Consider the following 72,089-nt stretch of genomic DNA (forward strand, 5'->3'; position numbering starts at 1 on the left):
GTGTATAAGAACCATACAGCGACCAAATATCTACTCAATAAAAAGGACAAAAAACCAAAACTACTCCTATAGAAACTCCTTCTACAAGAAGTTGACTTGGAAAAATGAGATATATAAGAAAAGAGTAAAAAATATAGTTACAAATCATCTATCACGATTGGAAAAAGATAAGTATGAGGGAATTATAAAAGAACTACACATTGATGATGCGTCCCTAATGAATAGTTGATACAGATATCCAAGTGGGGTATTCCACGGTATGTAGACATAATCAATTATCTAGTATATAAGGTGTTATCACCTGAGCTTAGTTTTTACAAAAGTAAAAAAGTTTTTGTACAACGTAAGTTATTTCTGGGGAATTGCTTGAATACAAGTGATGTTTTGATATGGATTAATATGAAGATGCATACCATACGATAAGGTTCAAAACATATTGACTCACTACCACTTGTTAGAAATTGAAGGTCACTTCAGTGCTTCCAAAATAGTAACTAAAGATCTATAATATGGTTTCTATTGGCCAACACTATTCTAAGACACAAGAAAGTGTCTAAGTAGCTATGACCAATGCCAACACATTAGAAATATATCAAGGAGGGATAAGATGCCCTTTAGTATGATCCTAGAAGTAGAGCTACTTGATGTTTAGAGAATCAACTTCATAAGACCATTATTGACATCTTACGAAAACCACTATATATTAGTCACAGTTGATTACGTATAAAAATAGGTTGAGGCCATAACATGTCTAAGTAACGATGCAAAAGTGGTAGTCAAATTCCCTAAGAGAAATATCTTCACTTGTTTTAGCACACCATGAGCTATAATAAGCAATGGAGGTTGCATTTTGGCAACTATCTAATGGAAGGAATATTAAAGAAATATAGTGTGACACACAAAGTTACAACACCCTACCATCGACAAACCAACAAACAAGTAGAGATATCAAACAAAGAAATAAAATTGATATTGATGAAAACAATTAGCACATCAAGAAAAGATTGGAGTATGTGACTTGACAATGTATTCTAGGCATACTAGATCGCATATAAGACTCCAATAGGAACATCTCCTTATAGGCTTGTATACAATAAGTCCTGTCGCCTACCAGTTGTTAGTGTATACCCTAAAAACCATTCATGTTGTTGGTTTCAAGGCATTTTATCTTGTGCATACATTTGTAATATTTTATTAATAAAAGATTGCTTAATTTTTAAAAAAATTTTTAATTTATTTATTTTTTCTGTATGTAAACCCATTCAATTTTCATTTTCACTTTCATTTACAATTACAAATCTCTCAATCTCATTTATTTCATTATATTTTTAATCTCATTTTCTCTCATTAACTCTTTTCAAAAAATATCTAAATTCATAAATAATAATTCTGTGTTTATAATTTAATTAAACTAAACCCTAGAGGGGGAATGCTATTTTTCAAAACTTGGCCCAGGGGAAATGGTTAGTTTTTAGGAGTTACGGGAGAAAAAAAGATAAAATTTTAAGGCGTTAGGGTTCCATTAAATTTAACTGCTCATAGGTGGGTATTTGGTATTTTCATAGTTAAAGGGGGGAAACTTAACAATACAACATACCTTGGGTGGGAAATAGTCCTTTGGCCTTAATTTTATCATTACAAAATATTGCAAATGGATCCAATGTCAAATGAATTCAATCCATTTGAATATTATTATACTGGTGGTGATGATATTATTGATGATGCACAAGGTGGAATTGGTGGAGCACCGACAAGTGAAAGTGGCATAGGTATAGGTTTGCATTATTTTATAGAGAGAAAAAGAAAACAAATGTCAATAGTATAGGAGCACTTCGATCGAATAGAGGAAACAATAGACAAAAATTTAATTCGTCGAGTAGTATGTAAACATTGTGGTTCTTGTTTAACATGTGCAATACAAGTAAGACGAAATATCTTCACCGACATGTTACTAATTACTATAAATAAATGGCCAAACGACTATTTCCCACCCAAGGTATGTTGTAATGACAAGTTTCCACCCTTTAACTATGGAAACACCAAATACCCACCCATAACCAGTTAAAAATAACGGTGGTAAAGGTAAAATCATCATTTTCTCTATAATATTAAAAAATAAACTAAAATATAATCTCTTTTTACCCCCCTACACTTTGAAAACTAAAATTTTCCCCCAACCTAAGTTTTAAAAAATGGCAGTTTCACCCTAGGGTTTGGTTTTGAAATCTCCAATGACATCTCCAACTCCATTGCCGACGGCCTCTCCTTCCCGAAGCATCCTCTCCTTCCAGTGATCTTTTTCCTCCTATTTGGAGGGCCGATCGGAGATCTAAGGGGTTTTAGACAAATGGGAGAAATGTCGACTTTTACATATGATTAAGGCCAAACAACTATTTCCCACCCAAGGTTTGATGTTTTCTCAAATATCCACCCTTTAACTATGGAAACACCAAACACCCATCCATGAGTAGTTAAAATTAACGGTGGTAAGGGTAAAATCATCATTTTTTCTATAATATTAAAAAATAAACTAAAATATAATTTATTTTTGCCCCCTTAAACTTTGAAAACTAAAATTTTCCCCCAGCCTAAGTTTTAAAAAATGGCAATTTCACCCTAGGGTTTCATTTTGAAATCTCTGATGACATCTCCAGCTCCATTGTTGACGACCTCTTCCTCCTGAAGCATTCTCTCTTTCTGACGATCTCTTTCCTCCCATTTAGATGTCTGATTGACGTTAGAGAAGCCTTGGGAGACGAAGAACTTCGTCGGGTAAGATGAAGTTCTTTATCTTCCCAAACGAAAATGAAGCTGTCGTCTTCCCAGAAGAAGACCTCTGGGAAGACAATCGTCTTCCCAAATGAAGACGACAAGGTTTGTCTTCCTCGACGAAGTTCTTCATCTCCCAAAGTTTCTCTGATATCGATCGGATATCCAAATGGGAGGAAAAAGATCGCCAGAAGGAGAAGATGCTTTGGGAGGGAGAGGCTGTTGGCAATAGAGTCAGAGATGTCACCGGAGATTTCAAAACAAAACCCTAGGGTGAAACTACCATTTTTTAAAACTTTGATTGGGGTAAAATTTTAGTTTTTAAAGTTTAGGGGGGTAAAAAGAGATAAAATTTTCAGGCGTTAGGGTTCTGTTAAATTTAACCGACCATGGGTGGGTGTTTGGTGTTTCCATAGTTAAATGGTAGATATTTGAGAAAACATCAAACCTTGGGTGGGAAATAATCGTTTGGCCTATGATTAAATGAAGATGCGAGATTACATGGCCAGGTACCTAGTTGCTTCTGATCAACCTTTTAGTTATGCAAAGGATTAAATTTTAGAATGGATGATGCAAAATAGTATTCAACGAGCATTTAGAAGAATTCTCATGTCAACTCTTAGGTCAAATATATTGATAAATTATGAATTAATGAAAATAAAAATTATTGAAAAATTAAGTAACGTTAATGGTGTTATTTCAATAACTTTTGATTTATAGACTGCTATAAATCAACATATAGGGTATCTTTGTGCAACTACCCCTTATATTAATTCTGATTGACAATTATGCAAAAAAAGTATTACATTAGAAATTTAAAATATCCACATTATGGTCTTACAATTTATCGTGCATTAACAAATATTTTTTAGGAATATAAAATTAATAATTCTATTTTTTCAATTACTTTTGATAATGTCAAAAATAATGATAAAGTTGTTGAATATATGTATAATCATTTATCTCTTCCATTTATTAGAAAATTATTTCATATTAGGTGTACATGTCATAATATTAATTTAATCGCTAAAGAAGGTTTGAGCTTGGCTAAAAAACATTTAGAAGTAATTAGACATGTCATTACATTCATTTCATCATCCCCATCATGAGTACAAGCATATCATCAATTATGTAAATCAATGGAGTTGAGAAAAAAAAAATTAAAAAAATATATTAAAACTAGATGGAATTCAACATATCTCATGTTAAAAGCATGCGAAGGGTATAAAGTTCCTATAACATGATACTTCAATACCCAACCAAAAGATTCAATAGATCTTGTTTTTCTGACAAATCAGGATTAGGAAATAGCTATGGCTCTAATGAATTTGTTAGAGCCATTGAAGACAACCACAAATCATTGTTCAGGTGTGTATTATCCAACAACTTGTTCTATAATATATAGTATGGTAGAAATAAGTAATATTTTTAAAGAACATAGGTATCATCACTCTCATCATACTTTTTAGAATATATGTATGCAAATGGAACAAAAATTTAATAAATATTGGAGCGAAATTCCATTACTTTATTCTGTAGCTACTGCTTTAGATCTTAAAACAAAAACTAATGGATTACAAAATTTATTTGATGTTATTAATGAAACTTTTTCAATTAATAGCAATGTTGATTCTATTGAATATGTTCAAGATTTTTTAATTGATATGTATCGTATTTATGAACAAAAATATAGAAGAACTAGGCAAAGGTAAGTTCTGGTAGTTCAGGCAAAAAAAAGTCATGCATATAGTCTCTGTTGTGCAAAGGTAAAAACCTGTCAGTCAAAGTACAAATTATAATCAATTTTATAATTATATCAATATTGACCATTATCTAGAAATTGTTCAAAGATATAATACTGAAAAACTAGATGTTTTGGCATGGTAGAAAAACAAGGCAAAAACGTTTCTTGTGCTTGCGACTATGGCCCAAGATCTACTAACACCTCTAGTGTCAACTATAGCATTGAAATTTGTTTTTAGTGTAGGTGGATGCATGCTAGATGATAGACAATCAAATTTACATCGAAATATGGTCGAAGCGATAGTGTGTATGAAAGATTGGGTCACAGCTGATTTAAAATTACAAAATCGTGTAGGAGAAGATATCTTTGAAGAATTCAAAGATTCGGATGTAGAAGATAAGTAGATAAATATTATATAGTATACATATTTTATTTATGTTTTGTAATTTATACAGTATGTAAATTAATTTATTTGTACTATGTTATCAATTTATAATATTTTTCATCATGCAACTACGATATTCCTCTACCATGAATGAGGGGTTATAAATAAAATATTCAGGGTACTGTCCTCGGTTTTAATAATTAAAAATTAATTTTTGTTTAAATAGGTCGGCTTGACCCGATTAAAGCCTAGCAAGGCCCGATTTAAACCTAGCCTAATTAAGATTTGACCCAACCCAATTAAAGCCCATTATTATATGGGTTGGGCCTTTATATATCAATAGGTTGGCCTGATCCAAAGGCCCATTACTGTTTAAGCCTTAGGCCCGATATAGCCCATTAGCCCGATAGACCGAGTCGGAGTCAGCTTGACCCATTAACACCTTTGATTGTATTAGTGTACGAATTAATCTTTTGACTTAAGACGTCATGGTCAAATCTAATACAAATGTATGTGATTCATATGGTGTATAAATATGGGGTTAACTATATTCTATATAAGAAACCTTATTAGTCATATGTTATTTGTATGTGGAGATGAATGATGATTAAGGTGGGATCTATTAACTCAAAAAGTATTAGATTTGAAAATCTGTTGATTTGACCTGAATCTAAGTTTTAGAGCGAATATTGATAAATATTGGAAACTAAAATCTCTAGCCAAAGTATAATGTTAAGTCATACAAAGAATGTTTATGATAACATGTTTTGAATATATCAATTGACAATTTGCATAGAATTGAAATTACTGCTTTGATGATCCATGCACATGAAATCGATCTAGATTGGACAACAAAGGGATATCACCTACACTTAATGCACGATTAGGGATATTAGGCTTGATGGAGCATTTTTTCATTATGGTTTAGGGGTTATAGCACATTGCTAGATGTTTACCATAGTCATTAAGTTTTTGGATGCACTTTCAGATCATTCGAAAGGGAACTCATAACTTAGCCATGATGAACCTAAAGGGTCACACCAATAAACCAAGTTGTTAAGAATGAAGATTAATTATCTAGGGTTGGCTAGCACTTTTTGAAGGATAATAAAAATTATATAAAATGTTATATGGATGCAAAAATAACATTTTAAAAGTTAAAATGTTAATGAGATAGAATTAGGGTGGCTAAAGTATATGTTTGATATACTAACTTGGTCATACTTTAAATTTTGAATTTAGAAGGACCAAATGACAATTAGCTAATTTTTAATTAAACCCCCCTAAACTATATTGGTGATTTTAGTTCATTTCAATCAACTGAATTCATTTTGAACTAAATATCTCTCTCACACCAAAAAGAATCCTCTCCCTTCTCTCTAAAGTGTGTCTTGGCCTTGGTGGAGAAGTAGCTTGGTGATGGACTTCTTTGGGGTTCTTTCAAGTGAGAGGCATCATCCATCATCCTAATGAAAAAAAAAAAAAAAAGCAAAAGAGAGGTAATTCTTCGAACCTTTCCATGTATTTGTTTCTTCATGTTTGACTCTTGGTTTTATGTACATGCATGCTTGTTTTGCATCATATTTCTTCACCTTCTTCCTTCAAATGGCATCAGAGCAAAAATGGCTCCTTGCATGTTTCCTTTAAAGCCAAATATACGATTTATGTGCATAATAGTATGTATATGTATCATATATGTCCATGCATGTTATGGATTTGTAATAGAAACAATTTTTCCAAGCAAGTCTTCCTATTGAAGCTCTCAGCTGAACCTTCTTGGATGGGTATTTTATTTTCTTTCCATGTTCTAATGATTTTAAATTGAAAACCATGTGATATAGGACATGTATATGATGAAATGTTCATGGGATGCATGGTAATGTGCCTGGTTTAGACATAGATGTGCATTTTGGCTTATGGAATGGATTTTTGAGTCATGGAACATGGATGCATGTCATGACAGTGATGAATATGTTGATATACATTCTATTCTTTATGTTAATTTTATGTATAGTACATGAAATACAAAAGTCAGGGTCTTGCATGTATGGTATGTCATGTTATTTTGGCTTAAAGATTAAAGTTTGAATCTTGATGGATTTGATTTATGTCTTGGCCTCCATGTGCATTTGATATACATTGTCATTTTTCTTGATGTCATTTTGTGTATTGTAGATGGAATACATGATTTAGAGGCATGCATAAATGGTATATGCACAAAAAAAATTAATATATGGTGATGTGTTAATGTATGTGTATATATATTGAATTGTTCATATTAAAAATTTTGGATTTTCAAACTTTTATTCAAACATGCTAAATAATAGTTTTAATGTTGATTAGAGCTCTTTGGGTGAAGGTTATATTATATGAGATAAATGTAATTCCATATAAGTTAAAATCATGATGCATGGTAAAAGAAATTTGCATAATTTGTTGAACGGTAAGGAATGTATATGTCTCATGAATATTTAATGCATAATTTAGTTTAATTTGATTAAATTATAAATTTTGCAAAAAAGCTAAGTTCTATTTAATGTGATTACGTGTTAGATGTGATCAAAAGTTGATATAAAAATTGAATATATTCATATTATATAAGTGGTGGCATGTAAAATGTTGCATGTACCATTACATAATTATAATGCAGTTAAAAGCTTGATTTAAAATTAACATTATATTGAATATATTCATAAAATAAAAATTAAGAATATAAAATGTTGTATGTGCTCTACTCTTTTATTCATGGTTTGAATTGAAAGTAAATACTATGATTATTTTTATTATATATATATATATAAATAAATAATATTATATACAAAACTTTTTGTACGAATAGCGATGTTACCATGTGATTGTATATTGTTTTATCTTTAATTTTCAACTATATAATCACATAATAACATGTCATTGTTTTGTATATAAGGTTATGCACATAACACCACTCTATACACACACACATATTATGTCATTTGTGCTTAAATCATTGCATAATGTTAATTTTAATATATGTTTAGATCATATTTGGAAGATTAATATTTAATTAGTTATGAGTGAGTTCATAATTTATATTAAATATTAATTTAGATGATGCATGTATGATTTAAGGATGATCATGGGCATAATTTGTTATTTTTCAAAGTTTAAATTAGTAGGTTGTAATATTCTTTTAATTAAGGTGTTTGTATTAAATAATCCCCCCATTTATTTAATTTTACTTTATCGAGTCTGTGTGCCTAAATTTCGAATGTGGTTAGATGAGGACTTGAAGGCGATCCAAAAGATGATCTAAATGAAGATGTAGACTTAGACTACCACTAAAATATATTTTCGAAAACCCCATGATCATCCTAACATGTTTTATATTATACATATATGTGATGTATATATGCCATGCAAAAGTGAACTTAATTAAACATAAGTTAAGTCTAAATCTCTTTAATTAAAATTATTAAATCAATGTCTTCCATTATGGGATAACAAAAATTCTATAATACAAATTTTAATATCTCAAGATTTCTATTATGTGTGGGCTATTAAATTTATGTCATGAAATTAAGTTTATCTTGTTCTTAGATGGTTATTTTTATCATGATCAATATTTCTATTATGTGTGGACATAATAAAAATTGTGCTTTTAAGAAAGCGTGATGATTCAAATTTAACTAGTCAATGGTACCTAGATTTCTATTATATGAGGTATCTAGAGCGAAGGGCATGAAAAATGAATCAAGTCTTATATAGGGATATAAATGGAAAGGGCTTCCTATTTACTAAATTTAATTAAGTAATATTTCTATTGTGTGAGGTTAATTAGGTTTAATAAGAATTCAATTCCCCACTAGATATTTAATCTAATGGAATTTACGAATATTATGGGAAGGCATGCAAGATTCAAACAAAATAATAGGAGCTAACAAGATTATGAAATAAAAAGAGTTTAAATTCATATATATATGAGACACTGATAAAACTAATTTTTCTTTGCAGTATTTTTTAAATATTTCTAATAAAACAAAAAAGGTCAACAACGTACTTCTAAGAATAATGGACAACAACATTTTGATTGAACTAAGTTTTAAAGATTGGTTAAGAAATCTACAAATAATACTAGATTTTGAAAAAATAGCCTACATCTTGGAAGCACCGCTTCCCTTTAACATAGCTCCAGATGCCTCCGATAAGGAACGTTAGACATTCAAAGCATGGGTTAAGGATAATAAGAGAGCTCGAGGTTACATGTTAGCCTTAATGAATAAAGATCTCCAAACCAAACATGAAAATGGTTGGGGTGTATATGATATTCACATTGCTCAACATGAGAGTAGTAAAGTACGAACTATGTGCTTTACTCTTTAGTATGAGACTTAGGGAAGGAATGCCCCTAGAAGACCATGTCATAAAAATGATTAATGGAATTGGCTAGTTAGATGTGTAAGGCACACATCTTACCAAACTACATGAAAGTGAATTTGATTTTGTAATCCTTCCTTGTAATACCCCTTTCCTGATACATATCCCTGATAGGAATATATCGAAAGAGACATGCATAACTAAACTATTTGAAAACATTAATGCATGATCATAATTATAAAGTATGCAAAAAAGTGATGCAATAAAATCCCTTTTTTAATTGATACTCATACAATCCAAAGTATCTAAAATTACTAGAAACAATGATAATAATAAAAGTAATAAGAATGATGATAAAACTGTGTCTGATAAAACTAGATAATAAAAAGCCCCTCTTCTCATGCAACTGCTAGTTGGATTGTTAGATCCTACTTCTGTCCTGCTACTCACCTCTACCTTCAAACATATAAAAAAAAAAGTATAAGTAAAACTCAATAAGTGGTAACCTTTCAGCACTTAAAACTATAATATATAACTAATGGTAAAACTTGCGTTCCATTCATAAGCTAAATATAGTCAGACTATGGCACCTTAGTGCCTTAACATGGATCATCCACAAGAATGGTGAAGACCCAAGCTAAACCTAACATATCTAATACCTTGGTGAAAACTACTATTATGCCTTATGCACATGCTAAATAGCCTATTCAACTATCTCATTGGGACACCCTAATCACATGAAAAAATCTCTGATAGCAGTTCTTTCCTTTACTATACAAGCTGATCAAAACTACTGACTAACCATCCGAAGATGACCTCTACCTTCAGTACATGTATGGTATATCTCACTAATTGTATGAGGAATATCTAAGAGTCATATCCTTACCAAGCACACCTGAACTGAACTAGGTGGCTAAACACATTAATGCCAAGTGCATGATACATATCATAAGTATTTAGCCCTATTGCTTCCATAATTACCATCACTTACGCACATAGTTATGTGACATTAGCCTTAAGGTTATTGACTTTCAACTCGATTTAAGTCTGTGTCATCGTCCATATAATCGGGCACCTTATCTATGTCTTTATTGAATACTTTATCTTATATTAGTTCATTATTCTTCTTACATAAATCTCCTATCTTATGCATATACCCTAGAGGTATAATCATCTTTTATCTTTTTCTAAAGGCACATGGCCATGTGCTTTTCCACCGATACCTGTGTGTTTCCTGACCCATATACATAGGCATGTGACACTTAGTATATGGTCATGTATAAAGCAAGTGCACACAGGGAGTTAACTTGGATGCACTCTTGTGCATGATAATCTATGTGTGCAGGCCATATGTCTTCTGATGCATGTCATCCACTTTTAGAAATCTATACACAAACGTGTGTCCCATACCACATGATTGTGCATATCTTCCTTCAGAAAAAGCACAAGATTTTTAGACTTTTAAAATTTTTGGAACGACACACAAACATGTATGAAGCCATACACAACCATATGTCATGATCTGGAAATCACGTCCTAGGGTTTCTACGCTTCGTTTATTGTAATTCCAGCAAGATCACTTCTTCCAAGTCATACACAAAAGTCTTTACAAACCCAAAGCATGATATCCACATAACCTATTTGATCAAACTACACCTGTATCGCTCTAAGGCATCAATTATATAGCAACATTTCATTTAAACACATATTTCTATTCAACAACATATTATCTACACATATATCATGCATCAGCAATACACATGTATTATTATCAGCATTTGCAATGACTAAAAGTTTCCCCTAAGAATTATATATAGCATACTCTATCAGTACATATAACAATAACTCCAATCATACAAGCATGGATTTAACACAATTATAGCCTTTATCCAACCATCACCAATTGAATATCAATGGATGAATTTACCATGGAAATTAGATCATATTTGCAAGGTGAAAAACCAAGCCTAGGGATCATGACTTACTTGGCTTTCTCGACTTGAGAAGAACTTCACAGCGTGACTGATAATTTTCAACTATTGATGACACTTTCTTGTTGTCCTAGACTCCTCTCTTCTCGTTACTCTCTCTCTTGACTTTGAGTGGCTATCTATAAAAGTGAGAGGAATTAAGGTTGTAGCATTTTTATTTTATCTCCAGGATGCGATATATGAGCATGTATAGGTCATACACAGCTTTGTGTCTAGTTGCATATTTATGGCAACTTCCTATTTTTCTTATCAGAATCTAATCCAAAAGTTTGACTTTCTATTGACCAGATATAATTGTGTATTCCTCTATACATGGGCGTGTACCTTAGAAAACCATCAATCATTGAATTTAAAACTAGAAAAAGATTAAAATACCCTTAGGCTTACCTGTGGGTGCTATAATTTTCTTCTCCTAATATGAATTTCGTTCTCAAAATTCACTCGAACAAATGTGGGAACCTCTCTTGCATATCCTGCTCAACCTCCAATGTGACCTCCTCAACTTAGTGATTTCTCCAAAGAACCTTTACCAGGGGAATCTACTTACATTTGAGCTTTTTAACTTATCGGTTTAATATCTAAACTAAAAGCTCCTTGTAGACCAAGTCATCCTCTAGCTCGACATCCCTAACACTAAGCATATGGGTGGGGTCACTGATATACTTGCATAACAGTGATACATGAAACACGTTATGAATACAACCTATACTCACAAGTAACGCAAGTTGGTAAGCAACCTTACATACATGCTCTAATACCTTGAATAGTCCTATTAATCTTGGTGTTAACTTGTCTTTCTTGTCTCAATTGATAGAAGTAAAAGAACATCTTTATACCTATATATTCTATAAACACCTTGTGAGTGTTAATAGCATGTTTGCGAATTAATTATCCTACTAAAGTGATCCAAAAAGGGTTTTTGTAGTATGCATGTTTATTAATTAAAAATTTTTAAACATTATTCCACTGTTTGAAGGCGCAAATTCCCTACAAATCCAACGCATGAGAAGATTATTTAGGTGTTTGAATAAAGAATTCCCTATTCAATTCATTCATAAGCCATAACCCATAGGCTACATTACAACTAAATAAAAGGACTTGATTGATTCCTCAAGGTATAAGTCTACATTAGTGGAGACTGGAAGTATAGTCTTGCCTATGGATTTTGGATTGCAATAGTGCATGAAAGTCGATATGTAGAACTAACTATGCATATGCTTTGATCTTAAGTACAACGAACCTAGATATAAAGGTTGTGAAAGGGAAGTTCTCAAGATGGATTAAGTTGGAGGAACTAATGACCAAACTATAATCACATATTAGAGGATCTAACCCTCTTAAAAGAAATATTTCAAAAATGCTTGCATACTAAGGGGGCATTAGCTATGCAATGCATATTCTCCTTGTTTTCATTTTTTGTTTTACTTGAAGACATGCAAAGGTTCAAATTAATCCTATGGAAAAGATTATGTGTTTTATCTCTTCATCTTTAACATCTTTGGCAAAAGCTAAGGCTTCTTTATGAGAAACTTGAAACAATACAAGCTTTCCTAACTCTTCAATCTTCACCTTTCCATTTGAGTTACCATTAAGGACATCCCTAAAGTGATTGATAAACTCTTCTTTGACCCTAACCATCCCACATGAATAGGAACCATCTTCAAGCATAACACTTTGGATAGAATTGATATTGCACCATCCTTTTATGGAATTGAAAAAGTACTTTGTATTTGGATCACCCTCTCTAAGCCAATGAACCTTGGCCTTTTTCTTAGCTATCAATTCCTCAACCTAACTCAACTTATAGAGGTTATCACTTCTAGCTTTTTCCTCATGCACAAGTTCATCATTTAAGGGTTGTTGTTAGAGACTTCTTTAAATGTCTTTAAGCAAAGATCTAGCTTCAGTGACCCTCTAAAAAATGTGGCCAAAGTCCCTTTAATTAAGCTTTTTGAGATCACCTTTAAGTATTTTAAGTTTGCACATGAGGTAATACATAGGGTTGCCTACAAAATCAACCCTCCAAGAGTCTCTTACAATGTCAAGGAATTTGTCATATTGAGTTCACATGTTGAAGAATTTAAAATGGATTTTTCTCCTAATGTCATTTATCCCACAATTCACAATGCATGGAGAATGGTTAGACAATGAAAGGTTAAGAAAAGTGGTCGATGAGTGTAAAAAGGAATCTCTCTATTTGTCATTAGTGAGGGCTTTATCAAGCTAACACACAATTCTTCTAGGTCTCTCACTACATTTACTCCAAGTAAAGAAGTTACCTATGTACCTAAGATTATCTAACTCTGCCTCTGAGATCATTATAGTAGGTGTCACCTTACAATGCTCCCCCTACCTTCTCTTGTTGGTTTCTAAACATGTTGAAAATCCCCTATAATAACCAAGGAAGATCATATGTAGTATTTGTAAATCGAATAATATCCCTCCAAAGGTTTTTTCTCTTCATAGGTCGGTTAAGGCTATAAGCAATGGTAACAAAATCTCGAGTGTTCTCCTTATGCAACCAAACTTCACAATGCATACATTAGATATTAAACTCTTTCATTGTGACTCTCAAGTAGGGATGGCAATGGGGAGGGGCGGGGAGGGGATATCAATCCCCGTCCCCGTCCCCGTAGGGGATATCAATCCCCGTCCCCGCCCCATCCCCGTTACGGGGGATAAAAAAGAATCCCCGTCCCCTCCCCGCGAAGAAAAATCCCTTCCCCATCCCCTCCCCGTCCCCGCGGGGAAAAATCCCCTCCCCATCCCCTCCCCGTCCCCGCGGGGAAAAATCCCCTCCCCATCCCCGCCCCGTCCCCGCGGGGAAAAATCCCCTCCCCATATCCGTAAATATAAATTTTAATTTCTTTATGCATTTCAATAAATAAAATAAATCATATTCTCTCAAAATATCACTTGCTACAAGAGCTACAAAATATTCATTGTTATTTTAGTTCAAATACAAAGTTTTCATAAAATCTAACAATATGCAATAATCAATCTCTTCATTAGTAGCTCTTTATGTATGTGATTTAGGGTAATTTTATAATAACATTAAATTTAACACTTTTCATTCACTTCAATTGATTTTATCAAGTTTCTAATTTCTTTTTTTTGGTGTAAAACCTGGTGGATTGACTAACTAAGTTTTGAAGTTGAAATAGAAATAATTTGGTGCATTTGCATTTTATGATAATGAGATTCTGGGGTTTTTTTTAATATATTAGATTAATAGTTCAGAAATTAGTAAAAGCTGATAATTGATAATTCAAAAATTAGTAAAATTAAAGTTATATTTTTATTAAATCATAATGTAAAAATTTCTAGAACTTAATAGTTTAGAAATTATTATATTAATATATTAGATTTAGGGGGTGGGGTGGGGTGGGGTGGGGTGGGGTGGGGAGGGGAGGAACGGGGCGGGGTGGGGCGGGGCGGGGAGGGGAGGGGCGGGGCGGGGCAGGGAGGGGCGGGGCGGGGACATATGTATCCCCGTCCCCGATTACGGGGATTTTTTTCATCCCCATCCCCGCCCCTTTCCCCTTTTTTATCGGGGAATCCCCTTCCCGTTAGGGTCGGGGAGGGTCGGGGCCCCTAAAGTCGAGCCCAAATTGTCATCTCTACTCTCAAGGACTTAGTGTTGTGACAAATCCATATTCTACCATTAGAAGCATAATATAGGTTATTGGTATTCTTCCAATCACCTCATACACATTGTTGTACAATATCAACATTGTTGCTTCTGACCCATGTTTCAAGAATAACCATAAAATCAACTTTATTACTAGCTAGAAATCTCCTAATCTTTTTTTATTTTAAAAAGGAATTAAGACCTCTTATATTCCAACTTGTAAAAATAGTCATTAAGAAGGTTGAATTGGAAAGCTAACCATCTTAAGCTTGGCCAACTTCTTTCTTTGGTGTTGGCTCAATGAGTCAATAACATCTTTCCTCAAGTGCATTTCATCCACTATAAGTTTTCCACCAAATTGAGCAATGAAAAGAGAGTTACCTTGTTCGAGATCCATCTCACCAAGGTGAGATCTTCCTAAGAGTAAGTAGTTGTTTTTCTTGTTGACCTTTTACCACCTTTATGATTTTTAATCACTAGGGTGGCCTATTTCTTATCTCTAGCATTCAAGTCCTTTGTATTTCCCTATTTCTCTTTTCACACCTCGGTGAATTGGCTTAGTTTTGTTCTCATCAAGGCTATATTTTATGCTAAGAACTTCAAGTATTTTGTTTTTCCCTCTTGCCTACTAGCATGTTTACCTTTGTCTATTCCCATAGATTTAGGCACTGGGCCTTTATTCCCCATACCCAAAACAAATTACTCTTTAGGATTGTTTCTACCCACTAAGTTAGTCAAAGTGTTGGAATGCTTATGTTTGAAAGTCTTGGTATGAGTTATTTTTTATTTAACAATGTTACATTTGAAAGCCTTATGGCCAAAGTTGTTGCACCCTTTGCATCTAATAGGTTTCCAACTATACTCCACACCTATCATGATCTTCTCCCCATCAGGAAGGTTTAAAGAAATAGTTTCTAGATAATCCAAATCAATTGGAATTTCCACACAAATCCTAACATAATCAAGTCTATCTTCTTTTTATGTGATGGAATCCATGTGAAGAGGCTTCCCTACCACACTAGCAATGTAACTCAACCTTTTCACTATCCAAAACTCAAAAGGCACTCTATAGAATTTAGTCCAAATAACCACCTTTTTCACATCATTCAATTTCATTGTTGGTTTTTTTTCACTGCCCTCTAATAGTCCAAGGACTCTCCTTCACAACCTTGGTAACTTCATCCAAGTCTTAGAACTGTAATATAAAGATGCCTTATCCTAACAAAGTAACATTCTCCAACCCATATAGAGACCATGTTCTCTTAAAATATCTCTTCACTGTCATAAAAAGAGGGTTTTTTTCTAAGGAAGAAACCAACAACATAGTATTTCCATTTGTCTACACCAAGGTCAACGATTTCATATGGAAGGGAGAAGCCAATTTTTCTTCTTTATCCCTACAACTTGATTCGAAGTATTCAAGAGGAGTGTTTGACTTTTTTAGAGATAAAAGAGAGTTCCAAGTTAGCTTGGAACCTCCAACAAGCTTTTTAGATGAAGGAACAATAGGAAGACACTTTCCAAGTTTAGTAGCTTCATTACCTAAAGATGAGCTAACAGGTTTGGACAAAATAAAAGAGATATCCATAATGGAAAAGATGTAGCTAAGAAGGAAAGAAAAAAGTGAATTGACTAAGCACTTTTGTAACATGTCAGATTTGCATGCATGCAAAACCAGAAAAGAGATATTGTATAGAAAAATGAAAACTAGGAAAAAGGGACCAGTTCAAATTTTAAAAAACCCCAAAGAAAGACACTAAAAAACTATTAGGAAATGCACAAGGCAAAAGGAAACGAGGGAGAAGTAAAAAGACCACCACTAGAATAGCAACGCACACAGTTAGAAGACCGACCATGGAGGAAACAAACTACTCACAAAATATACTAGAACACATAACCTATTTTAACACCAGAGGCCAATGAGGTTATCCACTAGAGTACAGGCACCAGAAGGGTGACCAACTAGACAAGAGAGATGATTGAACGAGGATTATGAGGAAGAGCAAAAGTAAGGCCTGAACTTGGGACACAAGCTTAGAGAAAAGGGAGAGAAAAATTAAGAGAGCAAAATTAAAGATTTGGAATATTAATGAATGAAATTTGCTTTGAGTACATTTTGCATTTTGTTCCTTTACCCTTTCTCTCAGTTGATTAGACTTAGGTGATGAAAGACCCTTGGCCAGTGGTAAGTCCTTTAAGTCGTTGGTAGTGCTTGGTCTCCTGTAAAAGGTGAGTATTATCTGAGTAGCCATGAAAACAAGGGCTTGTTTGATATTCACATGCTTAGTCAATATTGCAAGGGGAATTAGGGCAACTTAGGATATTCAACCATCAATACATCATGACTATTATGGCAATTTTATACAATCTACAATTTTATGCAGGATTGTTAGTGAAGCCTCATGTTCTAGAAACTCTTAGTATACAAAGTTCAATAGTAATGGTATAGTCATGTTGTCTAGTCATATTAGTTAATCATATTCATAGTAGTTTAGTATTTAGAAGCAGAATTAATAGTGTTTTCTTATTACAGTCTTTAATTTACTTGGTCTCCTTAGATAATATAGACCCCAAAACGAATTAGTAATTAGTTTTTCAATCCATGTGAGACTGATATAAATTACACTAATTATTGACTTGTGCACTTGTAAGCTAGACGTAACACTAGCAATATGTCATGTGCACTAGTAGTAGTTAGACATCTAGGATGTCGATTTAAATTTACTTTCACAAGACATCAAGGATTTTTTAATTAGGAGAAAAATATCTTATTGATACCATAAGTCGAGGACTAGTCATTTGAGTAATAGAAATATACATAATTAAGCATATGGGATGTCATAGTTTAGTTTGGATCAACATTAGGGAAGCTCGAAAATATTCAAGTGTAGACATCAAAACATGTCAAGAAAACAAGTATAGTAGTGGAATGCCAAAATGGGTTTTATTATTATTATGGTGCCTCAATAGTTTATCTACTTACTAAGTGTTTTTACACTCATGTGTTCGGTTTGTGTTGTTTTGCTGGTAGGAAAGATCAATAATAAGGTAAGCAGGGAAGCTAATGGGTCAACCAATGTGTGAGTTTGCATGAGGATAGGCTTATCATGATTTCATTTTATTTATTTATATTCACTTTGGACATGATCAGTTATTTGTATTTGGTTTATGCATATTTTAGTCATTAATGGACCATGATGTATTTCTAACATATGTATGAGTTTGATGTTATTTGTAGATGATGCATTATTTAGTTTGATATTTGAGACACCTTTTTGCAACCTTTACGAGTTTAAATTTATCATGTTTATTTGGTCATTTTATTTTTGGTTGTATAGTAGTGAAAAAAGTTTTAAGTCAACATGTCTCTTTGAATCCATATTTCCTTTGAAGGTAAGTATTTGAAGAATGGTGTTACAAGGGTTGGGGGAGGATGACTTCACTTAACCCTCTTTGTTTTGGCCAATCACTTTAATTTCCCCTTTTATGTTCAAAGTGTCTTTGTATATGTTAAGCACATTTTATGATGTATTGGATTTTATTATATTCATATGTATGGATGATTTCAAATGGATTTATATTTATAATATATCATCTTTTGCACGTTTTTACATGGAGTTGTTCATGCTCTTATTTAGTATTTAATTTTCGTTGCATTGAATGGAAGTATTTAAATATTTTGACAATTTCAAGTAAACATGTCTCTTCAAATTTGTATTACCCTTGGAGGATATGCATTTGGAAATAGGTGCTATAAAAATAAAATATTGTCTCAACTCTCAAATCAATTACAGTTCAAATGAAATATTTATTCATCAATCAATCTATAATAAAAAATTATTAAAACGTTTTAATATTGATAAAATTTATCTTTTAAACCCCCTAATGGTTGTTCTACTTTTTATCTTAGAAAAAACCATTTTCGACTTAAATAAGAAAATGAAAAGACGTGTACTATAAAAAGAGAAAACATTCATTAAAAAGAGCAAATACTTGATATAAGTAACATACTAGACAGAATGTGTACTAAACTTTTTTTTCCTTAACTACTTTTGTTCGACTAGATTTTCGTAGTAAAATTTTTAATTAAATAGTTTAAACATATCCAACTTCACTTTACAAGATATTAAATAATTATATTTTTATTTTAATTTTTCATTCTGCTAAACATTTTATTTACAAGATTAATGTCATTATCTATAAGTGATAAAAATCCAAAAAGTGTTGTAAATAAATGGCTTTCCTCCACTTGAAGAAGAAAGCCTTTTCATATTAATCAAATAAAAGAGCGGTTGGTTTGGGGAAACTCCATAAATAACCTCTTACCTCTTCTTCAATTTTCCTTTTTGCTTGAAATGTTAAAGCTAGAGTTCAGAAAAAGTTGTTCTTTTAATATTGTAAACTTAGATCTTTTACATTTAAATTTTTCTTCAATTTCTTCTATTACATGCGCATAAAATATTTCGACAAGGCTAAAAGTTCATTTAGCCTATGCCCCAGGGACGACCTTATTTATCCCCTTCAGACCTCTTCTACCATTTTCTTTAGAGAGATTTCCGTTGTATAAGGTTGATTTCATCTTCTGGGTCATGCTGTAAATGATTTCAGAATTTATAGATAAAAAAATCAAAGTTAAAGAGTCGATTAATTATTATGCCTAAACCCAGCCCCCTCGTGTTATTATCTTCTCTCTGGTGAGAAAACAAATAAGTCAATTTGCTTTTTCAAACACAACCCACGCACGCCCTCTAAACCACAGTAAAGCACTATAATTTTCCTTTGGACTGCAATATCACACAGCAATTTTCAATTCTCAATTTTCAAACCATCAACCATTATCTATTCTATCTCTTCTTCATTCCGCCGAAATACACTTATGCAAATTTATATTTACTTGTCTATCCCTTTCAGAAGGTCCCATATTCCAACAAAATTTAGAGGCCCACTACAAAAGTGCTTGTGCTTCCATCATTTTCCACTACCATCCCACCATTGATGCAAAAAAGCAGAGCGTATCAAGTAAGAGCTTTGACAATTCCTCTTCTTTTCTTGAACTTGGTAAAGACATCAAGGCCCTGGCTGTATTTATTTTTTAGGGATTGACATCAAGACCGTCTGGCCAAAGCTGTAAAGAACAGGAAAAAAAAGAAAAAAAGGAAAGAGTTATGGCATCTGACTTTGATTACAAATTGCAATTTGAAGCCAGTAAACAGCTTATTTTCTGGGGTTGGTTGGATGTCAATTGTAGGAGTGGGACCCCGGACAAGTTTGAGCCTTTTGTATGGGACCATGGAGGAAAGGAGGGAGTACTGCTTAAAATCTATGGAGGATTAGTCTCTGACTTGACAATGGGTGACGTATCATGAGATTGAGTGTGGTAAATTGCCGTCGCCAATGAGATCGGCATTATGCAAAGGGCTTTAGATTGAAGAAACTGCATTGCAGCTCCAACATTTTCTTCCATCAGCTTTGCTACCTGCCTTTCTGTTCCATCATTTGACCATTTCTCCCAAGCTGGTTGGTTTCTTCCACCTTCACCAGAGTCATCCTAAAATACCCCTCGTACATGAACATGAGAAAACAAGCAATTGTTTATCCTCTGCAAATAAATAATCAATTATTTGTTTCATACCTCAACTGATGACAGTGGGATATCTGTTACTAGTGGAGCCACTGCACCAGCTCCACCCAATCTACTCATGCTCAAAACCTGTCAATTTGATAAATAAGACCAAGCACCAAAGCTTTAAACAATCAATATTGTTGTTGGTGCTCAGACTTGGTTTTATAGGAAAAGGATGAGCACACACCAACAAGAAGTCATTGACTAGTCTACACACTGTTGCATAATTCTAAGCATAATTAACCTTTAAATGAATGCCTTCACATGATACGTGGAGTGGATGTATTCTATTCTCAACAACTGATCTGTGTTCAAAGTGGTAATTATATAATTGTGATGGTAAGCATAGTGTACCAGTATTATTAGTAGCTCCTTTGGAATAGAATTTCAAACAATAGATTTACTCAAAAAGTATCAAGTAGAATAAATGCAAGGCAACGTCTATAATTTATGTGTAACACCACCATTAATATAATACAAACTAATTTGAAATTACATATTTGTTTAGATGAGATGGAAGAGGACTGTGAGGTAAATGAGTCATTGATCAGGCCTTCAAGCAAATATTTTCAACTAACATATCAGAGATGACTCAACACATTATTGCTAAAAGAAAGACTGTAAAGTAAAAAGTAAAACATTGTCGCTAGAGATACAAGGGAAGCCAAATTTTAATACTTGTAACTAGGGCTGGATACGAGCCGAGCCGAGCCCGAACAGGGCCCAGCTCATTTTCGGCTCGTTTTCAGTGAGCCCAAGCTCGGGCACGGGTTCGCCAAGCTCTCTAAACACATGTTCGTGTTCAGCTCGTTTCATAATTTTAATATTCAGGCTCGGCTTGCACTTAGCTTGGGTTCGGGTTCACTTTGGGCTTATATTTCAAAGAACAAACGGTGTCGTTTGTTCTAAGTTAAATGTTTTTTTATTTGAATGCTCGGCTCGCTTAACCGGTGTTCATATTCGGGCTCGTATTCGTTTTTTGCTTAAAATTCAGGCTCGTGTTCGGGCTCGGGCTCGTATTCGTTTTTTGCTTAAAATTCAGGCTCGTGTTCGGGCTCGGGCTCGGGCTCGGGCTCGTTCAAGCAAAGCTCGTTTTGAGCCCGAATAAGCTCGCTTCGAATCCACCCCTACTAGTAACCTTAAATCTTCTAAACTTAATAATAAATTATAGAATCCAACCGGAAAATGGGACTACTTTACCTTAACTTGGAGCCTTAGAAACTTCACATAGTCCACAATCTCATCAAGCATAACAGCTCGGTCCGTCTGCCAAGTGAAATACATACATTAGTTAAGCGGAAGAAAAGATAAATATGTTCAGCAAAACTGAGATATTAACTTCACCAAAGCTTCACCAATAACTATACCATAAAACATCACTTCTCCGATCATTCTCCAGACAAATTAATTATATGTTCCTCGCTGAATCAACAATTATGAACAGAATTAAGATCTCAGAGATCCAATCCTTATACAGCTCATAATAAGAAAATATTATTTTCCTCCAACTGCAAGTCATTCACTAGATGAAGTACTTCCAAGTCCAGACAGATAATATCTTCATAACAGTCAACAAATTGACAAAAGATAAACAACAAATAAAACAGCCGGTGTACAACAGAAAACAAGCAACAGAAATGCATGTGAAGTTTCGGTATGTTATTGAAATATTTGCACTTCAAAGGACATTTAAGCATTAAAGGAAAGGCTTGCAGCAAATGTCTTTTCTTGGAGACAGCCAACTAATTGTTCTAAAAAAGCTAAGTCCCTAAACAGTTGCTAGAAGCACACAAACAGTAGTCAAATCCACTTTTAATGTTTGGAAGTGGGAAAATGTGTACAACTCATTTAGAACAAACTTCAAACACGCTTGAAAAATGTCTATGAGTCTATATTGTTGATCATAGAAGTCAGAACAATCAAAACAGTAACTTACGCTCTGACATTACCATATGATGTCTAAAACTCTTTAATTTATAGTTTAACATAGATCTACATTATAGTAATGAGAAAAAATGTAGGGGAAAAAAACAAGATTCTGAGAGAAACAACTTAACAGTGGATAGACGCTGATAATAACAGGAAAAAAACAAACAGAGAGAATTTCTAATATTATGACAGGAATTTCATGAACTCTATTCTTTTAGGGTACCGTGACTAGTTTCTGTCAAGAAATCCACCCACCTAATTTAGGAAGAAAGAAATTTGGTAATTATTTTCTCTATATTACTCCTTTCTATTATCATTGGCCATAACGGACAGAGTTCCCACCATAAGAAAGAATTACGAAATACAAAATGCTTGGCCAAAACAGAAAAGAAACAACATCTATTAGGCAAGATGATACATCAAATGACATAGAGAACATGAGCTCACCTTGTTAACATTAGGAACTAACTCCTGCAGTGCCCTGATTCGTTCTGCTATTCTTTCTCTCCGCAGCTAAACCAAAAGGAAAAAGCATTGGCAATTAGACAATTCATGATGGAAATAGGAAAAAGCTACATAGATAAGTGTATATTTACCAGTCATTGTGGAGACCAATGAAATGTATTATTTACTACAAATGGAGAGGCCTTAATCAACTGGATCTAATCATATTCCCAAAGTAATCAATCATTTAATTATTTATGATCTCAGAATCAAACAGCAACTTCAATGTGGAAATATTTTTGCAGTTGTTTTGCAGGTATAATAAAATAGGCTTACTCGTTCAGCAATGCTGTGTGGATCTGTTGCCTGTCCTCTCCTCGCTCGCACCCGAGGGCGCATTGCTGGAAGATGTGGAGCTGCAGGAATAGGCGTGGGCATTGGTTGAGCGTGGTACACCTGCAAAAGATTAGTGATCTCACCACAAGTCAAATTTCATCCCTTCACTAGAAACAATGGGAAAAGAGATATCCAGAGGAAGGAAAAAGAGATTCTTAAAGGCGATATCATACAAGCACAAGAACTGAAAATCAATCAATAAATTAGTCAACACAGCACACAAATGCAACATTCAACAACAACATCACAGTGATGCCAAGGGAAGAAGAGTATACAGCTAGGTAGTAACCATCACAGTTCTATGTAGAAAACAATTATAGGCTTAGAAGAACCTCATTAATATCATTTGAAGAGTATAATGGATTACAAACAGACCAAAACAACGCTAATAATGTTTGTGAAATAAGAACATGACAATAACACCATGTCTTACCAATTGCTGGAAAGCAACTCATCTCATTGGTTTCTCACATAAAAATGGGAGAACAATTCTGAAACCCCTCACTCCCACAAAATGAAAGTTTTGCCAGGACACTTCTAGTATGTTTCACACAAACATTGGAGAACCTTAAATAAATACGCAGTCTGTTTATGGACTTAAAATCATCCCGAATATGTTTAGAATTTTAATAACAACATATCCATTTCCAGATTTATGTTTCCTACATTTCTATTTCCACTTTCTGTGTTAAAAAACATGGTGCAAAATGTTTAAAACAATTTGGGGGGCAGGGAAACATCCAACTCTCAAAAATGAAGTCAAAAACATACATACATACATACATACATAAAGTTTCCAACACTAAAGCCCCATGTCGTATTAAAAAAAAGAGACATTCTGAGTAGCTACTTTTGCTATACAAAAAGGAAGAGAAGATATAATCAGTTTAACCCAAAATTAAAAATCAATAAATTTTATAGTCGTTAATTCTCCTTTCTCCAATGGTTTATATCAATTCTCAATGATTCTATGGATCCTCGTATTTTTCCTTCTCTGATAGAGCCCCGGTATCTTCAATAAACAGTAATAACCTCCAAAATAAAACCTGCTGCAAATTTCTAGCTGTTGTTTCTTACAACGTCTTTTCAGCAATCAAACAAAACATCACTAAAATTGAAAAAAAAAAAAAAGAGAAAAATCCCCAAACAAATAAAAATAGTCTCACTAATTTGCGGAGCAACTCACAGCTCACAGGATTTAACAATGCCCAAAAGAAAATGAACGAAAAACATATTTTATTAATGAATAAATCAATACTAAAAAACAAAAAACAACAAAATTCCTCCCTTCAGCGACTCAACTGACTCTCAGGCGCGACAAAATAAGTAACCACTAGGAAAACATTTTAACTTCCATATTGCAAAATAAAAAAAGAATCTTACATTTTTTACATTAGAAGCTCTACCATCAACAAGTTCTTCACGAGACCATTTTCCACTTCCAGAAGCTTCTTCAGGCTTCAAAAACCCACCATTGCCGTGCTCCAAACTCAACCCTAATGGAAACAGCTGTCCGTGAAATCCACCGCTTACTCCCCCTCCAAGCGCCGAGATGTGGCTTGAGCCGGCGCCAGAGCTCAGTTGCAGCATCATCGGAGCTGCAGCTCCAGCCGCCGAAGCCAAGCCGGCGTCTGGAGCCGATAAGCCGGACTCAGCCGAAGCAAAATTCGGAAGCCCGAGGATTTGCTCAAGGAAATCGTCGGCTGGGGGGTCGTTGGGATTACTAGCCATGGAAGTTAGACTACACTTTGACAAAAGGATGAGTTAATTGAACGATTTAACAAAGCATGTACATGCAGAAGTATTAGACAAATATTGGATTTTTCAATCAAAGTTTTCAACTTTATAGTTAGCTGAGCTGAGCTTTTTCTCTCTACCGGGACAGAGGGACACGGAAAGAGAACGGCTTTCTATCCCGCTTACAAATGTTGTACTTCTTTAAAGGGGCTGGCTTTTATCTATATTACAAAGCTACCCTTTTCTTCTTTGTTTGGGTTTTCTTAAAACCTTGATGCTTTACCCACTAACAGCCACAGCTGGGGAGTTAGAAAAATCAGAACGCCAAAATGCGAAACCATTTAAAAAATAAACTAACTAGATCAAATTAAATAGAGAAAAAATTAAATTGGCTTGGTTTAGATTTCTCGCAAATATATATCGACTAGGGGGTTTTTTTTTTTTTTTTAAGTAAAAACAAATCGGAAATTCAAAATTGGTGTTTTAAATTGAGTATTTTGAATATACGAAAGTCCAAAATACTATTTCCCATCAAAGTTTTAATTCATTCTCACAAATATATAAATAATATTTCAAAAATTCAAACACTTATTCATATATTATTAAATTTAATTAAAATTATTTGTTGTAAGGATAAAATCATTTTTTTACTAGTAATATTAAAATAAATAAAATTATATCTCATTTTCCCTTATTAGTTTGAAAAATTAATAATTTCCTTTAAGATTAAGTTTTGAAAAATCTACTTTTTCCCCTAAGATTTGAAAAACAAATTCGGCGAACGATGGCCTCCCTCTCTGGCAACCTCCTTTGTTGTCCAGATGATGAAGGCATCTTCTTTCGTTGTCTAGACAATGTCTTGTCCAGAAGAAATGTCATCTGGACGATGAATGTCGTCCTTCCTTGTGGTGGGTGCTCGTCCTTCATTGTTGGATTTGGAAAATAGGTGAAAAAGGTCAACCATTAGTCGAAATGATGATGGTTGGAGAAAGGAAAGAAACCCTAGAAGTGAAATGTTAACCTTTTAAACTTTGAGAATAGAGGTGAAGTGTTAGTTTTAAAAACTTAGGAGGAAAATGATATTAACTTTTAGAGTTTTAAGGTTTAATGGTAAAATAACAATTTTACCTTACTTATAATTAAAAATTCTTGCAGAAACTAACCCATGAGTGAATGTTTGAGTTTTTGAAATGTTGTATGTGTGTTTTTGAGAATGAGTTAAAACATTGATGGAAAATAGTGCTTTGGCCTATACAATATAAGTACATAAATGATATATAATCATGCAATTGGTAATATTTCTATTTTTTATTCAAAATTATTTAATTACATAATCACACATTATCTATGTATTTATTTTATACATTGAAAATATATATACATAGTTATAGTTTTATTGTTTTAATTTTAATATAAAAGTGTTTTGGCAAATCCCTCTAATGATCTAAGTTTGAAAAAATTTCATTTATTAGTGACTCATGAAAATTTTAGGTGAAAAAGAAGATGTAAAGAATGTCATGCATGTAGGTAAAACAAGAATCAAAGCATAAGTAAGACATATAAGAGAAGGAAGAAACTTTTACCTACTTTTTTGCCTCTTATAGAGATATAGGATGATAGATTAAGGTCTTCATTTGAAGAACCTCCAAAGAAGTGTGCCTTCCAAGCCAAATTTTAGAGAGAGAGGAGAATTTTTAGTTATTTTATGAGAGAAAGTAAAATGTAAGAACGCTTATGTTATTTCAAAATGAACTAAAATGTACTTTATATAATGGTGGCTCATTTGTATTTTCAAAATTCTTATTTGGCCTAATAAATTCTTAATTTGAAGTCTTACCATGCAATGATATCAAATATATACATTAGCCATATTAATTTCATCTTATTAACATCTTAACTTTTAAAATATTATTTTTACACTCATATAACATTTTATATGATTTTTATTATCCTTAAGAAGGTGCTAACCATCCTTGGATAATTAATCCTCCCTTTAGAAAGTTTGGTTTATTAGTGTGACTTTTTAGGTTCACTGTGATATAGTCGTGAATTCTTTTTCGGATGATCTGAAAGTGCACTAAAAACTCAATAACTATGGTAAATATTTAGTAATGTGTCATACCCCCTAAATCACGATAAAGAAACACTTCACCAAACCTAATTTCTCTGATTGTACATTTTATGTAGGTAATATCCTTCCGTTATCTAATCTAAATTGATTTTGGACTTATGAATTGTCAAAGTCCTAATTTCGATTCTTTACGAATCATCAATTTAAATATTCAAAACATGTCATAACAAACATCCTTCATATGGCTTGCATTGCATTATACTCTGGTCAAAGATTCGATTTCCAATATTTCTTGATATTCACCTCAAAACTCGGATCCAAATTGAATCAGCGGATACTGAGAACCTAATACTCTTCGAGTCAACGGATCCCATCTTAATCATTATTCTTCTCTATATATAAATAACACATGACCAGTATAGGTTGTCTTACAAGATGTGGTTAAACTTGTATATATATACCATATGAATCACACATATCTGTATCAAATCTACCCATGATGTCTTAAGTCAAACGATTACTTCGTATATTAGTACAATCTTATGATAAGTTATTAACTACAATTTAATGACCATGTGACTTATCATTATTTGGTCATGTTCAAAAAATGATTATCTGACTGTTAATTCATACCAATACCGTAATGACATAAGCATCATCGTCACTCGTACTAATGTGATCTCATGATATTCAATAGAGATATTCGATATGTCTACTATGTGATATAATTATTCAAGTTATATCATATTTGTAGGAAACAATTCGATAACTCAATTTGTATATTAAGTGAGTCATCCGAATAGTTCGTATACATACCATATATCATCATAAATAAAACAAACAATTTATGTGTATAAACAAAAAAAAACTATTTTTTTATTAATATTTCACACAAATATACATATAAAATTAAAATATCCTCAAAACTGACCATACAAATAGTCCTTATAACATGCACTAGCAACTCATTTGTGAGAAGAGGACCACCGCATGCCCAAATTGACATGTCCCGTCAAGTGAATTTGTTAAAACCAAGTTGACTCGGTAAATAGATTAACAAAAATTGTATATAAAATTATGATATTTAAAATAGAAGTACACGCAAGTCTCCTTATCAAATTTACAGAATTATGCCCATGAATTGACAAGTCATTTACCAGATAGTAACTGGTACATCTAAGGTGGTAGTATGCATGACGCATAACTTAAGTTTGACAAGAGCCGTAAATTCCTCGGTTGTATTGTAATCTCACGAGAAGGTCTGCGTACCAACACAACATGGCTTGTAAAAATTTATAAATTTACAAGTTAGCCCAAAAAAGCTCGTGAAAGTATGATTGGCAGTGCCACAAGCCATGAGATTCGGTGGGCTGACAGGATTCATAATTTTATAGGCCTTGAGACGACTGGTGTCACATTAATCCTTACCATTTTTAATCCCTTTTTCATCCAACTCATATCATCTCTAAGTGTATTTTTTTTTACGTATAGATCAATTTGATATACAGATAGAAATCTATCACCCAAAGATATTTATATATCAAAATATATTTTATTCTTATCATGCATCTATTATTTAAAAGTAATTATTTCTTATCAATTTTCTATCAGATCATGGTATTTTAAAATGAAAAAAAAAAAATTCAAATTAATAGATGTAACATATAAAAAATACAAGTTTAATTCTTTGTCCTACAAATACATAAAGAGGAAACACAAAATCCTTAAAAGGAAACTTGGTGTCCTACTTGTTAATACTTTATCACAAGTGATAATAATGTAAATAATGAAATTGTAGATGTTTGTATTTAAGTAATGAAACAAATCATGTTAACGTTTCATTATGTTTAATTTTTTATTTATCATATAATGGACATAAAATTACTCTTAATAAGAATTTTAAGAACATATAAATGAAATTGTTTAAAATATAATTAAAAATTTCCCTCAAAAAAGATTAGAAGTTCCTTCTTTTTTTTTTTTTTTCTCAATCAAAATATTCAGTCCATCAATTAAAATCGCTAACTAATCAATCAAAGATCACGAGCTTCAAATCACAAACTCATTTTTGTTTTTGGATTCGGCACTGCTTCTGATTTAATTTTGTGAACATAACATAGGAGGATAGGATACGCCTATTAGCATACGAATTAAGCTAACAATAATTGGCCAGAGATGTAAATTATCATCATGAAGCCAACTAACAAAATGGCGACCTCTACGGCCATTCTCAACTTAACTGAAGCCCCTTGTAGAAACCACTTGGATTTGACCGGAGTTGACGACCCTTTCGGCCCGCAATACAAGTTTCCTTTGAGCTTACATGTAATATTGCGCTTATTTTTTAGCCCTGTTGGAGCAATATAAAATCGAGCCAAGCTCATTAATAGCTTTCTTTAGATTGGCGGTTTTAATACATAACATGATACATAATTTGAATAGGCCAAAAGACTTATTCCCACCCAAGGTGTAGGCCCAAGTTCCCACCCACCAACTTTGAAAAACCCAAACACCCACCCACAATCAAATTTTCGTTAAAAATTTCAATTAACGTTAGGGATAAAATCGTCATTTAGTAAAAAATTACAGTTTTATCACATTTTTCTCTCTCATATTTAAAAACTTACATTTTCCCCCCAACCCAAGGTTTGAAAAGTGACAAAAACCCCCCTAGGGTTTGTTCCTCTTCCTCCAACGCCGATTTCTCCTTCCCCGGCCATCGATTGTCCTCCATTCCCCCTTACCTCTCCTCTGGTCTCTTTATCTAGCCTCTCAGGCCGTCTTCAACCAGAGATGAAGACAAAGACGAAATCGTCTTTGTTGGGAAGAAGACACGTCGTCTTCGTCTCTAAGGCGAAGACAATTGGTCTTTCTCTGAAACAAAGATGCGTCGTCTTCGTCTGAGATGAAGGTTGAAGACTGCTGGAGAGGCTATAGAGAGAGATCAGAAGAGAGATAAAAGGGGAAGGGAGGATAGCCAACGACTGGGAAAGGAGAAATCGGTGCTGGAGAAAGAGAAACAAACCCTAAGGGGGTTTTTGTCACTTTTCAAACTTGGATTGGGGGGAAAATATAAGTTTTTAAATGTGGGGGAGAAAAATGTGATAAAACTTTAATTTTTTGCTAAATGATGATTATACCCCTAATGTTAATTAAAATTTTTAACGGAAATTTGATTGTGGGTGGGTGTTTGGGTTTTTCAAAGTTTGTGGGTGGGAATTTGGGAATTCACTATACCTTGCGTGGGAATAAGTCTTTTGGCCATTTGAATATCATACTAGAAATAACTTATGGTTTGGTCTTATGAATATGATCAATACAAATGCCTAATTACGGATTTTGAGTTCACAATCCTTAAGGATTTTGATGGTTTGTGACATGATTTTTGCCTTAAGATTGCGGGAAATAACTTAACCAAAAAATAGGTTTCCAGAAATGTTAACTCATTCTTAATCCAAACAAATTTTAGTAGTAGCATTAAGTGTAAATGTTACATTGAAAACTAACCAATGAAAGGCAAAATCAATAACAACGTGATATATGTATTTAATTTTGATTATTTAAATGATATATTATTAATGATTAAGTGTAACTTAATATTTAATTTAAAATTAATCAATTATATAATGATTTATTAAATACTTAAAATTGGGTATATATAGTTTTATTAAATTAATAAATCTACGTATAAATGTAATGTGTCAACATCTCTTATCTCACAAATTTATCAGAATCTAATACCATAATGAAGGGTAGAAATTGCAATCAGTCTTTTTTTAAATTATATTATTGTTTTCATTCTAATGGTAGCGGGAAAAAAAAAAAAAGATATTTAATAGTATTTCAATGATTTTATTCTAATACGCACTAACAATTTGTATAAAAATAACCGTTCACGTTAATTTTATGATGTTATCACGATTTTATTTTAACGATAGTTTAGACACTATGAACAGGCATAGGAACAAATGTTGACAGTAATTTTATGACTGGTTATTTTAATAAAATGGATTGAGTGAATTACATTTTTCTTGCTCTAAAAACATTTTCCCACCATTTAATTACATAAAGAACACTTTTCCATAGGATGGTCAGGCCATGACCCACCAAAAGGCAGGTCTTGTGGGTCATCCCAACATACAGCATGGCAAAGTTTGGGGCACAACCTAGGTGTACTATGGTCGTGCCTCATGGGCTTGATACGGGCATCCCAAGTGTTTTAGCAGTTCGGTTAGCGTTCTCATACTTTTTTTAATCATCTTCAATATCTAAATTTTTGAAATCATCAAATATATCTTCAACTACTCCATTTTAAAACTTAAAATCTGTTGTCACCCAATCATTCATGCACATAATGACTCCAATCATATTTTAGTGTAAATTTGACCTTCTGTTTTCCAAGACACTTTTACCTGCATTAAAAATTTATTCTAATTTTATAGTAGACATTAAATGTATTAGTAAATCAAATATCATGGTGAAAAATACATAATAAAATTTTTATATTTTTTCCACCATGCAAGAATCTCAAAATTTTTTATTTTCAATCATAATTTAAGAAAAAATGATCATCATTATTATAATTAGTATATTCACTAAAATTTGAACTTAAACTTATCGATTGTTTGCCTTTCGTTAGAATAAACAACAAATGCATCATTGCCTTTAAACAAACATATTGAACTTACATTTGGTTATGTAGTGTGTACAATGCTTCAATTTTAGCTTCACAAACAATATACATTTCAAGCTAAAAACATTAACATCTTCTATTGTAAAACGTAAATGTTCTAATAAAATTTTTCTAACAAAATTTGAATTTGCAATAATTTAGCATAGGATATAATATAACAGCTACAATAAACAATTAAGGTATATCTTTCCAATTTCTTTTTAAATTTATCTTCCATTTCTTTTGGAATACTTTTTAAAATGTCATGATATTAATATTTTTTTAAAAACAAAATTAATGTCCATTATACAATATAAAATTAAACGAGTTGTAGGATAGTAGATACCTAAACATTGGAAATTTTTTTAGGAATTCTAACATATTATTAAAACATCATCAATTTCCCACTCATGTTCAGTAAAAAAATGACTTCCAAGATCTTTTAGTTGTACATTTCAAATTGGGTTGTCGTTGCTTCGTATCTATCACAAGATTTTAACATTAAATAAGTTGAATTATCTTGAATTTTAACATTAGTTTTCAGTTTTTTCATTTTTGATCTCATTTGTTTACACATCTTATAGTATGATTGTAAATGTGCAAGTAATGGTGATATATATGTAATGAAATCCCTAATAGTTCCTTAATAATTCTTTGCTAAACTTATTCTTTCTTGTGGAACATCTAAATCATCAATCAATGGAGAGGGTAATTGTAACTACATACTTGGTTTCGGAGTTGAATCTTGAACTTGCAATTAGGTAGAAATAGGCTCACTTCTCCTTGGGTAGACTAGGATGGGTTTTTCAGCAACCGAGGGTATATTTGGAGTTTAATTTGATGAGTTAGTAGGCTGGTCATGTGGCTGATCAAGGGAAGATTCAAGTGCAAGTTGGTCACTTCTCTTTTAGTTGGTTTTGAATAATAGGCTGCACCGTGGACTGGATAGTAGGCTGCACTGTGGACTGTAAGTTAGGGAAAAACAGCTCATATTCTTTTACTTCACTCACATTCTCCCCCTGAAGATGACAACTAGAATAGAAAGGCTATTTTTCAATAAAGGTAACATCCATTGAAATAAAGAATTTACAAGAAGCAGGATGATAACATTTGTATCCTTTTTTAGTGGAAGAATACCCAACAAAGATACATTTGAATGCTCTTGGATCAAGTTTTCCTCGGTTAGTGTCATGAATGTAAACAAAAACCACACATCCAAAAACTCTTGGGGTTAATTTAGAAGCTATTTGTGAATTGGGATAATTCTCATGAAGCACACTCATAGGACTCTTGAAACTGAGCAAAAACTATTTTGGTGTAGAATAGCCATAGAGAAGCTCTGATACCATGAGCAAAAACTAAAAATCTTCTTCTTTGATCATAAACGGAATACATTAATATAGTGCAAGGTCAATGTCCTATTTAGGAAAAAATTAATTCCTACTAATTAAGCATAAACTAATTAAATCTATCTAAATTAGAATCACAACTGTTAGCTAAATTAGGATGATTATAATAAGCCTAAATTAGAGTTATTAGCTGTGAATTAGCTATTTATAACCATATACAATCTCTTAAACAAAGAATCCTAGATTCTCCAACAAAAAAGAATAAAGATGAGACTATTAGTGATATGTTTGGTAGATTTATTACTATTACAAATGAATTGAAAAATCTTAGTAAAGTTTATACTAACCAAAAAAAGGTCAAGAAACTTCTTAGGTGTTTGCCTCCTTATTGGGATCCTAAAGTGATGGCAATCGAAGAAGCAAAAGATGTCAAGACTTTACCTTTTGAAGAACTTTTAGGATCACTTCTCGCTCATGAGCTCACTATGAAGCAATGACAAATTGAAGAAATAGAAAAGAAGAAAAAAAGCATCGCTTTCAAATCATCCATTACAGAGAGTGAAAAGTTCATAGAAGAAGAAGAGGAGACGTCAAATGATGAAGATGAAGACATTGCACTCTTGACAAGAAAGATTGGAAAGCTTCTAAGAAATAGAAAACTAAGAAGAAATGAAAACTTTACAAAAAAGGAGGCTACTAAAGGTGAAAGAGGAAAAAGACAAAGGAAAAAACAAGTTGTGTGCTATGAATGCAAGAAGCTGAGACACATCAAATATGATTGTCCTTTCCTCAAAATTGGTAGATCGAAAAAGAAAGAAATGAAGGCTACATGAGACGATAACGACAAAAGTGAATCTGAAAAAGAGGATAATGAAGTAGCCAAATGTGTTTCATGGCAATTACAAATAATGAGGTAATTTACTCTAGCTCATCTAATACTTGTGATGACTTAGATCATATAGATGATGAGATAGATGAAAATCCCTCATGTGAAAAGTTATATGATACACTTGAAAAGATGAATGAAAAACTTGCCCTTCGTATGTTTAAAAATGCAACTCTTAGAAAGAAAATTTTAAATTTAGAAAAAGAAAACGAGTCTTTAAAGAAAAAAAATGAATTTTTTAACCAAAAAATCTTTAAGCTTAAAGGAAAAGAAAATGAAGAAAACAAGTGTTCTATTTTTGAAAAAGAAAAATGAAAGTTTGAAAATGATCTTTGCATAGCTAAAAAGAAAAAAGAAATTATAGAAAGTGAAATTAAAGCTTTAAAAAAAGGAGCAAAAAATTTAAGTGATATAGTTTTAAAATTCAAAAATGGAGAGGATATTCTTGATAAAATACTTAGTGTATAAAAGAGAGTTTTAAACAAAAAAGGGTTTGGTTATAAGCCTTTTATCAAAGTAAAATATTTAAAAAATTATTTTGTTAAAGCCTCAACTTCAAGTGAGTCAAATATAACTTGCAATTATTGTGGAAATAAAGGTCACATCTCATCATCTTGCCTAATTCAAAAGAAACACCATATGAACACTAAGAAAGTATGGGTTTCGAATGGAAAAAAAACTAACCACCAAGGACCCAACATGATTTGGGTACCTAAGACAAATTTTTGAATATCTTATTGTGTTTAGGAACCGAAAAACAAAAGGAGGAAAACTAAATGGTTCCTCGATAGCGCTTGCTTAAGACACATGAGTTGAGATATTTCACAATTTTCAACAATAAGTAAGAAAGATGGAGGATATGTCACCTTTGGAGACAATGCAAAGGGTAAAATTATTGGCATTGGAGATATTGGTAACAACTCTCACATTATCATTGAAAATATTTTTTTGGTGGATAGTCTTAAACATAATCTTCTTAGCATTAGTCAACTATGTGGTAAAAAATTTAGAGTTATTTTTGGGCTAAATAGTTGCATTATAGAAAATATGGATGATAAAAGGCCAATTTGTGTAGGAAATAGACATGGAAATGTTTACACTATAGATGTGGAAAATGCATTTCATGAAAATCTATGTTTCTCCACATTGTATGAAAATAGTTGGTTGTGGCATAGAAGATTAGGTCATGCTAGCATGAACTTGATTTGAAAAATCTCCAAGAAAGAACTTGTCAAAGGTCTTCCAAAAATAGATTTTGTTAAAGATAAAATTTGTGATACATGTCAATTTGGCAAACAAACAAAAAGTTTTTTTTTTAAAAGTAAAACTCATATTTCTACATCTAGACCTTTACAACTTTTTCATATTGATCTTTTTGGTCTCTTAAGAACCACTAGCTTAAGTGGAAAACATTATGTTTTTGTTATTGTTGATGATTTTCAAGATTCACTTAGGTAATTTTTCTTGTATCAAAAGATGAATGCCTCAATGCATTTACAAAATTTGTCAAGAAAATACAAAAAAAAAAAAAAGAAATGCATATTTTCTACATTAGGAGTGATCATGAAGGAGAATTTGAAAATCATTTATTTGAAAACTTTTGTGATGAGCATCAATTCTCTTGTCTTAGAACTCCTTAACAAAATGGTGCTGTTGAAAGAAAGAATAGGACAATTCAAGAGATGGCTAGAACCATGCTAAATGAAAAAGTTTTACCTCAATATTTTTGGGTGGAAGTCGTAAACACCACATGCTATATTTTAAATCGTGTTTTAATAAGACCATCTTTGGATTAAACTCCATATGAACTTTGGAAAAACAAAAAACCAAATATTGGTTATTTTAAAGTTTTTGGATGCAAATGTTTTATTTTGAACACAAAAAAAAATTTTAGGAAAATTTGATTCAAAATCAGACATTGGCATCTTTCTTAGATATTCATCATCTAGCAAAGCATATAGAGTGTTTAACAAAAGGACACTAATAGTCGAGGAATCCATGCATGCCATTTTTTATGAATCTAATCCTTCAACTAATGTGCAAGCTAATATTGATGATGATCAAGTTAAGAATGGAGATCAAACGAAAATTTATGATTCACCAAATGATGCTAAAGATGAGACAAAACAAGAGCCAAAATATGAAGGAGATAAAGGTCTCCCTAAGGCTTTGAGGTATGTACATGTTCATCTTAAAGAATTGATTATTGGTAAGGAAAATCAAGGTGTTAAAACTGGATTATCCTTCAATCTTTATAATCATTTTGCATTTCTTTCACAATTTGAACCAAAAATATTTCATGATGCATTAAATGATGAGTTTTGGATTTTAGCCATGCAAGAGGAATTAAATCAATTTGAAAGAAACAATGTTTGGAAACTAGTCCCTCGTCCGGATCATCAATCTGTTATTGTCAAAAAATGGGTTTTTAGAAACAAAATGGATGAATCTGGAGTGATTGTTAGAAATAAAGCTAGATAATGGCACAAGGCTATAATCATGAAGAGAGAATAGATTTTGAAGAAACTTTTGCACTGGTAGCTAGACTAGAATCCATTAGGACACTTTTGGCATTTGTATGTTGTAAAAATTTTAATTTATATCAAATGGATGTCAAAACTGCTTTCTTAAATGGATTTACTATGGAGGAAGTTTATGTTGAACAACCTCCTAGGTTTGAAAGTTATGATTTTCCTAACCATGTTTTTAAACTTCAAAAAGCTTTTTATGGCTTAAAACAAGCACCTCAAGCATGGTATGAATGTTTGAGTAAATTTTTTACTTCAAAAGACTTTTGCATTAGAAAAGTAGATATTACATTGTTTATTAAACACAAAGAAAAAGATATACTTTTGATTTAAATTTATGTTGATGATATCATTTTTAGCTATACTAATGTCTCTTTGTGTGAAGAATTTTCTAATCTTATAAGCAAAGAATTTGAAATGAGCATGATGGGAGAACTCAAGTATTTTCTCTGACTTAATATCAAGTAAAGCAAAAAGGACATTTTCATTAACCAATCCTCATACATTAAGGACTTATTAAAGAAGTTTGGCATGGAAGGACTAAAAGTGGGTCAAACATTGATGTTAAAATGTATACAGGTATGATTGGCTCTCTTTTATATTTAATTGTTAGTAGACTTGATATTATGTTTAGTGTATGCTTATGTGCTTGATTCTAATCATGTCCTAAGGAATCTCATTTAAAAGCCATTAAAAGGATTTTCAAATATTTGCATGACACTAGATTTTTAGGCTTGTAGAATCCCAGAGAAACTTCTTTTGACTTAGTGAGCTATTCAGATACCGACTTTGCTAAGAGCCAAATCGATGGAAAAAGTACTAGTGCTACTTGTCATTTTCTAGGTCATGTATTAGTCTCATGGTTTTTAAGAAAACAAAACTCCATAGCTTTATCTACTATGGAAACGGAATATATTACCACCCGGAGTTGTTGTTCAAAAACCTTGTGGATGCAACAAACCCTTAGCGATTATAGAGTTAGCCCTAAAGGTAATGTTCAAAAGTGCTAAAACTCTAATCTTGTGTGACAACACAAGTGTTATTAGCTTATCAAAAAATCTTATTCAACACTTTTGAACCAAGCATATAAAAATTAGATATCATTTTATTTGAGACCATATTCAAAAGGGTGATGTTTGTCTTGACTTTGTATCTATTGAAAATCAACTTACAGACATTTTTACAAAACCTCTCAGGGAAGAACATTTTTGCAAAATTAGAGGTGAGCTTAGGATAATGAAATCACCACATTAGCATTTGCACTTAAATATCATTTTGGTTGTGATGTTTTGGTTGAATTAAAAGTGTTAATATATGTTTTATGCATCATTTTCTTGTAGCAATTATTTGTGCATTGACTTTTAATAAGTTTGATTTAAATTTTCATCATATTTTTTTATCAAATTACATTGCATTTCATGTTTTTTGAATCAATATTGCATAGTTGAATCATTTGGACTCATTTATGTTCATATTGAAACAACAAAATGCATAAAAAGATTTACCTGGATTTTGCAAAATACAGTAGCTAAAATGCAAAATTTAGCTGACTGAATTTTTAAGCAAAATTTGGTCGATCGGATTCTGAAAAATTCATTGACTGAATTGGCCGAATTCCAGTGTATAAGGGTAGCAAAACCTTCATTTTTTTCTCACAAACCTTTTAGCCCTCTTCCATTTTCTTTGAACCGATTGTTTCAAGCTTGCATTAATCTAGTTTAACTCAAAGTTTTTTGCATGAAATCAACTAAAAACTTGATTATACTTGTTTTAAGCAAAAAACCCCTTCCAAAAACACCACATTTTGCTGAAAATCATTCAAAATCCCATTAAACCTTAAACCCTAGTTTTTTAAAATTTCATCCAAAATCATCCTAATTTCGTTGGTTTTCCATCAAATTAACCACAAATTCCTCATTCCTAGTATCATTCTTACAAGTGCTAACCAACAATTTTTAAATTTTGGCCTTACATCAAAAGACCCCCAAAATTCCATACCTATTTTCAGTTTTCTTAACAAGAACACCCTTTTCAGTTGACCCTTTTTCCTTCCGATCATACTATTGTCATTTTGTCATCATTTTCAACTGAGGTGTGCACTTTGTTTTCAAATTCGTGTTCGTTTATGCAAAATTATGATTATACCCTTGTACGTATTTGATGTAGCATTCCATTTCATCACATTCCATCACATTTTGTATGGTATTTAATCTCTTGCTCTCTATTTTATCTTTTAAAATTTTCAGTTTGTAATTTGTTAGCATAAGTTGTTAGATTCGGTCATATATTCTCATATTTTGCAATTGTGGTTAATACTCATTGTAGTAGTTCTAAACATACCCTTAAGTCACTTAGAAATGTCAGTATTAGATCTTTAGCTCCTATCGATAAACTGAGCCTTCAAAGGCTCCCTTTGATTAGACTCGCTTTCGTTCCACCTAAGTCGTTGTGACTTATGTTGTTCGTTATAGTCATCGTGCTTTGTGTAAAACTCATCGAATTGATTTTAATTTATTAGCGTAATTCAATCTTAAGACTCTTTTTGATATATTCAGATTGCCTCATTTTGTCACCTTAGGTGGTTATGTTTATTGTACCTTTGTTCGTGAATTTTATGCAAACATGGAGTTTAATCAACTTTATAACGAAACCAACTCTTTTGTTTGAGGTTGTGAGATTCATTTCTTTCCCACCAACCTTTGTGTCACCTTAGGTCTTCTTGTTATTTGTAGTCCTTTTCTTCCCCTTATGGATGGCATTTCACTAACTTATTATATTTTAACGCCCTTTGAACTATGATGGGCAATCCTCACCATGATGAAGTTATTCATCTACCATATAAGCATTTCACTCTATCCACATAAACATTGATTCTTTTGGAGGTAAGAGTTTCCTTCCTTAAAGAGTCAGATGTTGAGCCAACTGCTGATCCATATATTGCTTCCAAACTCCGTGCTGTGGTTTCTTGTTAGCAAAATGGTGTATGACATCACATTTATGAGATAGTACTTGGTAAAGGTGAGGTTGTCGATGATCTGGGCCTCAATGTTAATGTTAAGCCTTAGGCTTTTGATGCTCTAGCTAATGATATTGATGACGATGATGCTAAGGCTGATGAGGATAGAGATTCATTCGAGTTACAAGCTCGTGCTTCTGGTAATAGATTTAGGATAACTATTGGAACGAGTTCCTCTACTGAGCTGACTATCGTCTTAGTTGTTGATCCTATCTTTATATTATTTGCTGACTTGTTGATATTCGTGCTGGGGTTTGCATTGATTTTGCTTTTGTTTGTGCTAGTATTACTGATCTTCGAGTTAAGCTCAAGGGTGGCATAGATGAACGTTTTCGACATTTTCCTCCACCTCCATTTTAGTTCATCTTTTTTTAATTATATTTTTGTTGTGTATGGATTTTCCTCTTATCTTGATGTTTTATCTTTTTAGTACTCTTATTTTGCTGATTATACTTATTTAGACATTATATTCATGCACTATGCCTTGCTGCTTATTTTTGGCCGTTTTGGTAATCATTTCTATACATTGTTCCTATATGTTAGTCTTCTTTTATCTTATTAATTATATCATTTCTATTCATTGCCTCATTCTTTTGATAATGACAAAGTTGGAGAAGAGTACGTTGTGGATACTTTGATGTGATTATGGAGGATTATGGATATATATTTTACTATGATTATAGATACGATATTTGATTAATGTTGTGGATATTTTGATTATGGATATATTCTATGATTATAAATATGATATTTGATGTTGTGGATATTTTGATGAGGTTAATATTGGATATATGATGTTGATATGAATTATATTATTATTTGCATATATTCAAGGTGAGGAAACTTGATTTTTTAAGGCAAACTTGTGCAAAATTTTATTAAAAATTAAGTGTTTCTTAACTTCAAGGAAATACATTCATTAATATATTTTATAAAGTTCTTTGAAGTACATATGTGTTTGTCATCATCAAAAAAGGGGAGATTGTTGGCTGAAAGAGTCATTATGCTCTTATTTTAATGATAACATACTAATATGTCCCTAAGCATATTGACTAATGACTTTACTTGAGTGTGAGTTTAGATTGCAAGAATTTAACTAATGAACTTAAATGAGTTTCAAGATAAAGATGAAAGACAAGACTCAAGTAAAGAATTTTTGAAGATTTGAAGAAAAACTCAAGTTTAGGTAGATATATGTATAATCTTGAAGCATTCGTTTTAATTATAATATTTATTTGCATGTGATAGTTCACTTAAAAACTTATTCTCATATCATTCACATTTTGGATTAAAATATTAATTTTCAAACTTATTAGGTTAAGCCAATTTTTTTATCAAAGTTTATTAATTTTTTTAAAATGATGAAGTTTTGTGAATTACATTTTCATATCTCAAAGCTGGTTTTTAAAGAATTTTCAAATATGGGTTAAATTATCACTTTTCAAAGGTTTAGGGACAAATTAAAGTTTTCAAAAATTTAAGGGGTAAAAATAATAAAATTTTATTGATTGAATTTGACCAGTTGAATTCTTTGATGGAAGCTTTTGAATTATCTAGAAGCCATGCATTTTGGTTTTCATAAATTTGGTTAATCGAATTAAATTTGATTAACCGAATTTTGCTTTGAATTTTCTAATGGCTAGTGCCATGTAGACTCCAGGGAAATCCCACTTCATATCCGGTTGACCGAATTATATCCGGTCAATCGAATTTTGTATTTTCTAGAAAATTAAAATGACTAGTTTTTGTACACAACGGTAACTTTTTTCATTTTTCACTATATAAACACAATCAAATTCATTTGTAAAAGACTTTCGCCACAAAGAACTTTCATATATTTGAGAACAAATTAATTTTAAGCTATACACTTGCAAATTCTCTTCTCTAATCAAAATTCTTGCTTGCACACTTTTAGATTTTATTTGGATTGGGTTGTAACCAGCTTAAATTTTCATATACACTCTTTTAAAGAGATTATATTTCAAATTCGTACAAAAATTCGTATAATAAAAAAGTGAGGTTTACTCTTGAAGAGATTAGAAAATCTACAACGAGAAAAATTGAGTTCGATACTTGTAAATGTTAATAGCATCTTGAAAGCTATTTTTGTTGTGAAGAAAAACTTGGTTGGGCTTTTTTCAACCAAAGGTTAGTGGAATACTTCAAGGGAGATATCTTGGAGGAGTAGACGTAAGTTAGGTTGTGTCAAATCATTATATATCACGTATTTGATTTTCTCATCCCTTAAATTTATATCTTATGTTTTGTTATTTTGATTGTATTAATTATTTGAAATATCTTTGTCATTCTCATAAATTGCATTAAATATAGACAACATTCATTAATTTGAATAAATTGGTTTAATTCTTTAATTTGGTAAAAATTGTTTTAAATTGCCTAATTCACCCCCTCTTAGGCTATTTGATCCTTCACATTCATCCCTTAGGTTAGAGAGAAAATTCCTCATTTGTCGAAGGAATGAGCATTATGTAGTGAAGACCATGAATGTTTGTTCAATATGGGACAAACACCCGTTCATGGTAACAAGTTAAATAACTAACTTAGAGGTGAATGAACATGCTTGGTGATAGGGATTAATGTCGTTAGTCAATCATTACTCAAGGGACTAGGCAAACGTTCGTTTAGATTATGGATGACACTTATTCGTGAACTGTGTTAAATGAATGTGGCGCAAGGGTAATGGATGCCCATTAGTGTAATAAAAAAATAACTATTTTACCCTTATGCAATGTGTTCAGAAGGGGATAGGTATAGAAAGGCCTTTAAAAAGGTGAAATTAATTAATTGGATAACTTAGAGGTGTTTGATTGTGTGAACAATGATATGGACCTCGACTGAAATGGACCCAAGTTAAAATTATATGAGCAATGTATATTACTTTAACCGTTGAGTTGTGTGCAGTGTGATAACGAAATTATTAGGGCTATGTGAAAGGCATGGATGAACTTGACGTTAGGACGCTTTAACATATAAGGCACCTGTGCAAGATGGGGAGAAGTTGTTATACCCCCTCTAGAAATATTGCCCTAGAGGAATCTGTCACTATTTAGACTACTTGAGCATGCAAACATAATACAATTAACTAAAAACGTCATACTATGACTCAAAATTACTAAATACCGTTATGATAAAAATGATTATTTGAAAGTATATAAAGGATGTCGTTAACATAGAACAAAAATCTCAAATTATATCAACAAATACTATGTAGCTAAATACAAAAAATCTTATTCATAACATAAAAAAGAAAACATAAACAACAAAAATGCCCGAATTACCCTTATGTTGATTTTACGATCTTGGATTATCGCTCACCTTGCAACCATCATAATCACTTGTACTTACACACATGAGAATAGAGGAAAAAGTGATAAAAACACTTAATAAGTAGGAGACACTTGAGCATGCAAACATAAGACAATTAACTAAAAACGTCATACTATGACTCAAAATTACTAAAATACCCAAATTATATCAATATTATTTGAAAGAGTATAAAGGATGTCATTAACATAAAATAAAAATCTCTAATTATATCAACAAATAATGTGTAGCTAAATACATAGAATCTTATTCATAACATAAAAAAAAAAGAAACATAAATAATGAAAATACCCGAATTACCCTCATGTTGACTCTGTGTTCTTGGATTATCGCTTGCCTTATAACCATTATGATCACTTGTACCGACACACATGAGAATAGAGGAGTGAGTGATAAAAACATTTAATAAGTAGAAGACTTTACTACCAACTTTTACATGTTCCCCAAAAAGCCCTTGGCTTGACCTATACTATCTCTATCATCTAGAGTCTGCCACTAAATCCCATTAGGATGATTATGGTCATGCATCTCATATTGGTAACTTATAATGAACTCAGAAATGTCTATGTTATATATCATAACTCTCAGGTCAAACTATATCTTGCTAGGTCACTAAGGAACTACTTTTTGGATCTCTAATTACGGTAATCATATCATCTCTAGGTGAAAGTATTATCATTTGTAAGTTATGTTCCATAGTTGTATATTAGGTTGATCAAACTAGATCGAATATAGGAAATTAACAAGTTGGTCATATGAGCACTCGCTATGCAGTTCACCCACATGCATCACTATTAGAGTGTCAAATATCTTTATAATTGGGCTTTATAACAAGCTAGTACCTTGTTGCGGGTATAATGTTCTACTGCAAACATGTTCTATTATGGCTAATGTAAGGAGTATTTACTTACGGTGCCTTCATGCTCGTTACTTCCTAACATTTGTGCCTTTTTTCTTCATGTTATGCACAACTCTCATTCATCTGAAATTCTCCCTATGTTATTCTTTATACATACATAGGCATGTGTCCTTTAAATATAAATGTGTGTCATCTTTTATACTTAAAACTTTTCAAAACTCAATATCATTTTGGCCAACTCATTTCTTAGGGGTATTTTAGTTATTTCACCTTACTCGTAGGCGTACATGTAATATAGATGAGTGAACTTGGTGCCCTTGTTGATCATTCACAGGTCAATGGTGTCCAAAAATTGTTAGAATGTTGAAAAACTCAATCTAGAATCTAGGTTTCATGCATATAGGTGTATGTCCCATACCACACAATCGTGTATATAAGCAAAACATTACATAAGAAAAGGCTATGAGGAAAATAGTTGTATATGTGTAAAAGGGGATACACCCTTGTGTATTAAGAAGTACATACCCTTGTATGAAAGGAAGAAGAAAGAAAAGAACAAAAGAACTAAACTAGAAACTGATAGGTTATCCCAAGAGACAGAATAAAAATCCCAGGTATGCCTTATATGCCTAAGAGATAAAATTTTAGTAAGACACAAGATATGTTTTAGGTGAAAGCAAAAGCAAGTAGAGTTGAGGTAAGACTCAAGATACATGCATGCTAAACATTATAGGATTGTTACAAGAGGGTATTGTGAGTACACATTTCTTACATCATCGATAGTAAGGCATGTTCGAAAATAGGATACCATACTTATAGTAGGGTATCCTTTTATAGTAGGGATTCGATACCTTAGCCATGTGAGTTCTATTTTTGAACAAAGAGAGAAAACTCACATGGCCAAGGTGATGAATCCCCATTACCAAACATGTTTGTGCCCTACTACACTTAACTTATTCTTAACTAGGCTATATTACAAACGGGTATCATACTATAGGTATGGTGTCCTATTGTAGATGTACAATATGGTGTCTTACTATAGATATGTCTTACTATAAGCATTACAGGGAATGTGTGCTCACAGTGCATAGGGTTTTTAGAGCACCGATAACTAGCAGCGTAGTGAAATTTAAAATTTAAAAACTAAAACAATACTGAAAACCCTAGTCAGGATATTTGTTTTAAACCTAATAATCATGAAACATGCAAAAAACTTATAGGGTGTTTTAGAATTATACCTGCATTGATGGCTTCTTTAACCTTCACGTGTTAGGGCATGTACCCAAGTGTCAATCAAATTTGGCATTTATGGATGTAATTTTATATTAATAATTAATAAAATAATTTATTGTTATTCAATTCATATGTTGACTATTTATATGATTGTACAAATAACATGTTCTTAGAATGCCAGAACTGTGATAAGAAGATTAGACTAATGATAGTGAGAACTTTATGTATGCATTGAGTGACCATTTTAGAAACGTCCATAATCCCGATATTACAAAGAACGAGGACACATTTAACAATAATGAGATTATCATAGTATTAAACAACCCCTACAAAAATGGCGACAGTTCTCATGTGTCAAAGTTGTTGTAGACAGCTTAGTGCAACATATAGGTACACGTTGTAGATGTGTTCATCAAACTGATTAAACTAGAGGATATTCATATGGATGGTTGCTCTAGTATATATGGAATAAATCCTTGGAACACCGTAGGTACATGTGATCCTTTGATTTGAGGTTGTCAGATTGTCTCGTATAAGAATTGGTATGGTTTGATGCTATCTAACGTGCGTTGTAACTAGGATAACTATAAAGGTAGCAATTGACTATATCATGAGATACATAAAGGCTATGGTTAATCGATGAAAGATTCATCATTCTTGAGTATAGAGGAAAATATTACATATGAGAACACTGAATGACATCTATGATAGCTTGAATTTTTTGCCACAGTGGGATAATGTTGTAGCGTAATCCATATTAGTCATTAATGTACATCAGTTTATATTGAGGAACAACTAATATAAACACTGTTCTATGTCTTAGCCTCAAGAGATATTGATTGACGAAATGATTAAATTGCATGTAACTATGATGTTGTAAAAGTTTAAGAGATGTCTGTTGACACTTTGTTATTTGGGTAGTCATGATGCTTTACTAAAGGCCAATCTTGGTATATGTTGGACTTTGGTCTAAATCTAGACACTACTAGTTCAATAAAGAGCTTATGGGTCACATGCATATAGAGGCTGATTGACGAAATGATTAAATTGCATGTAACTATGATGTTGTAAAAGTTTAAGAGATGTCTATTGACACTTTGTTATTTGGGTAACCATAGTGGTTTACTAGAGGCCAATCTTAGTATGTGTTGGAATTTGGTCTAAATCTAGACACTACTAGTTCAATAAAGAGCTTATGGGTTACATGCATATAGAGGCCGATTTGAACCTAGAGGCAGGGATTATTTAGTGATAATTGTGAAAGATAAGGAAAAAGAGAAATCATTAAAAAATTGGGTTTACCTATTCAAGTTGAAGAACCTAATTAACCACACTCTGACCAAGGTATACTTGGTATGCATGGTATTGGTTGACACCAAGGATGATAAAAAGCATGGCACAATTAGATAAACAATTTTCTAGCTGTGTAAGACATAAAAATAAAAAAAATAGCATGGTCGGACAAAAGATTGTCTAACCGTGCAAGACTTATAGATATGTCAGACAATACATTTGTGTTGCCACCCATGTATATGTGTATTGAAGGTGTTGAGCTTGGTTGAAATTCTTGCCATACTCGAACACCTGCATATATATAAGTTTGCATTAAAATAAACAAAAAATACATAGAATTAAAAAAGGTAGAAAACCCTAGCCACGCGTTTTCTGTTTTTCCTTTCCTTCTCCTATAAACACATTAGTCCAGCTAGCTAGCTGTAGTAGTCGTTGCACTTAGATTGCCTCTCTCATGTTCATGCTCAGTATGGATACCAAGATGTTACCTTTCAAGGGTTGGATAACATTCAATCTCAAGCCATGTGAAGATTTGAAGGAGCTATCATTATAGATATAAATTGAAAAACCCCCTATGAGTGTTTTGCATGTTCATGAACATATGCCTAAAATAAGTGTTCTGGTTAGGGTTTTTAGGATTGTTTAATTCAAAAATTTTTAAATTATGTTACGCTGTTGGTTATTGATGCCCTAAAAACCTTACAAAAGTGGCTAGAGAAAGTATGCTATGCAATCTTCATGAGATGATGCATTTGTATCCATATGGAGCATGAATGTGAAAATGAAAATCTAAGCGAAGGGGTTACTAAGGCTTTTAATTGGAATCAATATTGTGTTGTGTATCTATTTATACTTTTATATGAAAAATCATGTTATATATATGTGTGTGTGTGTGTGCAGGTATCTGAGCATGATTGAAATTCCAAGCATGCGATAGCTTTAACACACAAATACATGATTAACATGAAACATTGTCTAGCTGGCATTATCAAGCCATTTGCATGACTAAACACATATATGTTCCAGTTGGCATGGCTAAGGCTTGCACAGCTGGCACACAAATGTGTGTCAGCTAGCATGGCCATAAACTTGTATAGTTGGCACACATTTGTGTGTTGTTTAGCGAGTTTTTGTTATAAGGTGTGGGTCAACATCATGCATTTGTAAAACAGGTACTTTTCTCACCAAGTTCATAATTGGTACTTGATTAAGGCATGGTCAAATCGAGTCCTCTCAACCTAATAGGCAAACTTGGTCTATTTGTAGTCTCTCTTTTGGACTTGAATACCAAGATTGTCAATAAATAATCTACTAATCTGAGTTTGATTCCATTCCTTTATACGTGTGACCCATAAGCTCTCTATAAGCTAATAATACCTTGATTTAGGATGAATTTGGACACAAACCACAATTGGCTTCTAGCAAAACATCATGGCCACCTAACAACATAATGTTATCAACCATCTCTTACATTTTGGCAACATCAAAGTTACATGAAATTCAATCATTTTGTTAACCAATATCTTTTGAGGTTGAGACATAAAAATGTGTCTATCTCAATGGTTCCTTAGTATGAACTAATACACATCAATGACTAACACGGATTAGGCTACAACCTCATCTTACTATGGCCATAGATTCAAGTAGTTATAAATGTCATTTAGTATTCTTATGTTAGATATCTTCACTTATGCTCAAGAATGACGAATCATTTATTGATCAACTATAACCTTTGTGTATCTTATGATATAGACGATTATTATCTTTATAGTTACCCCAATTACGGTGACACGTTAGATAACATCAAACCATATTGATCCTTACAAGAGACGATCTAGTGATCTCAAGTCAAAGGATAAGATGCACCCCTGGTGTTCACAAGATTTATTCCATAGATACTATAATAATCATCTATATGAATATCCTTTGATCGAATCAGTATGATAAACATGTCTATAACATACACCCATATGTTACATAAGTTGTATACAACAGCTTCGACACATGAGAACTGTTGCCATTTTTGGTGAGGTCACTAAATACTATGATAATCCCATCATCATTGCATGTGCACTTATTCATTACAATGTTAGGATTATGAATGTTTTTAGAATGGTCATTTAATGTGTACATAGGATTCTTATGATCAGTTGTCTAATCCTCTTGTTATAAGTTCTTATATTATTTGTACAATCATATAAATAAACAATATATGAATTGAATAACATAAATCCTTTTATTAATGTTTAATATAAAATGACATCCACAAATGCCAAAGTCGATTTGCTTTAGGGTACTTACCCTAAAAATCTTTTACTTGTACTATAGCCAATCAGTTATATATTTGATGCTGAACTTAACTATATGCCTACCATGCTTCTGCTGCTTACCATGCTTTGTTAGTGCCTTAGCCAAATTGTTATCTATATCAATTCTTGTTATCTATATGTCACCTCGTAGAATAATCTCCCAGATCAGGTGATATCTTCTAAGTATATGCTTGGACCTCCTATGAAGCTCAATATTATTATCGTAGAATAATCTCCCAGATCAGGTGATATCTTCTAAGTTTATGACTTATTTACCTAAGTAATTGCTCCATTTTTATCGCAATGAAGCTCAATAAGCTCGACAATACTGAGAACCACTTTAAGTTCAGTCATAAACTTTTTGATCCACAAACTTCTTTTACTGTTTCTGAGAAAGCAATATACTTGAACTTTGTTTTAAAATCAACCACTATATTTTACTTGAAGCTTTTTTAACTAACTGCACCATCATTCAAATAGAAGACAAACCTTGATTGGTATTTGTAATCATCTCGATCAGTTTGGAAACTAGTATTATTGTAGCCTCTTATAATGAGTTTAGATTCCCTTCTATAAACCAAAAACGTATCTTTAGTCCTTCCTAAGTACTTTAAAATGTTTTTTATAACCATCTAATGTTTTTCACCTGGATCATATTGATATCTAGTACAAACACTTAAGGCATATGAGACATCAATCCTCATACATAGTATAAAATATATGATTAATCCTATAGACGAGGCATATAGGATCTTACTTATCTCTCACATATCATGTATATAGACCTATATCTTTGGAAAGATATACTTCTTAGTGAAAACCCATACTTTTGAGTAAAACCTTTGGCAACTAATCGTGCTTTACTATTATGCACGTTACCTTCCATGTTAGTTTTTCTTTTGAAAACCTATTTACACTTTACGGGTTTTTACCCTTTCAAGTGCATCTATCAAAGTTTATACTTAGTTTTGATATATGGGGTCTATTTCAAATTTAATGGCATCTAACCATTTATCAAAATTTAGACTTGAAATAACCCCACCGTAGGTCTTAGGTTTGTCATCACTGATGACTAGTATATTATCATACTGAGTCAGAAGAAAACCAAATCTCATTAGCGTGTAACATACTCATGTAGACCTTCGTAGCTCTTATGTAAGTTGAGGTTATTCCATCCAAAGTGGAGGAACTTATCATAATCAGCCATCTGTGATGGCATATAGAAACTAAGTTTTTAGAAATAAAAAGAACATAATAACAATTTTTTAATTCTAAAATTAGTCAATAGGTAACCTAAGATAATAAAAACCTATGGCTAATGCAGCAACATGTGCTTCATTTCTAACACATAGGTCAACCTCTCTTTTGGGAAGCAATCTACTTTGCTACAGTCTTTACATATCTAAACAAATATGAGAACCAAATCTTGTGTCTACAACCTAAGAAGAACAAGAAGAATAATTTATCTCAATGACAAATATACCTGAAGTAGAGGCTTCAACTGCCTTCTTTTTCTTGTTCTCTAGAAAAGCCTCGCAATGTCTCTTCTAATGACCTACCTTACCATAATAGAAGCAAACAACCTTTCCTTTCCCCACTCCACTTGTAAGCTGAGTAGCAGTATCAAGTTGTTTCTTTGCTTTGGGTTTAGCTTTAGCCTTAGCCTTGTCTTTGCCCTTGGCCTTGACTTTTGATACTTAAGCTTTAACCATAAGTAAATTAGTCGAAGCTACCTTTCGTACTTCTTGTTTAGCTTACCTAAACATATATAACTCCTCAAGGTTTTTCTCCTTTTCATTCAGGTTAAAATTCATAATGAAATTAGCCTATGATTTAAAGAGAGATTTCAACACCAAGTCAATAGCAAACTGCCCAAGCTCACTAACCACTCAATGTAGCCAATTATCTTAACCACATAAGGGTTAACTTGTCCTCCCTTAAAGAGTTTATAATTAAACAATACACTTGACACTTCATATCATTTAACCTTACACGAGTGCCATATAACTCTTGAAGGTGTGCAAGTATGGATTGTCCATCCATTTCTTATGTTGTTTTTAAAGCTTATGTGACATGAAAGTTAGCATGAGACACTGAACTTTTATGGAGTCCTCAAGATACTTATTAAAAGTATCATTTTGCTCTTAGGTGGCATCAAGACCCAGCTCAAGGGTAACCAACCCCTCAAGAATGTACAATCTCTTCTCCTGACGCCAAATAATTTAAAGATTTCTCTACCTAATAAGTGAAGTTACTTTTAGTGAATCTATTTTCTTTTTCAAGAATTTGATCAATATGTTGGGTTTGACATGGTAATTTTTTTTATCTATAATTTGCAAATAAAAAAATTAGTTATTTTATTTAATTATTAATATTCATTTTAATAAATAAAATTCTCCCACTATTTTTCTTAGGTCAATAGCCCTCACTATTTAACTGGGGAAGTTTTGATGAACTTTCTAGTGGACCAAGACCCCATCACATTAATTCTCCTATCACTTTGGTGAATAAGCTGAAAATTAATAGAATAAGTAAAGTTGAAATTAATCACTGAAAGCCTATGATCTCAAGCCAGGGGTTAACCTAATAAATCATGCAACCTTAAATGTGACTCTCAACATCGGTAGGGTGAGTACAACATATCTCCTTGCATGGACAAATATATTCCCTACTTATGCCTCTAACATATATCATCCTTGCTTTAGAAAACGAGTAAAGTATATTAGTTAAGTTAAACCTAACATGATCATCATCCAATTTTCTACCTGGTAGAAGTGAACCCTTCGTTTTAGTGAAAAAAGTTCCAACAAATAAGGGCTTAATTAGAGTGTCATAATGGAAAACACTGATTAAATCTTAGACTTAATATTTAAATTAAAGGCTTTATTATTTAGTCTCATCAAATTTTATTTGCATGTTAGGTGATATTTGTAAAATAAAACCTATACATATATTCTATAACATAAAAATAAAATGTGCCAGTACACAGCCATAACAAATGTCAAACTCTTCAAGCTAAGAGGAGTTTGATTGATCAACCTAGATGAATCTTCATCTTCAAGTCTTTGTGCTTGTCCTTTCATCTTTAATCTTCAATTACTACATGACTTTGTTTCCTAGTTTTAGATTTCTAAGGAAAATAAAAATAACCTAATCTAAAGAAGAAATGGCATAAAGGTAGGGTGTGTAAACCCTATTTAAAAATTATAACCCAAAAATGAAATAAAAATAAAAAACATCCACAAGGTTTATTAGCTATGCATTGGACACAATGCATACATACATCCATACATATACATACCAATGAAAATTAAATTTTAATTATTATTATCCCAAGTATCAAATTACATTCTAGTCCTTAAAATTTTCAAAAATTATAATTTAACCCCAAAGCTCAAGAAAATTTCAATTTAATTCTAATTCAATAAGAAAGGACTAAACTGATATTTTTAACTTTGCTAGACGTGTAGGTGAGGGTATAGTCATGCTTATGAAATTCACCAAAAATCTATAATTATGCACAACTAGATAACATAGGAAAAATATTAGGTATGACTGGGATTCCACCAAGGTGCACAACTGGCACCTTGTGGTGGTCACGGTTAGACAAAAACAGTTCAGTTGTGCACCAACATATGGTGCCAAAGAGTGGTGTCAAGTGGTGTGCACCTGACACCCACCATGCACCATTTGGTTCTAGTTGTGTATGCACGATAAGTCTTTCCAGAACCTATTTTTTGGATTTTTTTTCCAACAATAGAAAATCTAGAAAAGCTCCTAGTGTTTGGCAAGCCAATTACTAGAGATGAGAAAATACAACATGTAAACCATACTCATACCAATGACAACCCTTGAATCATGCAAACAACACAATCAAAGAGATTTCATGCAACAACACAAAACTTGTGGTATTCAACCAAGATTAACCTACATATGTTAACAAACCTCAAATAAAGGTTAGGAATCATCACTCAATAATTTAACACAGTTTACGTTGTACATGATATTCAATGAATCATGCAACAACACAACTGCAAATCATCTTTACCAATTTTAGGCCTAGTTTTGATTACTTCAATTACATACAACCCTTACATAAAATTAATCAAAATAATACAGATATAATTTTCATAAAGGTTATGCTAAACATTGGCTCTGATTCCATTATAGGGTTTTCAAGGCACCGATAATCGACAGTGTAGCAGAATTTAAAATTTAAAATTGAAACAATCTTGAAAACCCCAACCACGATATCCATTTTAAACATAATAATCATGAAAAATGTAAAACACTTATAAGGTGTTTTAGAATTATACCTGTGTTAATGGCTCCTTCAACCTTCACGTGGCTAGAGAAAGTAGTTATCCAACCCTCACGAGGTAATACCTCGGTATCCATATGGAGCATAAACATGAAAGAGAAAATCCAAGCAAAGAGGCTGGTAGAGCTTTTGACTTGAATTATTGTTCATGGTAGAAAGAAAGAGTATAGAACTAGTAACTAGGTTTCCATATCTGCTTATGCTTTTGGGCAAAAAATCATGCCTCATATGTATATATGTGTGTGTGAGTAGGTATCTAAGCACGACTAAAATTTTGAGCACATATGACACTTTCAACACACCAATGAATGATTGGCATGAAACATTGTCCAATCGACATTATCAACCCATTTGCATGACTAGCACATGTGTGTTTTGGCTAGCATGGCTAAGGCTTGAATAACAAGTACACAAATATGTGCTAGCTAGCGTAGCCATAAACTTGCATGGCTTGCACACATTTATGTGTCAATCAATAAGTTTTTGTCATAAGATGTTGGCCGACATCATGCATTTGCTTGGCTAGTACCTTTCTTACTAAGTGCACAACTAACACTTGGTTTAGACATAGTCAAACTCAGTCCTTTCAACCCATTAGACAAACTTAGTCCATTCGTAGTCTCTCTCTCAGCCTTAAACACCAGGATTGTTAGTAAAACTCTTTTGAGTTTGATTTAACTCCTTTATGTGTGTGACCCATAAGCTTTTTATCCAGTTAGTAATGTTTAGATTTGGGATAAAACAAGACACATACCAAGATTGGTCTCTAGCAAAACACCATAGCCACTTGGGAACAGAGTGTCAATGGACATCTCTTTAGCTTTTACAATATAGTTATGTGTAATTCAATCTTTTCGTCAACCAATATCTCTCAAGGTTGAGACATAGAAATGTATCTATCTCAGTAGTTCATAGGTATGAACTAATACACCTCAATGATTAACACGAATTAGGCTATAACTTCATCCCATAATAGCCACAAATTCAAGCAATCATAGATATCATTCAGTATTCTCATGTGAGATATCTTCTCTTGTGCTTAGGTATGATGAATCCTTATCGATTAATTATAACCTCTATGTATCTCATGATATGGCTAATTATTATCTTTATAGTTACCCCAATTGTGACCTCAAGTCAAAGAATCACATGCACCTATAGTGTTCAGAGGATTTATTCCATAGATACTAGAGCAACCATCCATATAGATATGCTATGATTGGGTCAGTCTGATGAACACATCTACCACGTGCCACCTGAAAGGAAAATGATACTTTTAATAAGTATCTTAATGACTTTGTGAAAGTATACTATCTTATACTGACTTCCATGTGAGGAAATGAATGTGCAATCCATTCTTGTACACTTTCGAGAGTTATATGCCATTTATGCAAGGGTTGAATGATATAAGGTGTCAAGTGCACTGTTTGATTGTAAACTTTCTGATAGAGGACAAGTTAGCCTTTATGTGGTTAAGATGATTGGTTACATTAAACGGTTGGTAAAGCTTGGGTTTCATCATAGATAATGAGCTTGCTATTAACTTGGTGCTAATATCACTCCTTAAATCATAAGCTAATTTCATTATGAATTTTAACCTAAATGAGAAGAAGAAAACCCTTAAGGAGTTGTTGTATATAGGCTGAACAAGAAGTATGAAAGGTAGCTTCGACTAATCTACTTGTGGTTGAAGCCTAAACATTAAAAGTCAAGGCTAAAGGCAAAGACAAAGCTAAAGGTAAAGCTAAGGCTAAGCCTAAAGCAAAAAAGAAACCTAATACTATTACTCAACCTACAGGTGGTATAAGGAAAAGAAAGTTATCTACTTCTATTATAGCTAGGTAAGTCACTAGAGGAGACATTTTAAGGTTTTTTTTAGAGAACAAGAAGAAAACGACAATTGAAGCTTTTATTTCAAGTATGTTTGTCATTTAAATAAACTATTCTCCTTGTTCATCTAGGGTTGTAGAAATAGGATGTAGTTCTCATATTTGTTCTAATATGTAAGGATTGTGATAAAGTAGATTGCTATCCAAAGGACAGGTTCACTTATATGTTGGAAATGAAACACGTATTGCTACATTTGTTATAGGTGTTTATTATTGTAGTTTGCCTATTGTGCTAGTATTAGCTTTGAAACATTGTTATTATGTACTTTCCATTTCTAAAAACTTAGTTTTTGTGTTTGTTTTTTACAAAGAAGGATATTAATTTTTTATTATTAATGGTATTATAACCATCAACTTAAATAATATTCTTTTTGGAACAACTGAATTACATAATGGTTTATACATTCTAAAACTGAATAATAAAATTCTTAATGTGCAAAATGATAAACGATTAAAATCAAATGATTTGAATACTACATATCTGTGGCATTATAAGCTAGGCCATATAGGACCAAAATGTATATAAAGACTTCTTGAAGAAAGAATCTTGCAATCATTTGACTTTTAGTCATATGATGAATGTGAATTATGCTTATTAGGTAAGATGGCCAAAACACCATTCATTGGTTGCAGTGAAAGGGTGACTGAACTATTAGGAATCATACACAATGATGTGTGTAGGCCTATCAGAGTGCATAATAAATATGAGGAAGTCTACTTCTTCATATTTACTAATATTTCAGTAAATATAGCTATATGTTTTTTATGAAAGACAAGTTTGAGTTCTTTGATAAATTCAAAGAATTCAAAAACAAAGTAGAAAAGTAACTTGAGAAATAAATTAAAATCTTTTGAAGTGATTAATGGGGTGAATACTTGAGTCTTGAATTTAGACAATACCTAAAGGAAAATGAGATAGTATCTCAACTCACTCCTTCTAGTGCTCCATAATATAATGGTATGTCTGAATGGAGGAATAAAATCTTGATGAAAATGGTTAAGTCTATAATAAGTTTTATCGATCTATCCATGTCTTTTCTGGAGTCATGACCTAGAAACTATTACCTATACACTAAACTGTGTCTCATCTAAGTTTGTGGTTAAAACTTTATATGAGTTGTGTACTAGGTGAAAGCCCAATTTAGATTACTTGGTGTTTTCAGGCTGTGAAGCTTATGTTAAGAAATTGACTTCAAACAAGCTAAATACTAAGTTCGAAAAATGTGTCTTTATAGGTTACTCAAAGGTTACTAAAGGATACAACTTTTACCACCTTGAGGAGTATAAGTTTTTTGTTTGCTCATACCAATATGTTTCTTGAGAAAAAATTTATTCCCAAAAGAACTAATATGAAGAGGGTAGAGCTCAATGAAGTTTTTATACCACAAAATTCCACAGATGTTAGGTAGGATGGTGTACTATCACAAATGGTTGATCATGATGAGGAAGTTTTTCCACTTTAGGTGAAACAACCTTGATGCAAACAAGAGCTGCGTAAGTCTACATGAGTACGTTACGAGCTTGGTGATATACTAGTTATTAATGATAATGAACCTAAGACCTACAATTAGGTTGTTTCAAGTCTAGATTCTGATAAATGGTTTAATGCCATAATATCCTAAGAAGCTGAAATATCCATTTTGATGAAGCTATTTATGAGTTCAAATTCATTAAAAACAAAAAGGAACTATATATGTATAAGAAGTTAGTAAGAGTGTGATTGCATTTTTCGTATTGTATGTTGATAACATCTTGATTATTAGAAATGACATACTAAACTTACAATTAATAAAGGTTTGGTTATTCAAGTGTTTCTTTATGAAAGATTTAGAAGAAACAACCTACATTCTTGAGATTAAAATTTACCAAGATAGAGAGCGTAAACTGTTGGGCTTAAGTTATAATATGTATATTAACAAAGTATTGACTAAATTCAGTATAGAAGAATCTAAGAAAAGATTTTTTTCCCATGTCCCATAATGCATATCTTTCAAAAAAGATGTGTCCATATACATAATTTGAGAAAGATGAGATAAGTAAGATCCCATATGCTTTCCCTATAGGATTAATCATGTACGCCATGCTATGTATAAGAATTGATGTCTCATATATTTTGAGCTTTCATAGCAAATATCATTCTGATCTAAATGAAAAACATTGGATGACTGTCAATAACATTCTGAAGTATTTAAGAAGGACTAAGGATGTATTCTTGGTTTATGGAAAGGAATCTAAACTCACTGTAAGATGCTATAGTAACGCTAGTTTCCAAACTAATTGAGATGATTACAAATCTTAATTAAGGTTTGTGTTTTGATTAAATAGTGGTGCGTTTAGGTAGGAAAGCTTTAAGTAAAGTACAGTGGTTGATTCTATAACTAAGTCCAAGTATATTACCCTATCAAAAGTAGCTAAAGAGGCTATATGGATCAAGAAGTTCATAACTAAACTTGGAGTGGTTCTGAGTATCGCTAAGTTGATTGAGCTCTATTGCGACAACACTAGAGCAATTGTTTAAGCAAATGAGCCATAATCTTATTAGAGGTTTAAGCACATACTTAGATGATATCACATAATCTGAAAGATTATATGACGAGATAATATACAAATAGCAAGAATTGATACAAATGACATTTGGCTGACTTAGTGATAAAGGCTCTGTTATAGTAGAAGCATAATAGGTAAGTACCCGAGCTTAACATTAGATATATAACCAATTAACCATAGTACAAATAAGAGATTATTAGGGTAAGTGCTCAAGAGCCAATCGAATTTGGTATTTATGGATGTAATTTTATATTAATAATTAATAAAAGGATTGTTTGTTATTCAATTCATATGTTGACTAATTATTTGATCATACGAATAACATGCTCTAAGAATAGTAGAATTGTGACGACTAATCTTAAGAATCCTATGTGTACATTTAGTGGTTATTATAGAAACATTTGTAATTCTGACATTACAATGAATAAGGGCACCTGTATTAATGATAGGATTATCATAGTATTGAACGATCCCACCAAAAGTGGCAATAGCTTTCACATGTCAAAATTGTTGTAGATATCTTAGTCCAACATATAGGTGCACATTGTAAACCTGTTCATTAGATTGATTGGACTAGGGGATATCTATATGAATGGTTGCTTTAGTGTTTATTGAATAAATCTTTTAAATAGTACAATTGCATTTGATTATTTGACATGACATTGTTAGACCATTTTATGTAAGGATTAGTATGGTTTGACATTATCTAAGGTGTCACCATAATTAGGGTAACTATAAGGGTAGTAATCTACAATTTTTGAGATACATGAAAGCTATGGTTGTCAATAAAGGATTTGCACTCCTAAGTACTCGAGAAGATATTTTACATGAGAATACTGAAAGATATTTATGACTACTTGAATCTATGGTCATAGTGGGATGAGGTTGTTGCTTGATCCATGTTAGTCATTGATGTGTGTTAGTTCATATCGAGAAATCATTTATATAAACATATTTTTATGTCTTAGCCTCGAGCGATATTGGTAGACGAAAAGATTGAATTGCATGTAACTATGATATTTTAAAAACTTAGGAGATGTCTGTTAACACTCTTTCGTCTAAATGGCCATAATGCTTTACTAAAGGCCAATCTTAGTTTGTGTCTAGATTCACCCTAAATTCTAACACTATCAATTTGATGAAGAGCTTATGGGTCATATACATAAAAAAGTTGAATCAAACTCAAAGGAATGAATTGTTTGTTGAGAATCTTGGCATTCAAAACTGAGACAAAAATTGCAAATGAACTGGGTTTGCTTAATGGGTTGACAAGATTTGGGTTTGATTATGCCTTGACCAAATGCCATCTGTGTACTTGGTATGATGGTGCTGGTCCTGCAAATGCATGATGCCCCCTGGCATTATGAAATAAAACTTGCAATCAAATAGAGCACTTGACCAATTGCTTGTGTGTTTGTATGTTTATGAATATGTCTAAAATAGGTATCTTGGTTAATGTTTTTATAATTGTTTGATTTGAAAAATTTTTAAATTCCTTAACACTTCTATTTATTGGCTCCCTAAAGAGCCTACAAAAACACTAATGATGCACTATTTGATTCTTACCACTAAGTTATATGTAGTGCATAGTCCATCAGGCTTAATGTAGTGTGACCTATGATCGAGTTAATTGCAGTGTGATACATACCTAAGTTAAGTGCAATTTGATGTAGTCACTAAGCTTAATGTAATGTTATGGTGAAAGCAATAGAGTTAGCATGATTGTTTAGGCACCTTAACCTTAAGCCCGATTGGCACGTTTATAGAGTATATCATATGATTGATATCAAGGATGTCACGTGTTTTCACCAAATGTCAAGATCTCATTTTAAATCTTTAGACAAAAGTCATCGACGATGACATTGACTTTGGGAATAGGCACAAGGTGTTGAATAAATCGAATAGGCATTAATGATGTTGAGAAAATATTTGAATACTATAACATTGATAAATATGAAACACTTGAGTAATAATCGATAATAATATGTTATGTGCTTACCTACTTATTATGTTCCCTTCTGATTTTGCAAGTAGATTCATGGAGTAGTTGGGTAGCAGTAGTGAAGGTAACTGTTTAGCTTGAGACATTGCATGATGATAGTGGCATTTCAGTCATTTTTATAATTTGGCATTTATCTATATTTTAAGTTATGTTTATGTACTTTGGGATGATGAATTAATATTTCTGAAACAGTTTTTTTAATTATTTATTATTATATACCATTTGGTTTATAGTTATTTGTATTAGTAGCCATGCATTTATTTGTTTATTTATTCACTATACCAATAAATTTAGAAAGGCATAAAGTAACACGTCACTTCAGGTATATATTTTAGGTAAGGGTATATAGCCTAAGAGAGGTGTTACATTTTTGGTATCAGCGCATGGTATTGGGAACCCAAAGTGTAATTATGTGTATTTGTGCATAGGTGTCTAAGTAGCTTTTATGCAACGCTGACTGTTCCCATGTGTTAACCACTGTAAGTATTATATGACCTGTATTTTAGTTATGGTTTATGTATGCCTGAGCATGTGTATTATTTTAAGATGAGTAGATCTAAGTGACTCATGGGTAATGACTATGACATGCTTACCTAATAAGGCAGTTTGGGGGAAACGTAAGGACAAACATCCAATGCAGCTGTAACACCACAAATAGACACATTAGTGATTAGACAAATGTAGATCCTTTTATAGAATTGAAAGGCTTCTGAGAACATGGAACATCTAGTTAAAGAGGTTAATGGGTACAAAGTACTACAACTATTAGTAACAGGGGACAAATCCACCCTATTTATAACTTAGCGGGTAGACACCAACCTCTAAAGTTCTATGGTACAGAGACAAATTCTGTATCGGCCCAAGATTGGTTAGAGGCCATTGAGGAAACAATGGAGCTATTTGTGATAGTAAGCACTTTGTGGTGCCCACTAGACAAACAAATAACATGGGCCATGTTTAGGGAGGCTTTTGAAAAAGAGTTCTTAGCAACATATACACTATATGTTCAGGCCCAGAAGTACCTTAACTTGAGGGAAAATTATATGATGGTTAAGGTGTTCTCCACTAAATTGATGCACTATCACAATATGCTTTTATTGTGATAAGTATAGATATGGGAAAGCTAGAGATTTTTATTTATGGAACACGTGGGCAATAATTGATGATAATATGCTATGTGCCTACCTATTTATTGAATGTTTTTCACTTATTGTGTTCCCTTGTGAATTTACAACTAGATTTATCGTGTGGCTGGGTGGCGATAGTGAAGGTAGTGGTTTAACTTAAGACATTGCAAGATGACAGTGGCATTTTAGTTATGTTTATAATTTGGCATTTATGGGATGATGAATTAATATTTTTGAAACTTTTTTTAATTATTTATTAGTATATACCCTTTAGTTTGTAGTTATTTATATTGGTGGCCATGCATTTATTTGTTTATTGATTCACTATTGTAATCAATTTAGAAAGGCATAGAGTAAAACGTCACTTCAGGCATATACTTTTGGGTAGGGATATGTAGTTTGAAAGGGGTGTTACATTTTTGGTATTAATGTATGGTATTGGGGTTAATTTTTTGTGTGTATGCATAAGTGTCTAAGTAGCCCTTATGCAATGCTAATTGCTCCTGCACATTGATCATTGTTAGTATCATATAATCTGCATTTTGGTTATGGTTTATGTATGCTTGAGCATGTATGTTATTTTAGGATGAGGAGATTTGGGAGACTCATAGGTAATGAACTTAAAGTGCTTACCTAAGAGGGCAGTTTGGTGGAAACACAAAGATAGACATCCAACATAACTGTAACACCATTGATTGACACACTAGTGATTAGACAGGTGGTCCAGTAGGTTGGTCAAGAGATTTGAAAGGCTTCTAAGAGTATAGAACATCCATTTGAGTGGGCTAAGGAGTACATAGTACAATAACTACTAGTAATAAGGGATAACTCTACCCTATTGATAGCTTACGGTAAACACTAGCCTTTAGAGTTCTATAGTATAGGGACATATTCTATATTAGCCTAAGATTGGTTAGAAGCCATTAAAGAGGCAATGAAGCTTTTGAGATGGTGAGCACGTTATAATGCCTACTAGATAAACACAATAAAATTGGCCAAGTTTAGGGAGGCTTTTAAAAGAGAGTTATTAAGAACACATACACTATATGTTCAGGCCTAGAAGTGCCTTAATAGGAGGCAAAATCATATGATGGTTAAAGAGTTCTCCACTAGACTAAATGCACTAGTTTAGTATACTCTTGGTGTTACTAGTACAGATGAGAGAAAGATAAAGATTTTTTTTAATGTGCTTTAGGCATATATCGCTAAGGATGTGTTGATAAATATGTAACACTTGGGTAATAATTGATTATAATATGCTATGTGCTTATCTACTTACTGAATATGTTTTACTCATTATGTTATATTATGATTTTGTGACATAGAGTAGTTAGGCAGTGGTGGTGGAGGTTACAGTTCAGCTCAAGACATTGCATGATGATAGTCGTATTTTAGCCATTTTTATAATTTGTAATGCATCTATATATTGAGTTATGTTTAAGCACTTTGGGATGATGAATTAATATTTCTAAAACTTTTATTTTAATTATTGATTAGTATATACCCTTTGGTTTGTAGTTATTTATATTGGTAGCCACACATTTATTTGTTTATTTGTTCCTTATCGCAATCAATTTAGAAAAGCTAGCCTGAGAGAGATGTTACATTTTTAGTATTAGCGCATGGTGTTGGGAACTCAAAGTGTTAATTTTTTTTTGTTTGTGTGTGTGCAAAAGTGTCTAAGTAGCCCCTATGTAATGCTAACTACTCCCATGCTTTGATTGTTGTAAGTATTATATAACTTGTATTTCAGTTATGGTTTATGTATGCCTGAGCATGTGTGTTGTTTTAGGATGTGTAGATCTAGGAGACTCATGGGTAATGAACATGACGTTTTTACCTAAGAGGGCAGTTTGGGTGAAACACAAGGGTATACATCCAATATAGTTGTAACACCACAAACTATCACATCAATGATTAGATAGATGGTCCAATAGATCCTTCAATAGAATTGAAAGGCTTTTTAAAGTGTGGAACATCCAATTAAGGGGGTTAAGGGGTACACAATACTATAACTACTCATAACACTGAACAACTCCACCTTATTTACAACTTAGTGGGCAGATACCATCCTTTAGAGTTTCATGGTACAGAGACAGATTTTGTATTATCCCAAGATTGGTTGGAGGCTATTAAGAAGGTAGTGTATCTCTTTGAGATGGCAAGCATTTTGTGATGCCTACTGGACAAACATGATAACATGGGACAAGTTTAGTGAGGCTTTTGAAAGGGAGTTCTTAATAACAAATACACTACATATTCAGGCCCAAAAGGACCTTAACCTAAAGCAAAGTCATTTGATGGTTAAAGAGTTCTCCACTAGACTAAATGTACTAGCCCAATATGCTCATAGTGTGACTAGTACAAATAAGAAAAAGATAAGGATTTTTATTAATGGGTTTCAAGCAGACATGACAATAATTGATGATAATATTATTTATGTTTATCTACTTACTAAGTGTGTTTTACTTACTATGTTCACTTTTGATTTTGCAAGTACACTTATGGAGTAGTTGGGCATGGGCGGCAGTAATAGTAATGAAGCTAGCGATTTAGCCTAAGATGTTGCATGATGATAGTGGCATTTTAGTCATTTTTATAATTTGGCATTTATCTATATATTGAGTTATTTTTATGCATTTTGGAATGATGAATTAATATTTCTGAAACTTTTCTTTTAATTATTGATTAGTATATACCTTTTGGTTTGTAGTTATTTATATTAATAGCCATGCATTTGTTTGTTTATTTATTCATTGTCGTAATCAATTTAGAGTAATTGCATATGCCTCACGACAACTTAAGGAGTATGAGATTGGGAACCTTATACATCATCTGGAATTGGTTGTAGTTATGTTTGCTATGAAAATATGACAATATTATTTATATGGCGTGAAGTCTAATGGGTACATGGACCATAAAAGGTGGAAATATTTCTTCACCTTGAATGTATTAAACATGAAGCAATGAAGATGGTTAGAACTTGTAAAAGAATATGATTGTGACATCAGTACCACTTGAGAAAGGCTAATATGGTGGTTGGCACCTTGAGTAGGGAAGTCACCTTATCTCAAATCACTTTCTACATGGAATTTTAAAAAAGACTTGGTAAGGAAGCAGATCAAGTTAGTTACTAGATTGATTACTAGATTGAAGATTCAATCGACCATCCTTAATGAGATTTGGATAGTGTAGTTAGTAGATGAGTGGCATATGTTGATAACATAGAGGGTTGTTGAGGGAAATGAGACTAGATTTTCTATGATTGATGATGTGTTGAGGCTTTGTAAACGGGTTGTGTTTCCAGTGATGATGATTTGAGCCATAAGATCCTTATAGAGTTGTATAGTTCCTTTTATACTGCCCACCATAAGAGTGTAAAGATGTACGAAGAAGGCAAATTAAGTGATTAAGGACATGTTGAGAGTATGTATTATAGATTAGGGAGCGAGTTAGATTGATGTGTTGCCTTTGATGGAGTTCATGTATAATAATAGTTATCAAGCAACCTTTTGGATGGCTTCATACAAGGCATTTTGTGAAAGAAAGTATAGATCACAATTTCATGTATAATAGGCTTTGGGACTTGAAATGACCCAAAAAATGATCGAGGATGTAAAATTGATCAAAGAGTGGATAAAACAGGCCTAGGATCGTTAGAAGAGTTATTGGGATCAAAGGAGACGTGACTTGAAGTTTCATGTGGGTGACATGGTTTTTGTTAGAATAGTCTCTTATAGACATGTTATAAGGTTTAGACAAAAAGGAAAACTTGCTCTAAGGTTTGCAAACCCTTTGAAATTCTAGAGGGCATATCAGTGACCTGAGCCATGTATTGAGGATTAGAGATGTGGAGTTGGAGGATAGCTTGGTTTATAAAGAGTGTTCGGTTCAAATCTTGGGTTGTCATGTTAAGCAACTCAGAAACAAGTAGATCCCTTTGGTTAAGGTTCTCTAGAGGAATCATCAAGTCAAAGAGGCCACTTGGGAGGTGGAGTAAGATATAAGACAAAGGTTCCTATAACTGTTCAAGTGAATTTGGGGAATGGAATTTTTTTAAGGGGAGAGAAATGTAACACCCACAAGTATGTCGAAAGGTATTTAGTCTTTTGACCTTGTGTGTAATTAATTATGATTAATTATGTTTAAATATTCAAGTATGTTGAAAATTGTGATACACGACCATGTAAAGTGGCCCACGTCCTGTATGTTGTGGCAAAAGGAAATGGCTTTGCCAAACAATCTACATAATTTATAGAAGAACGCATTGGAATTGGATGGATTAGACTTACCACGTGAAAATCATTTTACTTTACGGAAGAAAGACTAGTAGCTCGAATTCCTAATTGTATTTCTATCTTAAGCATGTTAGAGGTCATCCTTGGTGTTGATTGTTGGTTTATATTAATGTATATAGATAAATATTGATTTCGTTGTTAGTTGTGCTATCATATGTAGTAGATGATCAGTTGAATATGATTATGAGTATGAGTATGTAAAATTGAAATCGTGATAATTATCGATTGAATGATTGTGTAATGATGTTGCAATGACTGAGTGTTGTATAGTGGTTAGAGGATAGAAAGATGAAGTAATTATAGGATTCGTATAGGTGAACTTGCTGAATTATGTGGCATATTATTAATGGTAAGATATCTGTTTGAATGTTGTATGTTAATCATGGTAATCGACAGATTTCAGTAGTACTTTTAGAGACTAGATTATCAATATTGTGTTGTTGGCATAATAAATAATTAGAGATATTGTTTGGAATGCTTGGGAGTGGATGTAATAATCAAAAAACACAATTGAAATGGAATCAGAATTCCAAAAAAATCACGACACATACTTGTGTCATATGACACACGATCATGTAGTTTTGGGAAAACTTTCTCCATATGTGACATGTACATAGGTGTGTGTTAAGAGAGAGAACACCTTTGTGTGCAAGAGATACAACCTTATATTGTTTTAGGGAAAATGGATTTCAGGTATTCAAAGGATGAGAATATCTTATGTAACTACTAAAATGACTATTTTACCTTTAGAAGGGATAATTATGATGGAAAATATGAAGAGATGTCCTAACAAAGACTATTGATAATGGAAACCATTATAGGGTTGCCCGACTATGTGAACGAAGACAAAGACACCGATGTTCAGTGCATATTCTATTAAGTTTAGCGAAGTGTGGCTTGTTACCAAGCTGAGTGTAGTATGACACATCACCCAGCTGAGTGCAATATGATGTAACTACCGAACCGAGTGTAGTGTGGTGGTGAAAGCAATAGGGTTAGTATATGTGACCCTGAACCTATGTTTGACCAATATGTGTATAGAGTATATCGTATAATTGATATCGAGGATGTCACATGTTTTCATTAGACATTAGAGATGCCATTTTACATATTTGGACCAGAGTCACTAGGGATGAAACTGACATTGGGAATAGGCATAGGGTGTTGAATAAATCAATTGGGCATTGGGGATGCTAGGAAAACATCTGAAATACCATAACATTTATAAATATAGAACACTTGGGAAATAATTGATAATAATGGGTTATGTGTTTAACTACTCACTGAGTATGTTTTACTCACCGTGTTCCCTTATGATTTTGTAAGTAGATTCATAAAGCAGCAGGGCGGTGGCAGAAGTAGCAATTTAACCCGAGATGTTAAATGATGAAAGCGACATTTTAGTTATTTTTATGATTTGGCATTTATCTATGTAGTGAGTTATGTTCATGCACTTTAGGATGATGAATTAATATTCTAGAACTCTTTTGTTTTTTTATTGATTAGTAAATACCCTTTGGTTTATAGTTATTTATATTGGTAGCCATGCATATATTTGGTTATTTATTCGTTATTGTAATCAATTTTAAAAGGCATAAAGTAACACATCACTTCGAGTATATATTAAGAGTAAGGGTCTGTTGCTGACGAGGGGTATTGCACTACGTATTCTTGGAGAAACACTTAGATAACCAAACATTTACTAATTACAAGTTTGGTATGTCAATGATATCATTTCCAATAATCAATATGTCATTGACATAAAATATCATAAATGCAATTATACTTCCATTGACCATCTTATACACACATGGTTCATCTTCATTTTTGACAAATTTGAACTCACCAACAACTTTATCAAAATGAATATTCCAACTTCTCAAAGCTTACTTAAGACCATAAATAAGCCTTTGTAACTTGTATACCTTTCCTGCCTATCCAACAAGAATGCAACCACCGGGTTACATTATATAGACGTCTTGTACAAGGTTACCATTCATGAAAGCAGTCTTAACATCTGTGTGAAAGATTTCATAGTTGTGGTCTGTTGCTATAACAAGTGTAATTATAATAGACTTAAGTGAAGAAACTTCCTTATCATGATTAACTATCTATGATGGAACATCATCTTACCTAACATCTATGGTATTTTGTGGTTCAAGAACTTCATTTACCTTCACTTTCTTTCTATTAGTTCTCTTGAGAATAAATTCTTTCTCAAAGGATACACTACTACGAGCAACAAAGATCTTTTGCTCTCTCAGGTGGTAGAAGTAGTATTCTTTAGTGACCTTTGGGTACCTTACAAAGACACATGTTTTGAACTTAGTGCTTAGCTTGTTTGAAGTCAATTTCTTGACATAAGCTTTATAGCCCCAAATCTTTAAGTAATCGAGCTTTTGCATAGTCCAAAACTCATATGAAGTTTTATTCACAGATTTAGATAGGACACAATTTAATGTAAAGGTAGCAATTTCTAGGGCATGACCCCAAAAAGCCATAGGTAGATCGTTAAAACTCATCATGGTCTTGACCATTTCCATCAAGGTCTCATTCCTCCATTTAGATACACCATTATGATATAGAGTATTAGGAGGAGTAAGTTAAGCTATTATCCCATTTTACTTTATGTATTGTTTAAATTTAGCACTTAGGTATTTAGCCCTTTGTTTATTTTGAAGGATTTTAATTTGTTTCCAAAGTCATTTTTCTACTTCATTCTTGAATTCTTTGAATTTATCAAAACATTCATCCATATGTTTCATAAAAAACACATAGCCATATCTATTAAAGTAATCAATATATATGACAAAGTAGGTTTCCCTATATTTGTTATGCATTGTTTAGGCGCACACTTATCACTATGAATTATCTCTAATAGTTCAGTCACTCTTTCATTGTGTCTAGTAAAGGGTGTTTTGGCCATCTTACCTAATAGACACAATTCGCATTTATCATATGACTAGAAGTCAAATGATTATAGGACTTCTTATTCAAGAAGTTTTTATATATATTTCAATCTTATGTGGCCTAGCCTGCAATGCCATAGATATTGGTATTCAGATCATTCGATTTTAATTATTTATTATTTTGCACATTAAGAAACAGATATTGCAATGGACTAGCCTTGCAATGTCTCTTCCAGTGACTAGCCTTGCCACGATAGAAACAGACAACTTTTCCCTTCCTCACACCATCTATAGGCTAAGTAGTAGTATTATGTTACTTCTTCACTTTGGCTTGGGCTTAGCCTTAGCCTTTCCTTTAGTCTTCGTCTTGACTTTTGATGCTTGGGCTTTAACCACAAGTAGATTAGTTAAAGCTACATTTCCTACTTCTTATTCAACTTACCTAAGCATATACAATAACTCTTCAAGGGTTTTGTCTTTTTCGTTCAGGCTAAAATTCATAATAAAATTAGCCCAAAATTTAGGGAGAGATTTTAACACTAGGTCAATGACAAGCTCATTGTCTATGATAAAGCCCAAGCTCACCAATTTCTTAATATAGCCAATCATTTCGATCATATAAGGGTCAACTTGTCCTCTTTCAGAGAGTTTGTAATTAAACAGTGTACTTGACACTTCATATCATTCAACCCTCACACGAGTGCCATATAACTCTTAAAGGTATGTAAGTATGGATTGTGTATCTAATTCTTTATATTGTTTTTTAAGCTCAGATGACATAAAAGTCAATATGAGGCACTGAGCTTCCATAGAGTCATAAAGATACTTGTTAAAAGTATCATTTTGCTCGTAGGTGGCATCGGGGCCAAGGTCAAGGGGCAACAAACCCTCAAGGATATAGAGTCTTTTCTTTTAACGTAGAATAATTCAAAGACTTTTGTACCAATAAGTGAAGTTGCATCCAATGAGTCTATTTTCTTTTTTTGAAAATTGATCATTATATTGGGTTGGACATGGTGATTATGTGATCTACAATCAATAGATAAAAGAATCAGTAATTTTATTTAGTTATTAATATTCATTTTAATTACTGGTTTAATAATTAAAATGCTCCCATTATTTTCGTCAAGTCAATAGCCCTTACTATTGAATTTGGGAAGTTTTGGTAAACTTCCTAGTAGATTAAGACCTTATTACATTAATTCTCCTATTTTTTTTTTGGCAAACAAGTTCGAATTAATCGAATAGGTAAGTTTTAAATTAATCATTAAAAACCCATGATCTCAAGCCAGGTGTTACCCCAACAAATCATGCGACCTTAAATGTAACTCTCCCTGCATCAAATATGTAGTAATGTGGATACTACATATCTCTCTGCATTAACAAATACATTCCCTACTCATGCGTCTAACATATTTCACCTCCGCTTTGATAAACAAGCAAAGTATATTAGTTAAGTTAGGGCCAACATGATTATCACCTAATTTTCCACTTGGTAGAAATGTACCATTTGCTTTAGCGAACAAGGTTTTAATGAATAGATGCCTAATTAGGGTGTCATGTTAAAAGACATCAATTAAATCTTAGACTTATATTTAAGTTGAGGGTTTTATTATTTAGTCTTATTAGGTTTTAAGTTGCATGTTAGGTGATATTTGCAAAATAAAACCTATACATACATTTTACAGCATAAAATAAAAACTTGCTAGCATACAGCCGTAACTAATGTCAAACCCTTCGGGCCAAGAGGAGTTTGACTAATCAGCCTAGATGAATCTTTAAGTTTTTACATTTGTCTTTTCATCTTCAATCTTCAATTAATACATGACTTTATTTCCTAGTTACAAAATTTTAAGAAAATAAAAACAACCTAATGTAAAAGAAGAAAGAGGATAAAGACACAACACGCAGACCCTATTTAGAAATTACAACCCAAACAAGAAATAAGAAATTTAAAAAACATTCATAAAAATTCTTTGCCTATATATTGGACACCATACATTTATACATCTATATATACATATATCAATTAAAAATTAAATTTTTAATTATCATTATCCGAAGTGTTAAATTACATTTTGGTCTCTAAAGTTTTATAAAATTATATTCAACCCCTAAAGCTCATAAAAATCTCAATTTAGTCCAAATTCAATAAAATAATACTAAACAAGAATTTTCAACTTTGTCAAGCGTACAGGTGTGTAGTCCAGCCATGCATCTGGAATTCAACAAAATTCTAGAATACTACATGATTGAAGTCATGACTTAGGATGACTGGAATGCAACCAGGTTATGCATGTACAAAGAGGCATGGTTGGACCAATCGATCCAATTGTGCCATGTCACGATGCCTTGCACTAAGAGACAATCACAATTAAACCAAAAATGGTCTAGTTGTGCACTTCTTATGGTGCATGACCATTCCATCTAGCATCCTTCATGCACAATTAGAATAAGCAATGCATGGCGGGTTTCCAGACAAAGTCTTCTAGGTTTTCCAATAATCAAAAACCCAGAAGACTCTTTTTCTTGGCAAGCTAGTTTTCAAGGTAAAGGAATATGACACATAAACCGTACTTACATCGACAACAACCCACAAATCATGCAGTCAACAAAATTGAAAGGCAATTTCGTGCAATGACATGAAACATATGGCTTTCAACTAGAATTCAACCTGAAAATTTCAAGAAAACTCAAACAAAAGTTCATATACTATCACTTAATAATTTAAAATAGTTTATATTGTACATGATGCTAAAAAAATCATGCAACAACATAATCGCAAATCATCTTTACCAATTTTAGTCTCAATTAATCTGATTACATGCAATCAACATATAAAATTAATCAAAACAAACCAATAGGTATATATTTTCATGAAACTATACTAAACAGTAGCTTTAATACCATTGTAGGATTTTCAAGGCATCGATAACCAATAGCGCAATAGAATTAAAAATTTAAAAATCAAAGAATCCTAAAAACCCTAACTAGGATAATTGTTTTAGAACATATATTCATGAATCATGCAAAACATTCATAGGGTGTTTTAGGTTTATACTTGCACTAGTGGCTCTTCCAAATCTTCACGTAACTTGAGAGAGATGGTACCTTGGTATCCACATAAAGCATGAGCACATAAAAATCAATCTAGGGAAAGTTTGTTAGGGCTTGCTTTTTGGATTAATTATGTTCATGAGAGAAGGATTGAAAACAAAAAACCTTTGAATAGAGTTTTATTGTGTATGTCTTATAGTTATGTTTTAATTTTAATGCATGTTTTAAATATGTGTAGGTGTCTGAGTATAACAAGGATTTCATCCAAACCTGATACGTTCATCACACATGCACAATTGGCATGTAATTATGCCAGTGGCATGTTTTATTACTAGCCTCGTATGCCACCTGTCAAGCATCAAACCATGCACGGGTGGTAGAGAGATATGCTGCTCGATATGGCTTTAAGCCTTACACGACTGGATAATATTTTGTCTAGCCATGCCATGCTTCTTTAATAATTTTGCATGGTGCCACCTAACACCATGCACACCATGTTAAACATGGTCATATGTGGTTAACTTAGTTCTTTTATTCCTTAAACACCAGAATTATCACGAATAATCTTTTCTTTTAGGTTCATATCAACCCTTATGTGCAAGTAATTGATAAGCTCTCTATCGAATCGATAGTATTTGAATTTAAATTGAATTCAGACACAATCTAAGATTAGCCTTTAGCAAAACATAATGACAACCCTGATGATAGAGTATCAGTAAATATCTCTTAAGTTTTTAGAATATCATAGTTACGTGCAATTCATTCCTTTTGTCAACTAATATCTCTTGAGGCCGAGACATAAAAAAGTGTCTATTTCAATAATTATTCAGTATGAACTGATCTACATCAATGACTAACATAGATTAGGTAACAACTTTATCCTACTGTGGCCACAGATTCAAGCAATCATGGATAGTGTCAAACCATACCGCTCCTTACACGAGATAGTCTACTGACTTTAAAATAAAGAATCACATGCACCATGATGTTTAGAGGATTTAGTCTATTGACACTAGAGCTACCATCCATATGGATATCCTCTAGTCAAGTCAATCTAACGATCATGTCATGATATGCACCTATGTGTTGCACCAAGCCATCTATAACAGCTTCGACACGTAGGAACTGTTGCCACTTTTGGTAGATTCGCTCAATACTATGATAATCCTATTATCATTACATGTGCCTTTGTTTATTGTAATGTCGGGATTACGAAAGTTTCTATAATGACCACTAAAGTGTACATAAGGTTCCCTTGATCAGCTCGTTAAAATTCTACCATTTTAAGGGCATATTATTTGCACATTCATATAAATAGATAATATATAAATTGAATAACAATAAATCATTTATTAATTATTAATATAAAATTACAT

General features: G+C 32.5%; 1 protein-coding gene across 1 annotated transcript; it reads right to left on the bottom strand.

Annotated features, from left to right (window-relative positions):
• Positions 1–19,622: 19,622 nt before the first annotated feature.
• LOC123224374 (transcription factor UNE12-like) lies at positions 19,623–25,273 on the bottom strand. The gene is made up of 6 exons (XM_044648011.1): positions 24,649–25,273; positions 23,206–23,325; positions 22,873–22,938; positions 21,697–21,762; positions 20,506–20,583; positions 19,623–20,421 (listed from the first exon to the last, which is right to left on the bottom strand). Exons 1-6 carry the CDS (start codon positions 24,994–24,996, stop codon positions 20,194–20,196), a joined length of 906 nt encoding a protein of 301 aa, XP_044503946.1. The 5' UTR covers positions 24,997–25,273; the 3' UTR covers positions 19,623–20,193.
• Positions 25,274–72,089: the final 46,816 nt, after the last annotated feature.

Source organism: Mangifera indica, chromosome 8, assembly GCF_011075055.1.
Source record: "Mangifera indica cultivar Alphonso chromosome 8, CATAS_Mindica_2.1, whole genome shotgun sequence".
Classification (NCBI taxonomy): Eukaryota; Viridiplantae; Streptophyta; class Magnoliopsida; order Sapindales; family Anacardiaceae; genus Mangifera; species Mangifera indica.

Bases quoted from the DNA above. Each gene is read 5' to 3' on its own strand.
- LOC123224374 (XM_044648011.1), bottom strand. From the start codon at position 24,996: ATGGCTAGTAATCCCAACGACCCCCCAGCCGACGATTTCCTTGAGCAA. The intron at 21,763-22,872 runs GTGAGCTCATGT...TTCACTTGGCAG, and splicing joins TAGTTCCTAATGTTAACAAG to ACGGACCGAGCTGTTATGCT. The intron at 20,584-21,696 runs GTAAAGTAGTCC...TCAAATTGACAG, and splicing joins TTCTAAGGCTCCAAGTTAAG to GTTTTGAGCATGAGTAGATT.